A 71,173-nucleotide genomic window follows, 5' to 3' on the forward strand; every position below is an offset into this window, starting at 1 on the left:
CCTGAGCATGCTCGTTTCAATGCAGCTGAGCAATGACCTGTCAGATTTCACATTCTGGAATAAAAACTCTCTTCTTTGCTGTTTTCTCCCTACAAATCATCATTCTCCCTGTATAAACATTACTTTAGCTCAAAGGAATGACGGCAAACCAGCGTATCCAAGTTATTTTTTTTTTCTCCTCAAAATCCCCTTTGAACGATCAATCATTCGATGTTGACCAGAGAGCACCGAGGAGCCACTGAGTAGAATACGTCAGATGTTTTTTTACTTTAAGTCCCATTTTTCTACTAATCAGGTGAAATAAACACATTCATCAGAGGAATTTCAAAGCGCTGCACGTTGTTTTTGTAACTGTACGGAAATTAGTTTTGTCCCAAAACTTTACGAAGACAATCAATCACATTTAACATCAATGATTAAATTTCAATTAAAAGGCACACACACACAAAAAAAAAACAATTTGTGTGTATGTGCTGTATTGCACATGGGTGCATGTTAATGTGCTGCTCATGAATCACAAGTGAGACACAAAGCTAGTGAAAATGAATGAATCAGGACAGAGCGATCAAAGGTGGACCATCTCCCGGTCATCAGTGACAACACGGCTCTGAACTGGAGCCAGAACAGTAAGCCGGTATCAAGTTAAGACACAATTATAAAGAATACAAGAGAGAGAAACAGAAGGACGGGAAAGATGTGCCAATGGCCCGAAGGGTTGAGACAGAAGACAGCGACTGTCAGGACCAGCACCTATGTAGCTTGACTTGGCTTGGCTTCTGAGGAGAGGACGGTTTGTGTGCGTGAATGTGTGTGTGCCGGGGAAGGATTTGTGAATGTAGATGGAGGTCTGGCAAAAAGGATAGCTGTACGATAGAGAATGATTAAAACGATCCTAAAACGTAATGAGAATGTAATCAAAGCAGAAGCACGAGCACCAGATTAGTGCGGTGTAGGTGGTATAGATGCAAGAACACACGCATGGAAACGCACGTGTGCACTTCTATGTGGTTGTTTTTCCATCTGCTCCTTGTTTTCAGGTCCCTTTTGGTCACTTTTTGCTCATGTTATTGTGGTCTGGATATCTTCAAGAAGCAGGCTCCAAGTATATGATGTTGTCATCTCTCTCTCTCTCTCTCTCTCTCTCTCTCTCTCTCTCTCTCTCTCTCTCTCTCTCTCTCTCGAAGGATTTATTGTTTTGTTTGGCATTTAAGTTGCATTTGGAGGCAATCATTGAAGAATCTGAGCAGCACGTGTCCTCAGCAATCATAATCACGAAATCCCTACTGGTCTCACACGCACACACACACACACACACTTCGGGTTTCCATCACTTTTGGGGACATTACATTGACTTACATTCATTTGTTGGAGACTTACCCAAACCATAACCGCTACTTGCCTAATCTTAACCTTAACCTTAGCTCAAGTCTTCACTCTAAGATATAATGACTTACATTATGAGGACTTGTGTGTTGTCCCCATAAGGATGGAGAGTCCCCACAATGTGACTGTATAGTCAGGTTTATGTCCCCCATAACTTGAGTAATACACAACACACACCCACACGCACATATGCTCAGAGACCTAATTGCTACTCAGTCTGGTCTGTATAAGGTTATGAATGCAGATTGAATGTGTCAGTCAGGACCTCACAGGAGGATATTGGGAGAGATGGTGAAGGGAAGAAAGAAGGGAGGAAGGAAAAGGAAGTTTGCTCTTTGGTGACGAAAGGACAAGGTTAACATGTGCATGAGTAAAATGAGGCAGCTTTGACAGCTAAGACCTGTTCTGACTTGATGAATAATACCTGTACATAACAATTTTCATCTTAATGCTCTCTCTTTCTCTCTAACACACACACACGCACAGATCAGCACTGGCCAGCCTAGATGGTCAAATGCCATGATAAAGTGCTGTCTAGTGTTCTCGCACTCTCTAAGCCCCCTGAGAGTAGATCAATACTCACTCAGCATCAAGTTACCGCTAATGTCTTCATGTTTTTAACCAGGCAGTGTGTGTATGTATGTGTGTGTGTGAGTGTGTGTGTGTGCGTACATCTGCCCCTGGTGTGACCCAAGTTATAATTATCATTAAATGTCAATGAAGGCAATAGGAAGAGTTAGACTCTGCAGATAAGTCCCAAAGCCCTGACTCACAGCGCCTCCTAAGGACGCACACTGGAAACTGCAGCTTCAGCAAAGGTTGCACTGACTTTTGGAAGAGACAAGAAGATGAATTCGGGGGTGTGAAAAAGCTGAGATGTGTGTGAATTGCTGCCTTTTGTCTTGCAACGTGTAACTTTAATCAGAAGGCAGCCTTTACCTCATATACCCTCTGATCTACTATCAGCCTCCATTCAGCTCCTATTTCTCATCTGCAATCATGTTGCTGAGTCATACAGGATAGTTAACACATTACTAATACATGTCTGTCCTGCTGCATCAACAGGTGTACATTAACTTCAATAGAGACTCTTGATAGTGATCAGTGTGGTTAGTGATTTGCAGGATTTTAAGTGTGTATGCGTCACATTCATGCCAGCGCTGGCTTCCCTTTTACTACAACTTGGCTCCTCTTTTGATCATTTTTCCGTCCTTTCTATACATCATGACAGCACTGTGCTCACCAAAGTGATTTCTCAGATCCAGGAACATGGCAATGGGCGGGGGGCAAGAAACTCAAGCAGTCCGACAATCAGCCAGGTTGTAAACAAACCCATGGTTTTAGGAATGAAGGGCAGAACTTCAAAATTAAGGAAACTGTAATTCCCCTTTAAATTAGGGGAATTACAGTTTATTAAGTTATTCAGAGGAAAAGGTGCAGCAAGAGGAGGAGAAGGAGTCCAGACAAAAACAGAGAGTGAACAAGAGCTTGAAATTTATTTGGCAGGTGTAAGGACATACAATTCTGGGTGCACATCATTATAATAAAAATGGAAAAGTGTTTCAGGCTGTTCCACCCCTCCTTCCTCTCACCTCCACTTCTCTTCATCCAATCCCTCATCTCTCCGTCCCAATCAATCTCTCCCTCCCCTCTCACTAATGCACTCTTTCATGTGCTCTCCTATTTCTCCCCGTCTCTGCTGCCCTCTCTCCCTCACCCTGATGTCTCATGGCCCTTTTGTAGGCCCTCGACATTTTTGGGGGTAATGTGATCCCCCCCATTTCTCCCCAGGGTGGTCCGCTCCTCTCATTCAAACAACAAGCTCAGCCTGAATGGAGCGGGCGATGAGAGGGGAGATGGAGAGAGAACAAGAAGGAGGAAGAGGATGGAGAGAGAGGAAGATAATGGGTATGTAAAACAGCTATTAAATCTCGTCCTTGTTCATTCACATCTTAAACCAACAGGTAAGGGGTGCATGCCTAATGCGTCACATCAGGTGAGTGGATCCTGTGTGTGTGTGTGTGTGTGTGTGTGTGTGCATGTGTGTGTTAGTGTTGTACCTGTGCCATCTGTTTGGTGACATCTAGCAGCTGCTACTGTGTTCAGCCTGCAAGGCTAACTCAGTATGGTTCTTTCATTCAAAAACATGTATAATTAAAACATGTAGTTAGTGTGTTTAAAGAGGTGTTTTTGGTGCAGCATTCATTATTTTTTGGGCACTTTTTTTTAGGCTGAAAACACTACATTGACATATTGTCACATAAAGTTGTAAACGCAAAGGTGTTAGCGAACAGTTCCCTTTTCACACATCCAGCAGCCATTGGCAAACATTAATATTGATTTATGGTCTTATTTCTGGCCAGCTGACAAATGTAAGTCCAATATTCACTTTCTGTTAACTCTGTTTTTGTCTCCACTTACTCATGTGGAAAATACATGCCTCTTTACAACAAAATCATTGTATACAATAAAGTAAATTTATAGCTTTGTAAGCAGCTTCACTTCATCGTCTTTATGAACGGTTTTGATTTGCTCCTTTTAAAAAAAAAAAAGATATTTTGAAGCGTTTTAGAGGAGGTCGTGTTCTGTCCAATGAGGATTTAGACTGTGATTCAACAAAAAGTCATCATATTAATGGAAAAACGTTTTGAGATTAAATTTCAATAAGTGGTTGTAACCATCGTTCTTATCCGGAGAAAAGCCATTGTTTCTCATGCAATATGGAGTTTTAAACTAATTAAAATGTAATTTAATTTAATTTTATCTTAAATTCACTTCGATGACTCTTTTTTGTAAAGTGGAGTAGTGGGACACTCATGATGTCAATGTTTTTTTTTTGCTGAATCTGTTCTTGTTTAATTGCAGAAACATCATGTCTCTGTTCTTTCTCCCCAGCTGTTCTTCATCCCTCTCATCATCTCCTCACTCTTTCATGCTCCCAATTTCATTTCACCTCTTTCTCTGCCTCAGGCTTTCATCCTCCTTTCCTGTCATCCCTGAACCATTGTGTTTCCTTGCTAAGGGATGTATACACGCGCAGACACACAAACACACACAAGCACTCACAAACACACTCACCTATACATACCACTGCAATGCCCCAGACAGCCCTCCACAATGTGGATGCCCCAAGGGAGCTTGGGTAACTTAGTCCCCTCTATCTGCCAACTGCTGTGTCACTAAGAGGCTCACATTACACACACACACACACACACACACACACACACACACACACACACGTTCACATAATTAAACAAACAGGCCCATTCAGATGCACATATTCAATATTTAGGCATGTAAATGCTGTTGACCATATGATACACACGTATGCACACACACTTTCAGCAGATATCAGGCCAAGTCTCTTTCATTGCCAGCTCCAAATGGGAGCTTATAACGAGAGAGAGAGAGAGAGAGAGAGAGAGAGAGAGGGAGGGGGAGTGGATTAAGAGAAGGGGAAAAAGTGAAACTGAGCTAATGCCCTTACATACCGACAGGAAAGCTTTAAGGCCTCACACACATTCACTGCTACACAGTCACACAGCCCAAAACACACATTATCTTTCCAACAATCCACACTCGCAAAGTTATTTCAAGGGCACGGTAATTTTGTCACCCTGGATTAAGTGACTTTTTCATCAGATATTAAAAAAAGTGAAATGAAAATCATTTTATCCTCTCTTGTCACCTCTCACAGTGCAAATGTGTTTAACCAAATCTGTGTTTGTGTGTATGTGTGTGTGCGCTTGAGTTAGAAGTTGTTGTTATTGGCTGCAGGAGTGAGGTTCAGCTCCAGTTTGGCTACGCGCTACTAACCTCAGACCTACACACACACACACACACACACACACACACACACACACACACACACACACACACACACACACACACACACACACAGATACAGACACACACACAGTGGTTTGTTAAAGTGTATGGAGGGAATGCTGTGGTCACACCTGGGAATGCTCTTTCAGCTAACCTGCCTGACATTTTCTCTTTCTCTCTCCATTATTTCCTCTCTCTAGAGGTGGAAAGTAACAAATTACATTTACTTAACTCATATTTACTAGTCCCTTTAAGCAGCCTTTGAATAAGCACACACAGTATTGTAGGTTTTTGATAGGATTCAAAACTGTTGATTTCCAAACAGTGGCTATAAAACAAATCAAAGACTTCCTAAAAATCTTATCATAAACTAGTTTGACGTTTTGGGAAATTAATTTAAAAAAAAATTAATTAAATTAATTAATTTAATTTTGCCGGTTCGATCCCCGGGTCAGGCGGGGCCTTTCTGTGTGAAGTTTGCATGTTCTTCCCGTGCATGCGTGGGTTCTCTCCGGGTACTCCGGCTTCCTCCCACAGACCAAAAACATGCTCATTAGGTTAATTGATGACTCTAAATTGTCCGTAGGTGTGAGTGTGAATGTTTGTTTGTCCTTGCATGTGGCCTGCAATCGGCTGGCGACCGGTTCAGGGTGTACCCCGCCTCTTGCCCATTGTAGCTGGGATAGGCTCCAGCCCCCCGCAACCCCGAAAGGGATAGGCGGTATAGATAATGGATAGATGGATGGATTTCTTGCCAAGAGTTTTTAATGAGAAGATCAGTACCACTCCTAAAAATAAAATATACAGCTAAAGCCAGCAGCTGGTTAGCTTAGCATAAAGACAGGAAACGGGGAAACAGGTAACCTTGCCCTGTCCAAAAATTATGTTTTTAATCATGGCATTTTGTGATTTTACGCGCTGAGGTACACAGAGGACAGAACCAGGCTCCCTGTTTCCCTCTGTTTCCAGTCTAATGCTAAGCTAAGCTAATCAGCTCCAGCCTTATTCTGACAAAAACAATATTACAGTGGAATGAAATTGTTGAACTGCTCCTTTATTTTCCTCCCGCGTTGCTTTAGAGCTGTATGATCTTAGCTTAAGTCCTGACTTTATTGGTAACACTATCGTTTCTAGTAAGACTTCTCAATAATATCTTTCTTCCTTCAATGAACGGATTACACCATCCCAACGCAAAACCGGTACAGGAGAGACTATAATGTAAAGTTACCACACATACACACTCACACACACGCAGTAAGACAGTTTGACACACAGCACGTCACAATGTGCGGGTGCACACAGTCTGACAGTGTGAATTTTAATTCTGATTTGATTGGAATTAAAGTGGTTTTAAGCCAGAGTTAATGGGTTTAGACTGGCTCTAATCCTGGTTTAATGAAGGCCTTGGTGGGCTTCTTGCCTCTTTCATCATCCTGGACTTGGGCCCATAATCCAAGTGGTGATTTAATCAACCACTTTATGGTAAGTGTAGGATGCTCACGTGTGTGCTCAGTGTGTGAGGAATAAATATATGGTTTGCTGAGGTTGTCTATATGCATTTTTTGGAAAAATCTTGTCTTTGAGACTGGATAGGTCATTCTTGACTTTCTTGCTTGTGTCCATAGTGTGTGTGTGTGTGTGTGTGTGTGTGTGTGTGTGTGTGTGTGTGTGTGTGTGTGTGTGTGTGTGTGTGTGTGTGTGCGTGTGTGTGTGTGTGCGTGTGTGCGCGCGCGCGCGCGTTCTTCAGTGTGCACACTTGGTTGCGTGCACGCTTGCTCCCCATCCCTATGTAACTGGAGCTAGCCCTCCCCTGTCAAAAATAAAAATCATTTGTCCGCTGCACGAGTGTGTCCATTAAAAATGCATGGTGGAGGGCCGCTGGGGAAGAAAGCTGATACTCAGCTCTCCGGAAGGGCATCAGAGTACCAAGGTGGACAAATGGCATCTAGAGAGAAAGAACGGGATGGAGAGGGAGAGTGAGGGTGAGGTGAATGGGTGAGTATGTGGGTGTTGTGTTTTTCCCCGGACAGCACACTCTTAACACACCGATGAAACTCACAAGTTGTGAGGTTTGGTAAAAGTCTCTCTGTGACCCTCACAGACAGGCAACACACATAAATACACTCAAAACCTATTTATCACAGTGTGAGTTTAAGGGTGGGACACGGGAGAAGATGCTTCATGTGAACACTACTACTGTCTCACCTCAGAGTCATCTTTCTTCCACACTCTTAAGGCCTGGTCACACCAGGTTTGGTGACATCATGACGACTGCAGACTCCCAGCTGGTGAGTCAACATATACTAATATACTAGCAGGCTAGAGTCAGTCGCAGTCAACTCAGCCCTCGGCATTTGTTTTTCTCAGGATCGGATGTACCTATGTAGTAATGATAAGTTCAGTTTATTCAAAAGACATATTTGTACCATCGACACCTTTCTCATCTCTGCCTGCAGCTGTTCCTCTTTTGTGGTGCTCCATCAGAGGAGGTTAGATAAACATGGATGGCCCTCACTCAGTGAAACAACTTTATTTCGCCACCACGTTTGTGTGACTTGGCCCTTCGTCTTTTCTAGAAGCAGTACAGTGTTTTTGATGACACTGCAAATTGAATTCTTGAACGCTCCCGGCAGTAAGATTGTGGCTGATATTTGGTTGTAACCCGCTCTGCGTCCACTGTAAGAGAAGGCAAGGGAGTTGCTGGACAGCTATGAATATCAAAATGCTGCTGACAGGACATTTTTCGAGAAATGCAGATGAAATCTGCATGAAGGCACAGTGTGTGTTTTTCCTACCAAAAAAAAGTGTTTGACCTTTCAGCTGAGTTTTATTGAATCTGTTTTAACTTTTGGAATTGCGTCTGGTTGGGCAACAAAAAAAATGGACTGCAGAACTGGAAAAGCCAATGAGCTTTGTGCAATAAAAACCTTGATAATAGTGAGGAAAAACAAGGCCGTTCCTGGCGGCATTGTCAGTGTGTGAACTGATGCCATCGCTCCCTCTCTCTCGCTTTTTACTGCCTAAACTCTACTGTAACAGAACCAGTTAGATCACTTCATTTGCACGTGAAATGAGGCAGCATGAACTTTTGTTGCACTCCAGATTAAATGTTGGCAGTTATCTGTGGATGTTTTTTTTTTTTTTATTAGTGTGAAAGTAGTTGCTTTTGTTACTGCATGGTGTCATTAATTTATACATTTTTTGTTTTTGCCACCAAAGTCCTGTTAATTTTGTGCCACTTTTCCAGGTGTTCTGTTGTGTGGTCTGCGCTGCCTCCTGTTTTTAAAGAGGAAAAATAAAGATGTGAGTGAATTTAATGTCTTTCCTAGCCTCTACATCTTCCAATCTCTCAATTTCCTCCCTTCCCTCACTGTGTGTGCAGTCGTGTTACACTTTCCCCTTCACCGCGGCCTCTCCGAGCTGTCATTGGAAGAAAAGTGCTGTTGTGAGTGCCGTCACTCCACTCACCAGATAAATCTGTCAGAATACAGGTGTGCGTGTGTGTGTGTGTGTGCGTGGAGATAAGCGGTTTTTCATGGTGTCAAACTTGTGGCCTTGCATGCTAAACTCATTAAGGAAGAAGGTGACTTGAATATACTGTTACTGTCCAAAAATACTCCAGTTTAAATCTTGCATTCACATGTTTTGATCAAAAAGGTTGAACTTAAGAACAGTTTGTCTTTTTTTTTTCCTCATGTCCTCATAACACATAACTCTATATTCCACTCTGAACTTCTCTCTTCCTCTCTTATGGGACTCACTGTTTTCTTTGCTTGGTCCTGTCCATCTGCTTCCTATAACACTGGAGCAGTCGGATCTGGTTTGCAGAAACCCCCTCTGAAAAGTCAGACATTTATTCACGTACAACCAAAATAGTCCCTTTTTTTTCATCAAAATAACCCCACTAAAAAAACTGTCCCTGCCCTGTTTCAATAGGGTGGTCGAATCTGGACCCAATTAAAACGGGGACCCCGAAATTTCCTTCACACCCAGCTTGAGGAAGACCCCAGATTAGAGGAATATTTTCCTTATTGCCGACTTTACTTTTTGTGGAATTCCATAGGATAATAATTGAGCCCATGTGTGCTCGGTATTCCCGTTTTGGTGCAGTGTGGATAAAAATGGCACGTTGTTACAGCCATCAGGGCGGCCACACTTTTGACAAATCTTCCTCTGAGTCTTCACCGCAATCCTTGGAACGCTGTTTGGAATTAATAGAAGGGGATTTTTCTTTTCTTGGCCAGATTTCCATGTGGGGGAGAGGCGGAGGCTTAATTGAGATCAAATAAACAAAGTCACCTGTGAGTGATTTCAGCTCATAATGAGACACATGTTCGCTTGTTCAGATGTGCACACCCAAGGCCGCAGACACACTCACCGCCTCAATTTGATAAGCACTAAAGCAGGTGTTTGCATCACTCCCTCTGTGAAATCCTGCACATGTCATACGCTTCAACACAAACAGACTGGCACTGGCTTTTTGTCCAAATACACACACATGCACGTTCACCAAGGATTAGCCTCGGCTTCTCATAAACTCCATGACTCAACACTGAGAGCTTGTGTTCTGCTCCCCTATGCAGTGACCCATCATCATCCTGCTCCCCCTGGCTTTGTGAGTGCTCTGCTCCAACTGGGAATGAATAGCCACTTGTTAAATAAACCCAGGACGCGGCTGAGTTATCATAGTTGTCTGCGCCGTATTATTCTAAGTGGTAATAATAAGAAAAGCATCAGGACGCTGTCTGACTCTCTGCCGCTCAGCTGACGGTTCTCTACCTGCGAGTGGTCTGCGGAGGACTGCGGGAGTCTGACTTTGATTCATGTCTTCCTAATTGTAATAGACCTGAATCCTCTAAAAACAACATGTGGATAATTCTTAAGCACACACAGACACACACACGCGGACATGCTCATACAGAGGCTTGTGTGCATGCGCCCACAGAAACACACACATACTCCACACACAGGTAATTGTGCCCACCTGGGAAAACATCATTTAGTCAGGCGCCCCTTCCTTTTACTAACACTGCTCTTACAGCATGGGTACATGTGTTCGTGTGTGCGGGTGAGTAAGAGTGACCTCCTTTACCCTTTGCTTGCTCTTTGATCCCAAATTGCATTTGACTATCAACACTCCCTAAGCCCTAAACCATCCAATTACAATGCTGCATTTTATAAGCTTAGCAGTTCAAGGCTTTGAGGAAAATGACAGTGCTTCTCTCTGCAGGCCGAGCGGATCGTCTATCCTCAGTCTTCCACATATCAAATAAATACTTAATTTAGTCTGAGAAGCACTTGTGACTTTTATTGTTTCAGTACCTTGTATAATTAGTGGCCTCTAGGTGCAGTTTAGTCCAGATATATTAGTAATTTTAGTTATTGTAATGTAATCACTAAAAGCATGGGCTGACAACCACCATGTTCAGGTCAAATTCCTTCACAGTCTGCTGAATGTGAAGTACTTAAAGCTACATAAATCTGCGTGCACAAGCAAGTATGTCCAGGCTTAGGACACAAACACCTCTTTGAGCTTATGTTTGGCTTTCACAGAGAAATTTATTGTTTTTCACTTATGTGCTGTATAATGGCTCAGGAGGAGGAGAATGGCTGAAAGCACCCAAGCAGGAGTGGATATTCATCTGTTCTACGTGTCTACCCCACAGCTATGTGTGCATGTGTGTGTGTGTGTGTGTGTGTGTGTGTGTGTGTGTGTGTGTGCGCACACAAAGTCATGTTTCCTAAGCTTTGATCTGACTTTGATGAGCTGCGGCATCACTTTTATACTTTTACACATCACGAATTATGTCTCAAAAAGACAAAAGTCGCAAAACTTAAAGTGTATTTCTACAAGAATCATTTAAAAATTATATCTTGTCATTAACACGTGATGAACAAATAGCAAGATTACATAATTAAAGGAGTAGATTGACATTTTGGGAAATATCCATATTTGCTTTCTTGCTGTCGTGGCCTGTTCTTTGAATTTCCTCACGACAGCTGCTGATTCTGTTGCCGACATTTGGCTGATTTATTCTCACTTTGAAGAAAAAGAACAAATCATTTCAAAGCCCATCGTGAGGTCAAAGGCCGTACCATCGCACGCTTGTACACACGTTTCCACACATGTTTGAAGAAACGGAGGCTCGGTCCCAGGTCCCACCCCTCCTCCTATCACAGCTGATCATCATCTGATTCATCACAATAAATCCAAAAAGACTGGCTCAGAAAATTAACATGATATCAAAAGAAAAGACTTATATCACCTCTATAAATTAGCAAATTGTGAGAATATAATTTACAATCAACACAGAAAATGGCTGTAACACATGCTGAGAATTAGGTGAGATGATTGACATTGCTGTCACATCTGTCCATTCAAAATGAAGCTGGAGGCAAGTTATCTTAGCTTAGCATGAAGACCACAAAAAGGGGGAAACAGCGAGCTTGGCTCGATCCTGAGGTAAGAAAATTCACCTCCCAGCACCTCTAAAGCTCACTAAACAACAAAGTTGGATCTGATGTGAGCTATGCATCAGTCTGTTTCTTGGTTATAGTGACTTCCTACAGATACACTGGTGGTTAAATAACAACAGCTTTGGGGGAAGACAAGAAGAACATAGGACATAAAGACAGATCATTTACTGCGTCGATGGCTCCAGCAATGATGTAAAGGCCAGAAGTCTCATGGCAGACACCTGCTGTGCTCCTTTTAATAATCACAAACCAGTGCCAACTCACACGCACACACACAAGTGTGTGTAAGTGTAAGCGTGCCACTAAACATGGGTAGGTGATGTGGGCAGGCCTCAGCTATCTTTGGCATCTCCCCTGCTCTGGTGGCTGCTGTGCCAGGCTGCCATGCCATCTGATACAAACTGACACCACCAGCAGCTGTTCCCTAACCTCAGTCGTGTTAGTATATCTGGCAATGTTTCAAAAGCACCATGAGCGTGACGCACCGATGTCCAGCACTCAGTGTAACTGATGTTCAAAAGAGGAGAAACAGTCAGAGCAGTCAGCACTCTTTTACCAAAACATTTTAACAACTCAGATGCCTCGGCACTCCTCCGCTGTGATCCTCCACAAGCCTGACCCCGGCCTCAGATCCAGTGTGTCTACTTGCTGTGTGCTCCATTTAGATGCTGCTGCCTGTCATCATCTATCAGCGTTTCTAAACCCTCAAAGACCCAAGCAACGCAGCCTTCCTCCCACTCCTCCCTATTTCTTTGCTTTTACTTCTTTCCTTGATGTTCCCAACTTTACATTCAATTTCAATTCAATTCAATTTTATTTGTATAGCGCCAAATCACAACAGAAGTTGTCTCAGGACACTTTCCATATAGAGCTGGTACAGACCAAGCTCTTTTATCTACAAAGAAACCAACAATTCCCCCATGAGCAAGCACTTGGCGACAGTGGCGAGGAAAAACTTCCTTTTAACAGGCAGAAACCTCGAGCAGAACCAGACTCTGGGTGGGCGGCCATCTGCCTCGACCGGTTGGGTGAGAGAGGAAGAGCAAGAGACAGACAGACAGACAGACAGACAGACAGACAGACAGACAGACAGACAGACAGACAGACAGACAGACAGACAGACAGACAGACAGACAGACAGACAGACAGAAATGCAGTCAGAGAGAGAGAGAGAGAGAGAGAGAGACAGAGACAGAGAGACAGACATGCAGTCACAGTAACAGTGACAGTGGATGTAATAACAGCAGTAGCAGTTGCAGTGGATGTCAGGCAGGGCCAAGGCAGGAGAAGCAGCTGAAATCCACAATCCAGATTCAGCCACTGTCCATGGGAACCTGCAAGACGACAAAGCACAGAGACTCCGGGGAAGGAGCTAAGTTAGTAACACGCCGTGGTAGGACAGCGTGCAGATGGAGAGGGACAGAAGGACAGAGGAGCTCGGTGTATCTTACATGATAAGGGATCCTCTGCTGCCATCTACTGGTTTCAATAGATACTGTTAATATGTTGTTTTTTCTCTTTTTGGAACATTAGTCACTGCTGGACATCTGTGTGCCATCTGAAATTATGAATAAAGCTTTGGTTAAATAATTGCCAAAAACACTTTGCAGGACTGTAGTTGAGGAGCAGCTGATAATGTCTCTGTCACATGCCATCGATTCATTGATGTGCGTCATCAGTAATGCAAATCTGCTGTAGTTAACTTTCCCATCTAAGTCACTATTAGAAAAATTAGTATTTGAAATAATAATGTTCTTCTCCATATATATAAAACAGAGACCTATGAGGCTTGATCGCCTTCTTTCGACAAAGCAGTATGAAGCTGACATTCGTCATGTAAACAGCAGCATGTTGCCAGAGTCTCTAATTAATTAACTGCATAAATTGGCACACAGATAAAGACAAGCAAGTGCTCTGGGAAAAATGGCAAATGGTGCTGATAGAATTTACAGATTTTCAGCTACAAAATATACAAAAAGAAGAAGCAGGAAATTTAAATTGTGCATTTTCATTCATTTGCAAAATACTACAACCCCACCTCAGTACAGAGGCCAAGGCCGTCCACAGTGCAAAAGTATACATTAAACTGGTGTTATGAACCCAGTGACAGACAGAAGGCAAAGTATTTCTCTGTTTCCTGTTTGCTTAGAAGCAACATTCTGCCGTTGCGATCCAGTCATTGCAGCAGACACAATTTTTGTCAGTGATGTCACTAACTTAGACCATCAGTCAGCAACAGGTTACTTCACTTAACGCGGAGGCAGAGCAGTTTAAAAACTCAAAAAAAAAAACTTTTGAGTTTGACCTCTTCTCTCACACAGAAAACAACCCAAACAAAATGTCTGACTTTAAATGCTTCTTTCTTTTCACTTTTGCACATTATTTTGTTTCCTGTTGATGTTTTGCAGCCCTCAAAACTGGCAGCAGAATTCAGGAAGATGCTGCTACTACTTAATTATTAACAGGTGACAATAAAATAATTCAGTTAATGATATAAAAAAGACATTTTTAAGAATGTAAAAAATGTTAAAGGTGTTCATCTGATCTATCCTGATCCAGCAAAAAATGTAGAATGAAGAACCCAAACAAATCCACCTCAGCACCCACCCTCCTCAGTGCAGCACCACCTGAGATTATTCACGACCTTGTATACCTGCCGACTACTGCAAGCACATATCCTGACTTATCTTTGTGCCACTTTCTAATCAGAGAGCTTACCGCAGTGTTTATCAGACATATGCTGCAGCTTTCATGACATCAGCTGTATATTTTCCTTATAAAAAGACGGTAACCAGGCCCCATACATGTCCATTTTTCCCTGTGGAGGCATTAACAGACAGCAGAATGAGCGCAGGCTTATCTTTGCTGTTTTTGCTGTTCTGCCTGTTGGGTTCATGCACTCTTGAGGTGCAAGGAAGTGAAGGAGGGGCGACCAAAGCCTGTGATTCCCCGCCTAACAAAAAGCATCCTCTGGACGCTGATACCACAACTGATCATGATCAGACCGGCACCAGCCTTGACTTTTGGTCCGAGTTGAGGTTGCTGAGAGACATGGTGGTGGAGCAGAAAGTGGAGCTGAGGAACATGGAAGGCAGGCTGCGGGAGACAGAGACGCAGGCAGATGAGCAGAAGATGGATCTCCTCCTCACTAAAATCAGCCTGGAGGAGCTGAAGAGAGATCACACTGCCACGGAGGAGAGACTGAGAAGCAGCGAGAGGCAAGTGGAAGTACTGAAGGACATAAACATGGCGCTGAGGGATGAGCTGGAAAAGCAGGCGGCTGAACTTTTGTCCGTAGAAGCCCGAGTGGCAGTCAGTGACAGCGAGCTGCAGCTCCTCAGACACAAGGTGGACGACTTGCAGGCTCAGAGCACAGCACAAGACGTTGACCTTACTTCTGTAATGAACAGGATGAACTCAACTGAGCACCGAGTGGATCGCCTGATCAAAGAGAGTGCGAAGGTGGCATTTTATTCTGCTTTGACCAACTCAGGAGGTTTAGGCCCTCACAACACTCCCACAGTCCTGAAGTTCAGCAAAGTCTTCACCAATGTTGGCAACGCCTACAGTCCAACCACTGGCTTCTTCACTGCACCTCTGAAAGGAGTGTACTACCTCAGGTTTACAATATGTGGTCACACAAACGATGGCAGCATGGGAGTGCAATTATTCCATAACGGGAAATCCGTAGTGTTTAATTTGCAAAGCAAGCATAAAGAGTATTTTGAGTACCTGTCAAATGCTGTTATTCTAGAGCTGGATGTCGGGGACGAGCTACATTTGGTCCTCCCTGAGAACAGTGCCATCTTTGATAATATAAACAATCACAGCACATTTAGTGGCTTCTTGCTTTTCAGTGTGTGATGCTAGTCCAGTAAAATTTGGAACGATCCATCCAAAAGAAATAAATGAGAAACAAAATGAATCATTACTGTATTGTCATTTTTGTTATCCAACGCTTGTCTTATATTCTGTTTTCCACCAAATGTGTTTAAACTATATGGGAACTATTACTCATATGTCCAGTTTCACAGTATGAAAATCACTGGTCAGTGTAACACTCTTATGGGTATTATAGGGATGCCTGCAGATGATTGTCATGTACCTTATATTTTGTCCAGAAGATGGCAGTCTTAGGACACTGCACACACAGATAGATGTGTAAGGGAGGGGTCTGGGGAGAGCTTTTGGGGAGTACTGACATGAGATGAATACACAGTGATGTAACATAAAAGAAGGAGTGATGAGTTGTTTTCTGCAGAGGGTGGAGATCTTCACAATCACATCTTCAGGATTAATAACTTTAGTGAAGAAAAAAAAACAAAACAATAAACTGTCTCTATTGGCTCATATCTGTCCAATATTTATGTATTGACAGACAGACAGACATGGTGGAATGTGCAGTATAAACTGTTGATTATAGCCTTCAGACTATTGCTCTGCACTGGACATGTCACCATGACAGTCATGCCAGGGTAAAGAAAGTGATCTGAAGGAACTGTGAGGGCAGATGGGAAACATGATGGGATCAGCTGGAACACAGTGTGATCCCTTTCCTCCCCTCCGTCAGCGGACCCTTTTTCACATCACGGTTTGGGCAGCCGTCCAACAAAACAATTAGCAAGTATGGGAATCCCGACCCCTCTCTCATGCAGACCCCCTCCCTTCCCAATCTCCCTTCCTCTCTCGCTCTCTGCAGCTGGCCCCAGGAGTGAGGCGGCCAAGTTTATTCTCTCCTCGGTGGTCCCTTTGAGGTGGCGGCGAGGCCCCTGCCATGCTGCCGCTGATGTATTAGGTGAGGATCCTTGAATAGATGTTGGTGGGACTCTTTTATTACCGCAGTACTCAATCTTATTGTCCCTGTTAAAAGATAGTTGGTACTGTCCTTTTCGCACAGGCAAAGTGAAGCGAATGAGCGAACAGTGGTGGAGTGTAACTGCAGTATGTGCATTTACTCTGGTACTGTGCTGAGGTACAAAATTAAGGCACCTCTACTTTACTTGACTATTTCTATTTTCTGCTACTTCATAATTCTACTCTATAGTTCTTAGAGAAATATTGCACTTTTTTTCCACTACACTTGTTTGGTAGTCACTACCTACATTCACATAAATAATTCAAAATATAATTTAAAAAATACATTTGGATGCATAAGACTTTATTGATTGATACCCGGCAGTATTTATAGTGAAAAATAAACTCCACCTTTAGCAACTGCAGCATTAAAGTAATGTAGCCACTGACGCATCAATAATTACAATTCCACAATCTAAGATATGTCATTCTGAAATGGACCATTCTGCATAATGAGGACTTTTTGTACTCTAAGTAAAAGCTAACACTTTCATATTTTTACTTCAGTACTAGTAGTAGTAGTACTACACTGTGGCTTTGCTACTTTGGCTTAAGTAAAATATCTGAGTAGCACCATTGTGACTATGTGTGATTAAAATCAGCCACGTCCCTCCTGCTAGTCTCTGGAAAATCGTCCTGATGACAAAGCAAAATTAGCACATAAGCACTCAGTGATAAAGTAAATATCTACATGACAACTGAGAAAACTGTTCTGTTGGTGAAGACCATGAGATGCTGTAAAAAGCTGAAACAAGCTAGTAAGTAGAGCTTGAGTTTGTAAAACCACTATGTCAATAATAATAATAATAATAATAATAAATCTGTTTCAATACAGCTGAAATATTAAACACTGGTTATTGGTGAATACGGAAACATTCATCTTATTAAACTTTGTTTGTGCTCACCATTGGTTGAAGACATATTCAGAACATTTCCTTAGCAAAAGAAGCAACGTTTCTAAAAAATCTTTAAACAAAACAAAACAAAACAAAACAAAAAAACTCTGACACACAAGTGAAAGTCCAGCATACAAAATATTCTTGAGTAAAAGCAGAGAAAAGCAGAAGTCCTCAATAGGAAGCAAAATGATTAAAGGCAGTGTTAGATTATTGGATTGTCATTACTGAGGCAACATTTTAATGTCTCGATGCACACCTGCACCATAGCTCCCCACTGAGGTCATGTCTTTGGTCATTTTTCTGGGAATTTGAAGGTTTTACTTTAATGACCTAAGGGGAGTTTGCACTGTCAGATTAAAATAAGATCATTCTTATTTTTGACTAATTCCTAGTTGGATGATAGATGGAGGGTTCTTTATTACCACTTTATCTCAACATTTCCTATTATTACAAGCTTGGCTGTGGCTATGCTCTGAAATATAATGAACTATGGGCAGCAGACAAAGTGTACTTAAGAAAAAAAAAAGACATGCGTTACCGAGTAAATGTTTTGTTCCCATTCTGCACAAACTCCTTAAATATGTAATGAAATGCAGTTTTTCCTCTTTTTAAAATGTTACAGATTTGTGTTTTTGCAGGTTATATGCCTCCTTAGAATTTAACCAGTGCGCGTGAGGGCCAAGAGGGAGAGAGACGGAGAGAGAGAGAGAGAAAGCAGAGGGATCCCGTGCAAAGAAAAATGGTGATCTACCATGTGAACACTTCTGTAGCAGGATCCGCCTTTACTTTCAGGCCTAATAAACCACAATGGGAGAGAGAGAGAGAGAGAGAGAGAGAGAGAGAGAGAGAGAGAGAGAGAGAGAGAGAGAGAGAGAGGCCGTGTGTCAGAGCGCATAAATAACTGTCGGCCTGATGTAAACACAGCGGTCACAACCCGAGCGAAATCAAACAACTTGTCTGGACGGGATTAAAGCTCAGCGCGCAGGTTTGCTCCAACTTTCAAAACGGCTCAAATTCGGCCGCTCCTGATTGGATGGACTATTAAGGATTCAGCCAATGAGTGAGCGCATGACGGTTAATTAGCCTGAATGTATAAGGCTGGCTAAAAGTCCCATTCTCGCGGTGATAGCTTGCTGTTCCAGAAAATAAACTAGGTCATCATAAGATACGTTGTTATTCATATTAATTAAAGATAAATCTTAATATAATTTATGGACTGCCAATGAGCTGTTACGGCCTTTCAGAGCATCCAAACGTGACATTATCAGCTGATTCTAAATCTTTTCGTGGATTTATCAATGGAATTGGAAGAGAGGCCGACTTAATTTGACTAGTTTATACTACAAGAGCTCGAACTGCTTTTAGACTCCAAATAATCTTTGAAGGCAAACGTTTGTTTATGTAATGACAACCACGTCCACTGTTATCTTTCAGAAACAACAGAGAGAGACTTATCTGCGCTGCGCCTCGCTGGTGCTCAGGCTCTGCTTTTCTGAAGGAGTGGAGCGATAAGAGGGGTGAGTGGGTCAAAGCTCGGGCCCACACACGGGAATAAAACACCATTCAGCTGAATTAAAAAAATAAAATAAAATAAAAATCAGTAGACGAGGTGTAAAAGTGATACAAATATATTTTATATACATGTAATCTGTACAACCATTTGAGACAGAGGACACTTGAGCTTTTCATGTGCGCATCCATCCATCATAATGCAGCCGCCAAAGCAGGCCTGCATGGGTACAAAAATGCATCTGCAGAGTATAAAAAAAGCGATTTGAAGCAGTCTATCTTTGAACCAGCAAAGACAACGATAAGTGACAGAATGCATTTAAATAAAATCTGATTTCTCTTTACGGGAACGAAAGGAGAGCTCTCCGTTATTCCCACTCAAAGTCTGCGGAGATGAGCCGTGCATTTCAGTCACTATCTTTTTTTTTTTTTTCTTGGTTTGATTTGGTTTCGTTTTTTTCTTCTTGGAAAAATCATCGTTCCCTTTCACCGTGCAGAGGAGTCCGCTTGGTTTCGTCAGGACGCCGTTGTTCCACATAACCGCGTTGTGTTCAGCATCTCCTTCAAGTCGTTCTCCGGCTTGCCAGCGACCATGAAGGGCCACGTCTGCGGAGGAACACACGGTCAGTCAGGACAAAGAGAGGATTCATCACATCATTACATCCAAGTCAAACAAAATTTCGGAACAATTATGCGTCGATGAATCACCTGGAAGGATCGAGTGAATAATGAATAGCACCAGATGTTCATGCATTGAATTAATCAGGCCTAGAAACAGCTGTAATCATCTGATCTGTAACAGCTTTGTGGTTTTATTATTTAGAAATCCTGCTTCACAGTGAGTTTAATTTTAATGTTTTATCTAATGTAACACTTTTTTTTGTCATAGTCAAGAAATGCAGCGACATGAGATATTGCGCACTCACTGAAGTTATTTGAAGGCAATGACATGAGGCCTAACGCTAATCTGCGTCCTTACAAAAATCACAGGCCTTTAATTTCTGGGATGATCTTAATTCTTTAAACATGATGATGCCCCCTAGCTCTAATTTAAGCCACACTCCTTACCCTGAGTCAGATTTTGCTGAAAAACACTCAACATTAATAGGAATTGTTTTCATCTCTCATGCACCTGCTTCTCCCTGATTTGTGACTTTGGCGATCTTCCTCCTGTGAGGCCGAGCAGCAGAGGGCAACCCAGGTTCAAGTCCTCATCAGTCTATTTCATCACATTTGCAGGCTGCAGTAAAAGTTGCTCAGTTATAGAGTTGATAAATATATTTCTTCAGAATTTGTAGAGGTTTCACTTTAACTTTCCTTCACTCAGATTTGTTTTCTATTCCCCCCCTCACACTCTATCCCCCACTCTCACCAGGTTAACGGGGTGGATAAATCCGTTTTCATATTTGTCGTTGGCCAGTATCTGCCGGAGGTGCGCGATGTAACTGGACGCCAGGCGCAGCGTGTCCAGTTTGGAGAGCTTGGTGTCCGGTGGTACCCAGGGTAAGGTGGTCTTCAGCCGGGAGAAGGCTTTGGACAGGACGCGCATCCTGGCTCTCTCCCGGGCGTTGGCAGCGTTCCTCTGGACATGCTTGCCCTCCTGCTGCGCCACACCCTTGGGTGCCGTTTTCCGGGACGCCGTCTTCCGTTTCTTGCCCGGCGCGTCGTTTGCGCCTTCGCAGTTGGAGCTCTCCTCCGTGCTCTCGTTGGAATCTTTACCGGAGGAGCCAAACTTCAGGATGCCGTCCAGGAGCTCGTCGTCGACATCGCTGAGAGACCCGGTGGACATGGTAAACTGTCTCCAGCTGGAGCGGGCTCAAAACATGGGAGCGGGAAAGGCAGGACGGGAGTGAACAAGATGGACAAACACACGCCTTGGAGATGATTTCATCAACTGCTGACTATGCGTGAAGAGAGCGATGGAGCAGAGCTTTTATCTCCATGGCTGGAGAGGGCGTTACCTCATGTTGGGAGGAGACACTGGTGCAGATCTAACATGAGGGTTCCCAACGGGTTCCAGGACCCCAAGGGACCCTGGAGGGGTTCCCAGTAGAATGTAGAATATGTGGTTTATTTCCACTGCAGTTTAACTGTTCCGTTTAGAAATTAAAATTAGGTTTCCCCCATTGAACATTCTCAAGAACTCCAGAGGAGCCTAATCTTTACTGAGAACTGCAGAATATTAATGACCTTCCTGTGAACAAGTTGGGAAAAACATCTAATCTGTAATATTCACATGTATGTAGCAAGGCCCATTTTGAGGTGCCTTATACCTGAAGAAAACTTTCCTGCAACCTGGAGCACACATGAAAGGAGATCAAGTTGAACACATTTTCTTAGTAAATAAAATCAGAGGGAAAATCAATGTATCACTGGCATAAATAGAACATAGGCCACATTTGCTGAACTAGAGTATATATATATATATGTATATATATTTTTTTCTAATATATCTTAAAGACATTGTGTTGCTTCTGAAATCCAAAGTTGTGATTAGTTGTGTGTAAATTATTGTGGGAAATTTAGCTATTTTTACTATAAAATTAAACAGAAATCAGTAAATTTAATTCTTATACAGCAATACTGTAGACTTGACCTTAAAATTAAAAATTCTAAGTATTTGGTATTAGCCAGTCACAGAGCCCATGTAACTTTCAGCACATCTTGCCTGTTAACAGGATAAAGTGCGAGGGCAGGGGGGGGTCTCACATCTCAAATGGCAAACTGGCGCCTTGGTCCCCTCTGATGTAATAGATACCCAGCACCCACAATCCCCTGTTTGGCCTTCCACATCATTCCACACTGATGCTCTACGCACTGGTCCACTCAGGGCCAAGTCCAAACAATGAAGTCTCTGGAGCTCTCTGGAGGTGCTTTAAGTGGAAACCACTGGGTTGCACCAGGAGGATGTGATGATGCTCGTGTGCATCTTGCTGGCTTCTTTTTTTTATATGAATTGTTCATTCTGAGTTGCACTGAGTGACTAAAATATTGTTTGCACATGTGTGCCCATAAGGCAGCACGTTTGCATGAAGCTGCAGATCTTTCTTTTATGTGTGTGTGTGTGTGTGTGTGTGTGTGTGTGTGTGTGTGTGTGTGTGTGTGTGTGTGTGTGTGTGTGTGTGTGTGTGTGTGCGCGTGCGCCCGCACGCACAACGCCTTTGCCTGCACAGCTGAAGTGTGTGCAAGGATGAGAGGTGTGTCTCTGGAGAGCTGACCTTTAACTCCTTTGCTTCCGGTGTCACAGTGCACTGAACAGGCACCACCACTACGTTTTATCCACTAGAATGGACACAGTACAGAAACACGCTTCATGCAAACCTGCATTTCAGATCCAGTAAGAAATAAGTAACACCTTGATAAGAATGGGTATTACAAATACAGAAAGAAGTTTGCCGGACTGGCACTGCAAGGAAGCAAGAGCAGACAGAAAGAGAAAAAGGAACAGATAGGTGAGGGGACAGAGGGAGAGGAAAGAGGGAAAGGAGGGGGCTTAATCTCTTGGGTGGGCTGGAAATCAAAGCACTTTGTGGAAAAGTAATAATAGACTCTGCGAGATTGATGATCACCTCTGAGATACATGGATCCACCAGAGAGTAATAGAGAGAGTCAGGGAGAGGGAGATGAACTAAAATAGCTCATGAAACAGAGCACAGGCGTCTTCCTCTCCCCCGTGCGTCAATAAAACACAGACCCTGATGTAATACTGCTCTAACTATCATTTGTACTTGCAAAGGCTTTAGTTCTCATGCGGTCTGTGCTAGAGAAAGCTAATATCTGTCACCGAGTGTTCCTGCACCGAGCCTGTTTAGCCTTCAGACGTTTTTTCTAGTCTTCATGTGAATGGTAAAACAATGTACAAGTGTGAGTGTTTAGGAAACTCAGAGCCTCAGTCACACACAGTGACATGAAGCAACAGGTGGAGGTTGGGGGGGGGGGGGGGTGAAGTGAGGAAGATGGAGGGAGAAAAAAGAGGGGACCCGGCAGTTATGGAGGGACATGCTGCTAATTAGCCGGTTTGGGGCCAAAGGTTAGGCTGGTTGTGTGATGTCACCATGAAGGGACGGGTTCCAGATGTTGCCCGCAGGGCCACCGAGGGGGACACCTGATGCCCGGGGGTCATTATCATTTCTCTCTGTGTCACACAGACAAACACTTTGAAACAACTGCACATGTTGAGAAACAGTGCATCTACATGTGACGTTCTTATGGGAATGTCGTGTAGAACACATAATGCTGTGTGACGAAGACACCAGTGACTCGTTTAGGTGCGCTTGCTGGAACTGAAATTAGAATTCATTTTTCCCGTTGGTGTATTCATCTTTGGTGTACGTTTTGACATTGATTTCTATACCTCCATCAGTACAGTACTGATGGGATGTGAATTTGGTCCCATTGATTCCGTCATTGCTGAAATGTTTGGTTGGTGTGATGTCTGTGAGGACAAGCATTCGAAATAGTATAACAGAGGCAGTTAATCAGCTGGAGGCCCACATTATAAGCCACTAACCAGGCTCATCTGAGATTCGTGCTCAAAGTTGCCATGAGTGTCTGTGACATCACCCAAAGGTTTCTGAAGAGTCACTATGAAGTTCAGTGTCAGGGGGTCCGACATTCATCAAACTCCTTGCTAATCCAAAAAGGGCTAAAGAGGCGGAGTGTTAGTGGAGCTGTGGTGGGTCAAATGAAGCCTGGTTGCTGAAACCTAGCAGCTAGCTGTCACTCAATGCGGCCATGCCCACAATTATGCATTATGTGAAGCCTTAATATAATTTAAACAAGTGAGTAATATGAAAATTTACCCCTTTACAGTCGCCATCAATGGGGAAATTACCATTAGAGACCAAAGCAATTTTTCGTACCAGGCTGTAAACATGTATATCTCTGCTGTAAAACTGCTCTTCTTTGATTTGTTTGTTTTTAGGTTAAACAGGGCTGAGGTGGTACAGTGCATCTCCTGTGGCTGCTGTAATGGGAAATGCCCAAAGAGAGGCCTGAAGCTTAAATACTGTGTCCACAATCCAAAATCATCTTTGTCCCATTCTTGTAAAATATGCAGCTGCAGTATGATTATACTTTTTACTTCCTTACACTAAAAGTGGCATTTCAAATTTTAGTTCCACTTTAACGTGTAAAAGGATCTCTGTATTAGATAAATAAAATGGGTGGAAGGAAATTTTCCAGAAAACAGGGCAAAAAATAAAAGTGGAGACTGGAAAAGCTGTCACTGATGCTCACTGTGACATCACATTATCAACCATGTTCTCTAACTACCAATATTTAACTTTGCTAGAAAGATTAAGATTCATTCAATTTTCCACTGGACTGATCACACATTTGCACAGCCAGACTTCATATTCAGAAAAAAAAACACATTTTCTCATTTTCTTTCCTCCCCACTTTCCTCCTCCAACCATGTGAGCGTTAATAACTGAAAAAGGCAAAGGAACAAGTGAACAATACATTATGTGAGAGAAGGGAGCCTAATCTGAAGTAAAATAATGTTTTATTTATTAGCAAAACATTCCACTTGTATTTTTCTGCAACATACATATAAAAAAAAAATTAAACAAAAAGGGAAAAAAGAAAGAGAGTTGCTTGGTGGCTGTGAAGAACAGATTGAGAAACTGTAATCTTGGAGTGAGGCTCGGGGTGAGAAAAACATCATCCATCTATGTCTAAGCACTCCAGTTGCCTGTCCCTTATCACAACCATACTCCCCCTCCACACACAAACACACACACACACATATGCGCAAATTGCTTTTTGCCTCAGTTCAAGTACCTCTGGAAAAAAGAAGAAAAATCAAAGTAAAATAAGTAAAAGAGAGGTTGCAGAAAGTGCAAAGATACAGCGGGGAGTGGAGAAAGCCGGGGCGAAAGGATGTGGCGGACAAACTGGGCAATAAGAGAGAATTATGAAGCTGTTTATGGGAGTGGAAATATCATATGATATTTCAAAAAGACTACAATCCTTTGATAGTCAGTGACAGGAACATCCGGGGGGAGGCAAACAGTGATGCTCCAGAATAAGACTGATATTCTGCCACAGTGTAGGTTAATGACCTGGAAGTCTTGTCCTTACAATGTGAGGGAGTTGGAGTGTTTTGGTCTCTGGAATGTGCGCACACATGCACACTTATGTTGAAGGAAGTGTGTGCATCTGTAGTAAATGCATGCGGTTTCACAATGTGTGTGATGGATGGATGGATGTGGATGTTGTGGATCGTATGTGGAGGAATCTGGTGATATCTTGGAGAATCTGTAAAGTGCCCAGCGGCACTTAAATGTTTCTCTCCTCACCTCATCAGGCCGCAGCAACAACAGGCTGCTTGGACAAGAACAAAGCTGAGGTGTTGTCACTTTGCTCTGAGACATAATAATGCATTGACGCTTGTGTTTTCCAGATGTTTTTGTGAAGATCTCCGTCCACAGTGAAATGCCTGCTCGAAAGAGGCTAATGGTTCCTCCACTGATAGCAAAACCATCTATCCATGTATCTCATCTTTGAATGTGGATGCATACAAAAATGGTGTGAAGGATTTAAAAAAGAGTGGAGAGAGAAGTTGCAATTGCATCGAGAAGTGGTCATGCTCCCGTATTTGGGACAATACAACCGCTTTTTCAAGGCATACTGACCCCTCTAAGAGTTGATGGAAATTTGTCTTTTGTTAAACTGCTACATGGCCCCTGACTCAGTCATAATCTACTCAACCAGTATTTTGGGGGAGAGTTTTCAGATTCATCTACTCTTACAACCGCTTTATAAAAATATGCGTTTTCAGGCAAAACCATCCATGAGGATGGAAGTTCGAAAGTGAGAGAAAAGCATGCACTTTCATACTCAGTTTAATGGTCTTTCAAGAAGAGACGTGAGTAGGTGCAAAATTTGCCCTGCGCGGCGCAAATTTAGATGAAGAATTCAAAATGTTTTCAAGAGGATGCAGAGAAATATTTACACGTATCCTCAGGATTTATGAATCTGCATCATAAAGAGAAAGGAGAGCGCCAGGAGGAACATGTTTAGTGTGCCCTTCCTCCACTGAAGGAACAGTTTCCTTAAAGCTAGCTGTTATAGAGAAAATAGGGCGTGTCAAAGACGGACAGATGCAAGTCAACAACAAAGAGCGAGTAACAAGGTATGACTGCAGGGCCTGAGTTTATGGCTCTATTGTATTGATGGCTCAGCTCAGAAAACACATACACACACCGTTACTTAAGTTGTATTGGCTTGAACTTGGATTGGCTGAGTGCCCAAAGTGGCCTGTCGGAAGTAAGTGAGACGTGGTGCAGCTGCAGTTGGAGAGTGTTTGTGTGTGAGCATGTGTTCGACTACAGTGTGGCACTTTTTTTAACCTCTGCTGCAACCTCTGGTCCAGCTTGTGGGCTGGTGATGGGATGCACAGATAAAAACAGGGTGTGTGTGTGTGTGTGTGTGTGTGTGTGTGTGTGTGGCTTCCCTTAGCAGCACTGGGCATTAGGACTGTGTAGGACAGTGCTGGGTTTCAGAGTCAAAGGTCTGGTCTCTGTCACTGTGATTGAGGCTACAGTTTATAAACAGAGAGAGGGACACTGCTCAGTTTTCTGTCTCACACAGTGGTACCGATGAGTGCGTGTGTGTGTGTGTGTGTGTGTGTGTGTGTGTGTGTGTGTGTGTGTGTGTGTGTGTGTGTGTGTGTGTGTGTGTGTGTGTGTGTGTGAGTGAGTGTGTGTGGTGTGATCTTCCAGCAAACCAGACTTTCCAGCACCGTACTAAATCCTCAGTCACCCCACCTCTTCCTCCTCCTCTTCACCCAGTGCTGTCCCCCACCCCCTCCACTGTCCCCTCTGCTGACTCCACTCTCTGCTGTTGGATGTCTGGTCAATTCCGTCTAGCCCAAACAAATAGAGTCAAAACAGCTGAGCAAAAACAAGCTTTTCAGCCAAGACGCAGCCTCACACTCAGTGCTGTTAAACACTAATACCTGTATTTCAAAGCAGCATTCAGCTTTAAGTTTACACGCCTTAGATGTGCAGCTGTTTGTATCCACTGCTGTATCACTGGACTAGAGTCTTTCCTCAAACTTTGAGATGCAGCCACACTCTGGGAATAAGAGCGTTTTGTTTTTGTGTGTAGCATAAAGGGGCTGCAGCTTGCATTTGCACAAACCTAAATAAAGGAATCTTAATGAATCAAGAGTAAAACCTGCATTTAATGATGTCAAATACTTTAATTCTCTATATTAATTAATTCATTTTTCCCTTTATGTGTACAGGTTGGTCCAGTGAGAGTCTTGAGCATACAGGACAATAAAAGCGAAGTTACAATTAAAAGGACAAAAGGCCCTTTCGGTGAAGACGTTGGACAGGAAGTGGGACGAAGAGAGAAGCGGTATGACACGCAACAAAGGTTGGAATTGAACCGGCAACATTGCGGTTACGTGCACATCAGTATGAAAAAGTTTTTAGGGACATTTTCAGTCAAATTCAAGTCGAATAGAGATTACATGTCAGGGATTTAAGATTTAATGGAGGAACGCATAGACTGCTGAAGTTCAACTATTTGAGCAAAGTTTACCCGAAGTACATGTTATCCAAGACAAAATCATTTCATATCTGTCCAATCCCTGACTGATCTCAGCAAATGAAGGGAGATAATGTCAGGATTACCACTATACACACCTAATTAGCGGTGTAATGCTGCACCGTCGCTGACATTATTCGCACCTGATTAGTCAGGCTGTTGTTAACATGGAGGGCGATGATGGGGAGGGATGATAAACAGTGCCGTGCTCTTATTGGCTGGATCAGGTTCAATGCTTTGATCTTCTTCCTCCTCATTACTCAGGGGGGAATGACAGGTGTGTGTGTGTGTGTGTGTGTTTATATATGTGGAACATTTTCTAACGTGTTAAATAAGGTGCACAAATTCCCAAGTAGCTACCAATGGGAAAAATCTTTGTTTTTTGGAGTGGTCTTTATTATGTTCGACATCAACATATTTACTCCTCACATATGCTTGAAGTGCAGCTCCTTTATTTAAGTTTGAAAAATGAACTCATTTTTTTGTCTTTGCAGCTGAAATGACCTCACCACATCATATCTCCTCTGTCTCAGCGGTCCGGTTAGCTCATGGTTGCACACTCACAAACAGACCGCTGATACAGACACACACACACACACTGATTGTAACTTTCTGTGGCAGCCAGTGGTAATTACTGTAGCTCACAGAGCACAGGGAGAGTATTATCAGGCCCCAGGAAGAAGATAGGAGCGGTCCCTAAAGACATCACACAATCAGACCAGCAGTACACACACACACTCCACTGTGAGTGGTGTGTGTGTGTTTGCATTTATGAATTTCCTTGCATACGTCTCTGTAGAGGGGGGTGTTAGCCTGCTCTTGTCTGCACGAACAAACTCCAGGCTCGAGTACGGTACACCCACATAACCTGCTGATATCTCTGGATAAACCATGCAGAGCAGCTGATAGCCAGGGACGTGTTGACTGCCCCAAATGCAGGAAAATCTCTGCCTTCCTGGGCAAAGACATTACACATAACCCCCCTCCTCCCTGGCTGCTCCCCTCCAGCCTACAATCTCCCTCCAGGTCCCACAGGGAAGCCCAGGCCCAGGATCGAGGCTCCTCCTGGGCTACTCTGCTGATACTCCCCCCCCTCTAGGAGTGGGCCTGATGTACAGGGAGGGAACTTGTACAAACATTGCACATTTGACTTATGTGTGCAATGTCTTATACACACCCTCGCACACTAACATAAGGTACACCCACAGAAAGCCAGGCATAGGATATGCAACAACAAATCTCCTACACTCTTGTAATATAAACATGAAAAACCATCAGTTGTATTTATGACAGAAATGTTGGACTGGAGAGAAGAAAAAGCTAAAAGAAGGACAAAGAAAGGAATGTGAGATTATGAAATGGAGTAGACTTCCTTGGCTGTTTCAGACTACAACTGTGTGTGTGTGTGTGTGTGTGTGTGTGTGTGTGTGTGTGTGTGTGTGTGTGTGTGTGTGTGTGTGTGTGTGTGTGTGTGTGTGGAAGATTAAGGTAGCTGACCTTAGCAGCACCTTCTCACATCTCATTTCAGCCTAATCTGTGTTTGCGCGAGCGTGTCTATCAGTTCTCCCATGAGACACACACATAATGCTACCGGATGCTAACAGGAGATGACGAACAGGTGAGATGTGAGTTGTGATAAAAGTGCCCCTTAGACAGACATACACACACACACACACACACACACACACACACACACACACACACACATATGCACGCATCTAACATCATGTCTCAAGAGACCCCTAAGATCCTCTGAACCCCAAGTCCCAAGGCAGGAAGCAGACAAGTGTGAGTGTGTGTGTGTGTGTGTGTGTGTGTGTGTGTGTGTGTGTGTGTGTGTGTGTGTGTGTGTGTGTGTGTGTGTGTGTGTGTGCGTGTATTAGCTCATTAGTGTGTGCATGTATTTGTTTGTGAGCGTAACCCAAGCTCCGGTGCATCTAACAGACAGGTCCACTTAGTTGCAGAGGACAGACACAACAGCAGCTTACCTTTATGGCGTAATCACGAACAGATGTCCGCTGACCCCTCAGCTAAACCGTGCACAACAGTGCAACAGTGCACGTTCTTGCATATTTCTTGGATCACACCTCAATGCAGGCAGTCATGAGAGAAAATAACTTGTGTCCAACTAAATTGCAAGTGAGTCACCACAGGACCCGTTCAGAGGGATATCCATCTTTGCTCTATATGTGAAAGATGCAGGGGTTTCTTAGCAGAATGCACTGAAGCCATGTTGATGACATGTTGCATATTGCAGGATTTTTGTGTGTATCACTAATTCTCCGCTGCTCTACTGCTCTAAATGTCACAGATTTATGATACGCACACTAACACTGCACATCTCTCCACTCTCCTTGTTTTCTTTGTGGCTACGAAAGTCACAAAGATTTATGATCTAAGCTCTCATCACGTACATTTACGTAGTCTTGATGATCACACACATACCACACAGACAGCGAAATTTTCACCAAACTTCAATTTTACCCTCTGGTTCAGCATGTCATTATCCAAAGAAGTGCTGTTGCTTCTGAAAGACACACACACACACACACACACACACACACACACACACACACACACACACACACACACACACACACACACATTTCATACACATGTATTTGTATATGGATCTTTAATTTCTTGCTCATCCTGTCACTCACTCAGTTATGCAGAAAGATCTCCATCAATGTGGAGTATCAGCTGTTGTCCAGCTGTCTGATGTGTATTTACTTTCAGGTTTATTTATTTGACAGCCGCAATTTGCTTTTTAAGAGGTGAGAGGTGTGTGTATGTGTGTGCTTGTGTTATTCTAATATTTCAATTATCACTGTTAACTTCTTTTATTGTTAATGATTCTTCAGCACATGTTAGTCAGCTTGCTTTGTTTTAAAACCCAACTTCATCTCAACTGTTTTGCTGATCACTAAATAACTAAAAATCTTTGCTGTCAGCACCATTGCTGTCACGATGTGACACGTGATTCTTTATCAAATGTTTTTCTTCTGCCAATATTTTAAAAACCGCTCAGCTGCTTTTATTGCAAAGGTATAAAAGGTCACATCAGTATTTATCACTTCAGACCAAAGTCCACTTCAGATTTCATTTAAATGAAATCATCATTTTCAGAGGAGTCGCTTGGAGAGTCATACAGCTGGGTTTGGTTCCAAGATACCAATACCTTGACTTCAGTATTGGTTAATTCTGAATGATACTTTTTCAATGCCAATTTTATAAAATCCAGCTTAACAGAAAGAGGATCACACAATTACTCTCTTCAAAGGGGGAAGCTGTGAAAAGACCTGGGCAACGGGGCGATTTGCGGAATTTATTTAAAATCGTTACACTGATGGAGTATCTGTATAGTATTGGACTACATAAAAAAATGTTAACAATTGGCAAAAGGAACATTAACAACAAACAGTAGAGGGCAGCAATAGAAAAGCCATGGTAAAGGCTAGTCTGCCCAATCCAACGTGATGTTTGTGATACTGGGAGTAAGACCTCTTACTCTATCCTGGGTCTGAAAATTATCCATCATGTCAACTTCAGGTGTATTTCTCTCCTTTTACCTGTTGGTAGGTAACCAATGCCCTGTTTGCTGTCAGGAATGCCCTCCACCTCTTGTTCCAGGGTATCACGAGGAGAGGATGTGTCCAGGCTTCCATGTGATGAACGGACTCACCTATGAGGAGATACAGATTAGCTGCACTGGCTAGCTAGCAGGCAGCACAAAGCTGACTTTGAGCATAATGTGGCATTTTTCCTGCATGCGGCTAAGACTTTTAATGTTAGACAGCCAATCACCAGAATTATTAGATCATGCTGCATGCTTATAGGCCCACTGATGAGATTTACTCATTTGCTGTCAAAAGTTCGTACTGACCATTTTTCAATACTTCTTAGCATCAAAGTAATTCGGTTGGTGCCATGAAAGTATCAGAGTTCGGCACCCAGCCCTGAAGAGGAACCATGAGGAGCTTTTGTGCAGAGTTCAGTTTTGGTGAACTCTTACTTGACAATATGCACTGTTGACCAAACGTCCTTGACAGTGCTGACTTTAGAAGGAAACAAAGCCAACTGGAAAGCCCAAAATGGAAGAAGCTGTTGCATTAGCTGCGTTGTGCATAGCAGGGCTTTAAAAAAACAGGATGGTATGTTTGAATAATTAATGTGTGCATTCAGTAGTTGGGCACAGTTTCAGAGCTAGAACACATTACACTGGAGATACTCTGCAGCCATCCATGCAAAGGTGGAAATAAAGGTATAACAGGAGTCTGTTTCTCCTGCTTCTCCACTCTCTTCTTGGTTTGGGAAAAAAAAACACAGAGCAGATCCATCAGCGAAATGGTGGTCCTTATCTATCTCTTTCCCCCGGATGCTAATTAAAGATAATAAACCTTGCAGATCATTTCTCCGCTGCTCCAAACTCACCGTCACCTCTGCTCCTCTCGCACGACACACGCACGCGGCCAGATGGGCTGAGAGCGCGCACACTCGCCTACACACATGCTTGTTGGCCTCCCCTGAGGCAACAGGTGAGTGTAAATGCTGCAGATAGTCACACAGGCAACACTGAAATGCATGTTTAAATAAGCACCGAATGATAAAAATAGTGTCAAGGGTGTTTAAATACACACAACGCTCCATCTTTCAAACACATGCCCGAATACACATGCATAAACGCACACGCACACACAGAGACACACAGATTAATTTCTCTGTATGTCTAAGTTTAAACCCCTCGTTAATCTTCACCCCACGCCTTAAACACAGGTGTTTGGAGAGCTTGCAGATGAGAGTCCAATGCCAGATATCACGATATCATGTAACTATGTTCAAGTTCTCTCTTTCACACACAATAGTTTCCCACAGAAAATTCCCCTCTGCTTCACTTATCACAAACACGCAGACTCTCTCAAACGTTTCCTCTTTCCCACTCGCCGCCTCAGTCCATGCGCAGATATTTATTTAGCTCAGAGACAGAGAGTCTCACAAGCAGACTGGCCTTAAGATTTTTATTGAGCAAGAAGATAAAAAGGCGAGTTCTGCTCTGTGTCCATTAGGACTAAAATGGCCAGAAGAGCGTCTGATGAAATGGAATAAACTGTTGTGGTTATCTTCCCTGGCTGCTGCAGTGGAGGAGAGCCAGAACGAGAGAGACCACATACGTACGCTCACGAAACTACACATTACTACACAGACACAGGACCATTCACACACACACACACACACACACACACACACACACACACACACACACACACACACACACACACACACACACACACACACACACACACACACACACACACACACCTACCCCTACCCCTCCCTGGTATTGCCCAGGTCTGTATTTATCCCTAACCATAACAGAGCAGGCAGATAATGGCTGATGGGACTGTCGTAAAAATAACCTGGCACATGTCTGTTTGGATTAACCTCGTCTTCTTCCCTTCTCCCTCCTTCTCTATTCCTCCATCATGTTTTATTGCTCTCCTGTTTTCCAACATTAATTTACTATCTATCTATCTATCTATCTATCTATCTATCTATCTATCTATCTATCTATCTATCTATCTATCTATCTATCTATCTATCTATCTATCTATCTATCTATCTAAAGGAAAGCACACCAAACTTTCCATGAATAGCACATTCTCTTCTTGCTCGACTTACTAATATGTTGCATATTTGTTTTGGAAGAGCATGAACTGTCTTATCAACAGAAATAGCAATGGGGGCTGCTTACTTTCCCTCCTCTTTGTTTGCGTAAGATTAAAAGACTTGTCCAAATATGTTAAAAACTGAATCTGAGAGGAAAAAACAAGACAGGCGGAGGACAAAGAGACAGCGTGCGTCACTGACTTTCACGCGTCATTCAGTCAGTCAGGTACTGAGTAATAATAAGCTCACCTGTTACCCCAAAACACGAGCACTGATTCTTAAAAGGTGGAAAAATGTTCACAACAAAAGCATTAATTTGAGTTCAAATTTGTGGCCACCTGGTGAATGTGTGCAATATCCCCTCACTCTTTTTTTCCATTTTTGGTCTCTTCCAACTTCTTTAGCTTCTTGATGGTCCATTTGCTCACTAGCTCGTCAATAACCTTTGTCTGTCTGCTGGTCGGTGGTGGAGAGGAGAAAGCAGTGAACCAAAACAGAAAAGTTGCCTGAAAGTCAAAACAAAGGGCTGAAAGACACTAAATCCATCTCTGTATGTATGTATGTTTGATGTGTATCTGATCCATTGTTAATGGGAAGATATTTGTCTTTAAACATAAATTGGCTGATTTATTTAGTTAGTTTACAAACCAAAACACATAACTTTACTTCATTTTTACGAGCAGGCACATTATTTCAGCTCAGCTCACTGGTGCTCATATAGCAGCTCAAGAGGCCCAATCTTTTAGCTTTCTATCTGCCTTTAGCTTTTTATTTAGTCCTTTTAGCTCACTGTATTGGTTTTAAGCTTTGCAAATCTACTCTCTGTTTCAGTCTCACCACTCTCAGCAACCTCCATGTGCAAACGTTTCCAGCCACAAGGCTCTGATGAAGCTGTTCAAACAGCAGACAGAGGATGCTGAAGTGGCTGTTTAACCCTTACTCACAGGAGCTGGTGACCAAAACAAAGCTGAAAGAAGAGGTTTTCAGGCAGTCAGGACAACGACTCCAAATTAAATTACACAACATGATATTCACAAAACATGAGCATGATATATGTACCCATGAGCTCACTTTGATGTTCATGTGCCCCCTAGTGGCCGACATTTGATTAATGCGGCTTTAAGTTTCATAGTCATGGAAAAAAAAATACATTTTTTGTGTCCAAAAAAACACATTTCAAGACCCATTGCTGGAGTTGCTGACGAACATTCCCACATTTAAATCCTACGTGTTACCCGTGATGCCCTTTTCTTATGAGTCATGCTCAACACAACCGGAAACAATTTTGTTGAAAACCCACAACAAGACAGTTGATAACTTGAGTAAACTCTCTGAACTCCAAAGGAGTACATTGTGGGCCTGTAAAATGCTGATCCCTGTGTCTGATGAGAACGGGAGGCCAATATTTTATATCTCTGTGGAGGACGGGGATGCAATATATCTGACACAGCTTTATTGGCTTACTCTTTAATGACTTCCTGCGCAGATTGAGGCTGAAGGAGACGGAGGGAGTCTAACTCGCTGAGAACTGAAGGATTTTTTTTACTTTCTTTCTGTTTTTGGACTCTCTTTGAACTATTTATGCTCTCTAGCCGAGTCTCTGCTCCTCACACCAAAGGCTGATCCTCTCTCTATCTACTACCTTTATCGTCATTTGGAGAGACTGTAAAGTAAATGCCTCTTCAACATGATAAGTATATGACCTTGTCCATGTATTCCTCAGTGTACCTCTCTCTCTCTGGATGGCTGAGATGGGGTTACTAATAGCGAATGTTCTGATGATGAAGCCTTTTTCCAAGAATCTTTTCTCCCAAACGCCCGTGGCCTTTGGATGACTCCCCAAGGAGACCATTAATTTAGATATCAGTATGTGTGTGTGTGTGTGTGTGTGTGTGTGTGTGCATGTGCGTGGGCATGAGTTTGTGTGTGAGCTGCTTGGATAAGAGCGGGATTTTTTTGTTGTTGCTTTGTTTTATCGCACTCAGACACAAGTATGAGCAAGAACAGATCAATTAGAAAGCGCGTGCAGGTCCGCAAAGATGCGCCGATGCCACACAATGTTCAAACTCCCAAACTCTTAGCCGCTAAAACACAACACCCCCTTATCAAGTATCCCTCCTTCCTATCATCAGTCTGCACCTTCAACCCAGCTCGCTCCCCAAACGCCACCCCAAAACATCCTTCTGTGTCAACACCTCTCACCCCCCTCACTCTTTCCACCCAAATTCAAACCTGTATAAGCACAAAGTTTAGGAGCCTGTTTCCTCTCTCTAACACACACACTTACTTTTGGGAAAGTTACACAAACTTACATCTATTTTCTGAAGACTTACCGAAACCAGTGACGAAAAAAATCAGCTGTTTTGTGCACACGGCTTTCGTCCCCAAATGCACCAGCCATGCCCAGTTAACTGATCTTGAGTCTGAAATGTGTCCCTGAAAGCAGCCTATGTTATACCCACACACACACAGATACAGGAATCGAAGGCCAGCATTTGGCAGCCACCCTCTCCTTTTACTCATTAACATATGGCACTCATTAAAGCACACATTGACAATAATGCATTTCCTGATTACAGACACACTCTTTATCTCAAAGGGCAACCAGGTGTGTAATTGAAGGGAGCTGTGACGACCCCACTTCCACGTGTGGGTCTCCTCTACGGTTCTTAGAGGGACCCCTCTGTGCTCTTAGGGCAGTTTGTTTTTGGAGCACTCTGTTTTCTAGCGAGAGAGGAAGAATCCACTCCACACAGCTTAACAGCAACTCTTTCTCTTGCCAAGCACTGGCTGTCTGTGTGTCTGAGGCGCTGACAAAACGGTCAGCAGAGGCCCGCTTGTGCAGCAGAAGCGTGTTGTCTGTTCATGCCATCAAGATGTTTCACGTCATCCCAAAAGCATCGGTTTTATGTAGCTTTTCACAGTTGAGCTAATCCAATTTATTAAATAAACACATGTATTCGCTGGCAATAAATGACAAAAAATGACTTTCATTTTACAAGATTTTCTCATTATGTGTGTCATGTCTGTCCACCCTGGATGAGGCAGCCCTCAGCTGTTGCTCTTTTTGAACTCTGTGCCTTTTTTGTGGAGTCTTTGCTTTAAATTCAAGTCAAATCAAATCATTTTCATACAGCCCGGGATCACTAATTACAATTTGTTTCAAGGAGCTTTACAATCTTTATAGAATACAACACACTCTCTGTCCTCTCGAGTCAGATAAGGAAAACTTCGTCCCCTGAAAGAAACCCTTTATCAACTTTTCTTTCCTTTTGCATGTGAGCATAAAAAAAACAACCAAAAGCAAGTTACAAGCTCTTCTGCCATATAGAAATCAGTGTATCCATACGAGACTGTATTTTCATCCTGTTCCAGCTTCCTCAGCATTGTTTCCCTTCTCTTTTTCTGGAAAGAGCAGGTGCTTTCTCTGCAGACTGGAGTTGCAGCACATAATGCTCATGACAGTGTCATCATTCCCAAAACTAGTCTAAACATGGCTTATCAGGGAACTCCATAACATTTGTGCAGGTGTGTTAATGTTAGGCCAGTAAATCTGGGACAATGAGTGTTGGAAGTGATTGTCTCTTTGTCTGAGCTTGGCTATGATGACGATGATGTGAGGGTGAGAAGATTTAATTTCTTTTTCTTTTTTTGTGCGTGGTTCTGCAGTACGTGAGACTCCTCAACATTTAGGAGAGTGAATGGACAGAGACTGTGTCTCAGTTTAAAAAAAAACTCTTGATTAACTGTGATATTTGTGCCAGTGGAAGGGTTAGAAAAGTCTTTCAATTGTTAGTTATTTTAATCCTAAAGTCACATCTATTATCAAATTCACCATATTTACAGAAAGGTGCTGATTTATGTTCACATTGTATACAACTTATCCTTAGGTACGTAGCTATTTCATGCAAGTGCTTCCCATTCTGACAATGATGAATTTTGTTTAGCATAGATTAAAGAGATTATTTTAGAGTATATCAGCCTAAAAAACTGAACTAGCTAATTAATTAATAAACATTACTGTTTACCGTTTTGATGAATTAGTAATTTTCTCTTGTATCAAGAAAAACTTGTCAAACACAATGCACACCAACATCCCCTGCAGAATCTAGGATTTTAGGATGATGCATGTATAAACGAACCTGCTTACTGCATTTCTGCATACAGCACATGAGACCAGTGTGTTGGCCATGCCCCTGATGCCTGGCTGACTGGTTCCAGTAAGAATGGAGCTGATATAAACAGGCTTGGTCGTTCCCACGTCTCTGTTTACACTGGGAGACCCCAGAGCACCAGTACGAGAGCACTGGATTCCCTCCACAAGGCAAACTCGCACACTATCCATCTCTGTCTCATGCAGAAACACTTACTCATAAGCACACACATGCAGTCTGTGCAGATACAGTACGCGTGCATCTGTGCAGAAATGCAGCCATGCACATTTAAGGCAAGTGCAAATGTGACAAGCACACAGGCTACAGAGCTCTTGGTCTTCCACCTCCTCAGTGCTTTCTTATCTCCTTCCTCTTACTTCTGTTGTTTAGAGCATTCTTATTTGTTTTTGTCATTCTTCATTTTATCGCAAGATCCCACCAGACTTCTTCATTTCCCCATCCTTTTTAATCCCTGCTGAAAAAACTCACACTAGTAAAGCTATAGCAATCTGAGTTCCCACAAACCCATCAAACCAGTATTGAGCTCCATTTTACAACACTACTGCAAAAGACTCTCAAATGGGCCTGTGATGTGCGCCCAACATAAACAGAACACTGGGGTCCTGACAAGCACGTTCAGTTTACAGGCAACAGTGAGGTCACCCCAGCAGAAGATCTCTGCAAAGATGCATCTGATGACACGGACGACTCGAGTTTTAAAAGAAATGGCATCTTCTCATTCTGCGGTTTTGGTAAACTGTAGACAGAAAGTGCCGTTGTTTTGGTGAGTTCCCTGAAGTTATTCTTTCTTTCTTTGAGAGTTTGCAGAAAATTGTGTGACCTTGTCAGCTGTGTGTCATAGGAATACCAAACTGTCCAGATCATCCAGACAGTCTGAAGAAAACACACCTCTGTGGGCCTGAGAAGGTATTGATATGCAGCCTCCTTTCACCCTGTTAGACTGAGAATATAATTCCCCCCAATAGCAAACATTTTACTCTATTAATTATTTCTACATCATGTTTGATAAGTATAAAAGTAAAACTTTGAATTCAGCCACAATTCACACATATACTATATGCACACACATGAAAGCACACATACACAAAAATTCCCAGAAGCATGAAAAAATGATTTATCTTTCACTTTCCCTCACACACACACACACACACACACACACACACACACACACACACACACACACACACACACACACACACACACACACACACACACACACAGATAGAGAGAGACAGAGAGAAAGTAGTTACAGTGATGGACCGTCTATTTATTCTTAGACATATCTGCATCTATTAAGCCGTAAGTGCTCACATCTGTGTGTTTACATGCTGCATCTTATGACCTAATGAGAATGAGAGCATTGTTCCCCTGGGAAGCGACTGCCCCAGTGATGTGCAGCCCCAAACACACTGTAAACATACTCCTGCGCCCTGCGTCAGCCGTCTAACAGCACACACAAACACACGTACGCCATCAATGCTTGCGGTCTGACTGTCCTAACCTGCTCTAAATCTAAACCTTTATAGTAAACATCTCGGGACATCTGAACAAGGCTCTTGTGCAGAATGGATGTGAATTACAAGGCTATATTTCACCAGGAGCATTAGATGAGAGGGAAAAGACACACTTTGGTAACCAGGGAGGAAGAACAATAACAACAAGGCTGAATCATAAAGAAGATATTTTTCTGTTTTGTTTGGGTGCAGGCCAGGCGGGAGAAATATTTCCAATGATCTGAGCAGAATAGCTGGGGTTACAGGACACAAGCAAGCAATAAGTCATGGATATTAACATGCACAAACAAATACACATTCAAATCGGCATTCAGTTTAAGCAACTTTACCTCCTATACAGATTATATGTCATTCTTGTCAGTTTCATTTTCATGCAAAGTCACACAAAGTCGACTCAAAGGACCTCACAACAAAGTATAAGCCAACACAAAATCTCATAAAGTCACGCTCAGTGTAAAGGTCACGATCAGTGCAGGATGTGACAGTGCACAGAAACCGCAGGACAGCGTCCATTCACCAAATTCATTCATGAGCCACGGCAGCGGCTGTGAATTCTCTCATTGATAACACAAACATTCCCGGCCGCCTCCAAACTTTACTCCTTCTCCTCTTTTGTAGGCTGTCCAGAAGTCCCCAGGGAGCATTTACTGACCAGATGTGCTCATTTTCCTTGGAAATATTCTAATCCACATAGCTTAAATGTCAATATACCATAAACACTGAAAAATAAAGGTTACACATTGTAATCTGGAAATGGTGTTAACATAAGCCTGTTAAGTGTAATATTGGCAAACGCAGATGATTACAAAAACAAATTTGTGGACACGGAATTTGGCTGAAGTCAATGAGCATTTTAACCCTTAATGGACTGATAACTTTTAATAACTCAAAACTAATTCATAGCAGGTTTATGACATTAATTAATATATATTAATGTTATCTCATTCTGCTGGACAATGTGTAGAAAACATGAGCTTTTTATCTACTGCATGTCAAAATGATGTTTTTATTTTTTCAACAAGAGAACCCTCGTTGTCCACAGGGTGGCGCAAGGTACTAACTTTAGACCAACTTACCGGTTGCTGTTCAAGTCCATCTGTGTTGGCAGCCAGAAATATTAATGTTAATGTTGTGATCTTTTTAACAATCACATGATATAATTTTCCTTTTTGCGTTCAGTTTAACTCTCTAATTAAAGCACTCACACAGACTTTAATACAGTGAATTAAATGTCATTTGGACCACATTTGGACCTGCATTGATCATATTGGCTGCAGAAAGGTATGGCTTTATCCTTACTTTGATCTTTTTGCTTATTTGTCTTCTGAGTTGACTGTTTTGTATTGTTTGTCATTTTAGTTTTGCATAGATCAATGTCCATTTAACTACTTGGCCATTATTGTTTTACCTGTGATGAGCTCCTTTAATCCTTCAATGCTTAAGTCCTCGTCTCGCAGACAAATCACTCGGTAACCTCTTTGTTTTGTACGTCTTATTTTGAAAGCTAAAACCGGAAGTTGTAGTATTCACGAGGTCACTTGGTTTTATTTTGATAGCTGAAACAGGAAGATACTTACTTGCTGGTAATGGTCTGCGGAGGAAGGGGTCTGTCCACAAATGCACTGTTGACTGGATTGTTTATGTCGGGGTTACAGCACTGAGCTAGTCGAAGAGGTAGCTAAAGAATTAAACCAAACATTTCAGACATAAACATTTTCCATTAACACGCAAACGCACCTGGAAACAGTGGAAGCTCGTCCTCAGTGTGACGTTAGACAGGTAGCCTGATAGCTAGCTTAGCTAACAACTTTTCATTCATTAGCCACTGCCTGGGCACTTTTCTTTGTTGCTAGCTAACGGATAGCTTTACTCACGACATTAGCTTGGTAGCAGTGATGTACTCTTTCGTTTATCTGTTGTTTTCAGTCGTTAATTTCAGTGGAAGTTTATTCACAACAACACGTTAGTTCGTACAATCATGCTGAATTAGTTTTCGACGAGTAATGTTGACAGCCGGCTTGTTGGGCTGGCAAGATTAGCTAGCATCATCTCCCAAAACAAGCCTATCAGTTGCGTTACTATGCAATACAACACTGGGATTAGCGATGCATGAGCTGTAACTTTAGATAAAACTACGAGTTATACCGTACGCTTTCACATAATTAAGTGATAAATGCATCATATGTCGCGTTTAGCTTCCAATATATTATTTTCATTTATCTTTCTTGGTAATTTAGTAGCAACAGCGAGTAGCTAACATCAGGATGTGTCAGTAGCGGGTAGGCTGGTCAGTTAATACATGACTAAAATAGGTGCATTTAAAAAACAGAATTTTCAGAAATGTTTAAATCACTCCTGTAATCGCCTTGCAGATGCTTGCGTGATTCGTGTACATCTGAAACAGAAGGGAGTCACGTACCTGAAGATTCAGATGAACTGGTGCTGCAACTAAGGTGACAAGATCATCATTCACACATTGGGACTGTGTCTGTGTGCTGGCTAATTTTTCTGTTTGTGGGTTATTACATTACAGTGTTGAATATTATGTTAAAAAAAAAAAAAAAAAAACAACTCAAAATAATAATAAATTCTGGCCTTTTTTTCCTTTCCAGCTCACCTTGTCTGCTTGTCTGTCTGTGAAATGTGGTGATGGTGGCGTTGATGATAGATGTGTGAGGAGAAAGCCCCTGTGGTCCTCTTGCTCCACCGCACACTTCCTCATGGATTCCAGCAATGATGAGGCACTTGATATCATTGTCTCCAATGTGGTGGCAACCTTCAGGACCAGGTGCCACCTCAACCTGCGCACCATTGCCTTAGAGGGAACTAATGTCATCTATAAGCCGGAAGTAGGGGTAAGGAAGTCCAGGAGTGAGAGTCTCCATGTAAATGCACACATATCTACATGTTCAGCTTTTATGATATGGGCACCATATTAATTTTGACCGCTTTTTTGTCGTTGTTTAAATAAAGAAAGTCCTGATGAAGCTTCGTAAACCCAAGATAACAGCCTCAATATGGTCCTCAGGGAAAATCATCTGCACTGGAGCAACAAGGTAGACACGTGAAACACACACACTTTCACTACTCACTGGCTGGCTGGAAGGAAAAAAAAAAAAGTAACTGCACATAACAAATGGAGTTACTTGCCAAAGGGCCATTATTTCTCTCTGGTGAGCTGCTTCGCCTTGCCTCTTTATTGTTGGTGCAGCGAAGTTGGCTTCAGCTGAATGTTAGCACAAGATCCCCCCAAAACTGCCAATAACGCAGAGACATTACCATTAGTCTCACCGGTCACGGATACAATGTGGACATTAGAGCAAGCCATTAGCATTTTTGGCAAATCATCCTTCACAAACCAGCGCAGAGACACTTGATTGTTGGGGCCTTGAACATAGAGTTATGCTTAAGGTTGCCACTTGCTGCTTGTGTGGTCTATCGTTGTTGCATGCTAAACCATATGCAGTAAATATACAACTGTTACACTGCCCCTCACTCCTGCTCTCTTTTCCTATTCAGTGAGGATGAGGCAAAGCTGGGGGCTCGCAGGTTAGCGCGCTGTCTGCAAAAACTGGGCTTCAAGGTGAGAATAATCTCATAGCTGTTGGTTAACAGCATTATAACAGATACCAGATTTGCAGATATAGTGTTTATCGTATTATCTGTGGAGGTGCTGCATTTCAGATTGTCTAGCTAATCTATAGGCCATGCATGGAAATACAAAGTTAGCCTGGAAGTGTCATTTATTGTATTTTAGAAACAATTTTGTGGAGAAATCTGAAACAGTAATTGCATAACAGTATGAATTTAGACAACAAAATGCATTTTACTGTATTTCAAACCAGCAAAATGTTAAAACACAATCATAATAATCCATAAATACTGATTCATTAAGAGGCCCATAAGAAAGGGTGTGTCAGTAGATTTCATGTGAGTGCTTTACAATCCTGGTTTTACTGTTGTTGTTTTGACTAACATGCCTGAAGGTAAGCATAACAAGAGTCCATTTGTGCCAAGGAGGCACAGGCCTTAAAGCTGTTATTTCACAAACAAACAAAAAGCCCTTTGTGCTTCATTATGCTGTGTACATGCCTACGTGTCTTTTGATTGTCTCCACTATTCCTGCAATAGCTGCGATGAGTGCAAATGAGGCTAACATGTACTTGCCACCGCAAGGCCATAAGACCAAGGATGAAAGAAAGAAGTTCTCCTTTAATGTAATATTAAGTCACTATAAATGCATTCAGTATAAGAGTCTGTGCGTGTGTGTTGTCTGTTCAGGTGAGGTTTTCAGCCTTCAAAGTTGTGAACGTCCTGGCAGTGTGCTCCATGCCATTTGCAGTCCACCTTATAGACTTCACTAAGAACAACCGACCCATTGCCAGGTAACACAGCACTGTGCACCACAGCCTCTGCCATCACACTTATTAACATCATCACTATCATCAGCACCCAGACTTGTCTGAGGACTGGTTTTGCTTCCTCCTGTTGCAGACCTTATTCCTCAGATCAATTATGTTTTATTATGCTCATTTGGGTCCAATAGTTTTAGTTCTAAACTGTGAAGAACAGCTCAGTACCATAATTACATGTCATTGTCATTTATTGTATTATGAAGTAATTCGCTTTTTAAAATCAACCTCTTTACTTTTAGTGGTTCATATTTGCAAGGACAGGATGACCTCTAGTGGTGGCAGCACCGGTCAGCGCTTTGCTGCACTTGGCACAAATGTAAAGCAAGCAGAGAGAAGGTGTTGGTGGATTCAGCCTCTGATTCATTTGTCTCAAAGCTGTATGCGAACGTGTTCTTCGATAAATGTGCCGAAAGCCTTTGCTGTGCACTACTCAACCATGTGTTTGTGTGTTTGGCAGTTACGAACCAGAGCTCCATCCTGCTGCCACGTACAGGATCAAACATCTCAAGGCTACTATACAGGTGTTTTCTACAGGCAGCATCACAGTTACAGGTACCTCACACTTACACGTCCACACACACACTCAAACACTAACCTCTTTTACATACAGCGAGAGCACGCACAGGCTTAAGGGATTAAGGTCATATTATAATACACTTTTATAGTCTGTTAGAACCAGAAAAGCGGTTTGTAAATAACCCAATTCCTTAAAGAATTTTACTCATGCCATGCATTAGACTGATGCGATGGTATCTGCCATTCTCTATTTGTCTGGTTTTTGGGGCTTATTTTTCTTTCTTTTTTATTGTCCTCAAACTATTTCTTATGCTCTCGCCCCACTCCCACTCACCCCTGTCCCACCGTTCAGGACCAAACGTGCAGAACGTGGCCACAGCTGTTGAGCAGGTCTACCCACTACTGTTCGAGTGTCAGAAACCCCTCTGCAAAAGTTAAAGACAGAAGAAACGAAGGGAAAGAGGGGTCATGTTGAGAGTGAGGAAGCACCTTATCCTTGGATTTATTTGCTTGATTTTATCTTTACGAGGCAACGGCCACAGAACTTCTAACACGATCAATGACTGGACGTCACCTGGATTTTAAAATATTCTAAACAACCATAGTCAGAGTCTTAAAACTTAAAACTTCACTCTCACAAAATGTCGTTGTTGTGGATTGTGTGGCTCTTGTGATTTCACGGCTTAAAACTTGCAAGCATGGCTTTCAAACTTCAGTGGAAACTGCTCCTCCCAACCAGACTGCCACTGATGAGGATGGACGTCATTTCGCTTTCTGTTTGCTCTGGGTGTTTTTGCATGGACAAAGACCAGTTTTCAACAATTCAACCATCTCAGAGCTTACCAGTGGTGAACACTGAGAAGCCTCACCTTTTAATCCTATACACAAGTAACCCGTTTGACACTTTCTCCAGGAGATTCTCCGTCCATGGCTCTGTCGTACGTGTGTTAACACAAGGCATCCTCTCTATTACCAGTAGTTTTGCTCAAAGAGAAAAAGTCTGTGCTGTTACACATGTACACAAAGTAAGAGCATGTCCTTATACAGATACACATATCCACTCTTAAGATGCATTAATCTCTGATTTTAATTGTTGGTTTCTCTCATTTCCTTCCTTTAATATAAGTTTGTTCTTGTTGGTCAGCTGTGGCATTGGGTCCGAATGCACACACATGGTTTCAGTTTTTGCCATTTCTAATAATAGTTTGAGGAAAATGCAAGGAAAACTTATTTGTGTTTTTTAGGTTCAGGCAATGTACTGTACAGAACAAGATTGGTGTCCTAAATGTTTCGGAATGTAGTGAAAACTTTTGAAGGCTTCAGGTGTATTTTATTTTTCAGGTGTTGCTGAGCCATAGAGCCCTCATTCACTCTCACATAACAACTACGGTTTAGTCCCAGGCCACGAGCTTTTTAGCAGGCAGAGGAATAGAATGTTTTCTAAGCCCCAGTTGGACACAAAGCAGTAGAAGCTGAGAAAATGGACTAATAATTACAAAGGCAGCCAATCAAAGTTGTATGGCAGTTAGCTTAGCATAGTCACCCGTCAAGACATTCGGCGATACACCTCATGTAGGTGTGTGAAGACCAGAAAGTCCAAGCTTCCAGCATCAGCCAGTACCTGAATTGTCTGAAAAACAAATTCTTTGTAGAATACCATTTGCTTAAATGACAAAAAAACAGCAGTGAGAGGTTGTGTTTTAAAACCTAGTGAGAGGCAGCATACATGTACGTATATGATAAAGGCATCTGATGGAAAAATGTTAACAAACTTCGACATGTTGTCTGACTGAAACTGGAGATTTGAGACACTTTCAGAATTTTGTATTTTGTATAAAAATAAAGGTTAATGATAAAAGAGGCCACTGCAGGACTGCTGCGTTTCACTCTGGTCTTCATCATTTCCTTTCTTTCCGTGAAGTCAGTGTGACAGGCTGGGAAATACATGAGAAAATACCAGAACATGTATCAAAGCACAGATTAAACTGAACAGATCCACACAGCTCATTCAGTCATTCTTGCAGTAAAACAATCATCTTGTTAATCGACTGAGTATAATTTTGGCATCACTGACACAAGTAAAAAAAAAACAAAAAAACCTCTTTAATCATAATCACGTATCACACTACTTACACGACAACAGTATTCATTTTGTATCTACTCGATATCGCCACCTGATGAGTGTTTTTTCTCTTAGTTGCTCGTTTTTGAGGATTCAGCAGCATGAAGTGCAGCCAGGTGTGTTGATTCATCATCATGTTCTTGATTCCCCCAAAATGTAAAGGAGGAGAGGCACTTCTGTGTCACAGTGCAGAGTACAGCGTGTCCCGTATCTTAACGGGTATGACTTCTTTGAGCCACGTTAGTGTTATTGCATCATGTGCAATGAGGAGCAGCAGATAAACAATGTCATCTTTCAGGACTTGATTTGCAATCCAGCAAAGAACCAAAGAATGTTACATACAGATATTTGAAGTGAAATCTTAAATTTGAAATCTAATTTTTTTTCAGTACATCTTTGATTTCCCCATGATTCTCTAAAACAGCCAATCTTTTCTACGTATTCATCACAATATCAGGTCATGTGGACCAAAACTGAAAGACTAGTAGCACAGTTTTAGCACTCTTCATCAGTCATACTGGAGTTCAGAGAAAATGTCCCTTTCTGCGTGATTGGAGCTGTATTCTCAAACAGGGAAGAATTAAATGTTATGTATATTTTATATAATCACACATTTAATCCCCGCTGCTGACCTTTCTTTACTGCCCTTTATCAAGGAAAAGTAAACCCACTGTAATTTCCACCGTCCCTGCTTTTTTCTTCATTCACACACGATATGTAGCTAAAAGGAACTATAAAACAAACCCATATTTCTAGGGAAGCAGCTGGAACTGCAGGGATGTACCGATGTTGGTGTACAAGTTGTACCCCAAACTCTCCACAGCGCTGACGTTTTGTCCTTCGGGGTCCTTGCTCTTGACTCTCGGTCAGGTGAGGTGAACAGTTGCGGTCCGTTAAAGGAGTCAGACGTTTACTGGAATCTCTGTGGACGTGCTGCTGCTGCTGCTGCTGCTGATCAGGCTCTCCTGAGGCTGGACCTGCCGACAGAGCCTCAACTCAAAATGCTTCCTGGTAAAGCAAAGAAAAGGTTAAGATAAAGATCCATATCACAGATTAGTTTACGCGATGCATTGATTGCACTCAGGCTGCACTGATGCTGCCACTCACTTCTTAGCCAGCTCTTTTGATATCTCCTCCAGCGTGCGACCTTTGGTCTCAGGGACACAGAGGATGACAAACACCAGGAGAACAAAGCTCATGGCAGAGTAGAGGAACATCACATTGGGAACACCGATCTTTTCTAGAGAAAAGCCAGCAAAGAAACACATCTTATTTGTGCACATAACCTCAGTCAGCACACTACATTTTAAAGTACTTGACAGATGAGAATGATTGGATCTGCAGATCAGGTCATGAAACTGACCTGCAAAGACTCCAAATTTAAATAGTGGTTATTTGTTTTAGGTGGTGTTACAGTATGATGATGCCACTGATCAGTTACAGGAACAAGGTGAGATGCGCTTTTTTTCCAAGGACTAAAAAAGTGAAAGGTGCTTTGCATGAAATCTCGGGCAATAAACATTTTGTTGGCTGCTGTCACACACACTCCAAACGTTCACCTGTCTTTGCCTAAAAATAAAAAGTACACACAGTAAGGTGTGTCGTAATTAAAATGTTTGTTTGCCTGCAATTCCTGTTTGCAGAACAGTATCCATAAATTCATAGCTCTGCTGCAGTTATCTTGAACCGACAATTAATAAATTGTAACCAAGAACACACAGACGCACCTGTAACTGTGAGGAACGTCATGGAGATGAGCAGGTTAGTGGCCCAGTTTACAGCCGACACCACAGACACAGCCCTGCCCCTGACTCCCATTGGAAAGATCTCACTGAGAACCACATACACCACTGGAGAGGAAAGAAAGCGAAGACACATATACATTAAGGGCAGTGGTTAATGGGGACTAAACACAAATAGCACGATGCAACACAGTTTTGCACAACTTTGATATTTGACAGTTTTGTGTGAGGAGCTGTAGGCCAGGTTTGAAGCTTTTCAGTCAGGGTCCACTCTGCTTTATCTGGGGAACTTTCTCGTGTCAATCTATACTTTACCTAAGCCTAGTTACTGTATGATAACCAGCGCTGTACTTTGTACTTCATGGTACAACGTGTTACAAAATAACCAAGCCGAATTCTAGTGCCTGTTATGCATATGGACCGCGGCTGCTGTTCTATAGAAAGGCAGAAATGCAGTGCTTCTGTGAAAGATAAATGGGGTTGTCCTGAGGGGGGAATACACTGTTGTTCACCAGTTACCTGTTTTTAATTTGTGTGCATGTGTGTGCAAAGGGAGTGGGTGAATGAAAGTGAAGGAATGGGTGCTTACTTGGCCCAAGGCTAATAGAGAAGGCTGCCACATACACCAGCAAGCTGATCAGTGATGCAAACTTCAGCGAAGAGGACACTTCTACAAATGTCATTTCTCCTCCTGACCCCCCAATCCCATCATCCTCTCTGTTAGTCACCAGTGCCCCCTTACTGTTCCATTGACTGGGGAGGTCCGTAGAAAAAATGGCACTGTTGTCAAAGTCTATTGTGGTTCTGTTTAAGCCCCATGGCGTATGCGTGTGGTTTAGTATCATCTGACTTTTACACAGGCTGGTGAGGTGAGTGTGGCTCTGCAGCGTCAGAGTGCCGAGTGCAATGAGCGAAATTCCCATTGCGACAGCGCCCACGCACAAAAAGCTCTTGGGACCCACGCGGTCGACCAGCAACACGGCAGGGATGGTGCCGACGACTTTGACCACTCCGAACCCTGTGGAGGCCAAGGTCGCCGCGGCATCACTGTTGAAGCCCACGCTGCGGAGGAGGGGTGAAGCGTAGGAGAGGATGTTGGGCTGACCGGTCGCCTGCTGAAGGAAGACTAAGGCCACACCTGTTAGCAGCCGTGACCGCAAGTTAGCCTTGGCACTGAACAGTTCCAAAAAACTATGCTCTGATTCCTCTTTCAGTCCTCCCTGGATGTCTCTGAGCTCCGTTTCCACATGCTCCTGAACCCCACCTCTCATTCTGGCCAGCACTATCCTGGCCTGCTCCACTTTACCCGTCGCAACCAGGAAGCGAGGGCTGGGTGGGAGGAACAGGAGGACAATGATCTGGAGCAGTGCTGGGGGGATTACTAGTCCAAATGTATATGCCCAGCCATGAGGCACAGTGGTGAAGGCGTAACTACAGCTGAATCCAAGCATTACACCCACAACCAACATCAGCTCATACAGCGTCACCAACAAACCCCTCCTCTCCCTCGGGGAGATCTCCGCAATGTAGAGACACGCTCCTGTACCCGACAGTGCCGTTCCCATGCCGACTATCACCCGGCCCAGCGTTAGCGCAACAAATGAGCTGACTGCGATGAGCACGACGGTCCCCCCGACCACCATGGCGGCGCTCAGGAGCAAAGAGCAGCGGCGGCCGTAGCGATCCAGAATGGGACCTCCAGCCAGGCAGATGAGGAGAGCGCCGAGCAAGTGGGAGCTGACCAGCAGTTCCTGTTCCCGACAGGAGAGGGAGAGGAGGCCTCGCAGCTGCAGCAGGACTCCAGAGGTTAGGCCCATTTCATAGCCCAGCATCAGGCCACTGAGAGAGGCCGCCACAGCCGCTACCACCACCAGCCAGCTGCAGCCTGAAGAGGTACGCACACACAGCGAACAGGGGGTTAAAAATGCTAAATATAGGACACCAAAGTGGCTTGGAGAGAAAAGCAGGAAGTAGCTAGTGGTACATGACAAATTTACATTCTGCTTTGGAAGAAAAACTAAAATCACTGAGAGAGAACCTGGTAACAGGCCAGACAGCATCAGTAAATCACTGTAATACACAAAAAGAAAAAGACAACATATTTTAAAGAACTGTGTCCCATAGCTTTTGGCAGGCCCATGGCCTTTCACCCTGTATGCTTCCCCCAATCATGAAGTTGCCTTAACAGTGCTGACTGTGTGGAATTAGAGGTGAAGAAGTTCACAAGAAGAATGCTGAAGCAATCATGTAAGCCATTGTGTATGTGTGTGTAATCTGCCTGTGTGCATGTGAGAGCGGTTGAAGCCTACATGCGTCGTCTTGCATGTATCACTGTAAGCTAACGTTCGTTATAATTACAACCAGACAGACAGGAGAAGAACACATGGAAAACTGCTGAGTTTAGCACATAGACATCGACATTGTTTACATGTTTTTGTCTGAATCCAGGCTGTAGACTTACATGCCAACATATATTGTTGCAATTATTCGAACAGTCATGCTAGTGAGACTCCTTTTTGCTCTAATTTAATTATCATGGCGCAACATGCAAGAAAAACAGAGATGCAGCTGCAAACTGCAGGGTCCTATATGGTCTACAAAGACTGTTGCTCTGCAGCCCCTCTCTCAATCCCTTTCTATAGGTGACAGTGTCTAATAATGGGAGGAACTGTGTGGAAAAGATATCCAAAGCACATTCCTTCTTCTTCGCTGTAAGTTGGGATGTTCGTACGCTTCATTTCCAGTGGGTTGAGATTTTGCTGTTGTGAAATGCCGTTTGGCTTGTAATGACTTGTCAGGTTATTGCTACCCCAATTCGAACCAAAACCATAGGAGAAAGGTGACTGGTTAAATGAACTGACTGCTTTTTAACATTCGCCAGCATGCCGTTTTTGATGAGCGCGTGTACCACGCTGCCAAGTTCAGAGTGACCCGGGACACAAAGAGTCATAAACAACTTTTGGCTTCATCATCACTGTTAATCAGTGATTGAGGAGCCGCTCAGTGTGAAGAAGCTGAACATGCAACAGTTACATTTTGCAGGACTTTTTACATGAATGTAAGTTAAAGATTTGCCGGGAATGTTACTCTGAAAAGTTATCCTCTAGGGACAGGTTAGCAATTACCAAATATCAGTTTTCAGTATAATCAAGTTCTGTGTTAGAATCAAGTGTTTATGGGGGCTCGATGGTGGACCCCAGGGGATTTAAACTGCAGGGAAGAGTCCATTTGTACCTGAAATTAGCAAATACACCCTCATTAAGCATCTAAATTCAGTAATATGTAAACTTTAAATCAAAACGCTGACAGCTTAGAGCTGAATTCAAATAAAAAACATTTTTTCTGTTCAAAAATGTTACTGGTGTCTGTGAGTACCTGGGCCTCTGGGTGTGGCCAGTTTCTGGGCCTCGGGGGAGGCGATGCCTGGGAGGCAAGATATCATCTTCTTGGTCTCACTGTTGACTTCCATCGTCAGCCACCTTTAACAGAGACCCACAAACGTCATTCGCTCTGCAAAATAAACAAGAAAGCAGCTGACAGATCCCAGTTGTTTTGTGCACAGACACACCTGATGTGCATACATTTCCTGATGTCCTGATAAAGGACATGCATAGAGGCCTTCATAAATACCAAATCTAGAATTCATATTAGGACGATTCTCCCTCCTTAAATTCTTCTTGAAATGCTGCCATACCAGTTCTGACCTTGTGCTGATGGATTCACCTCACTGGCCACTCCTTTGGGCATAAAGCATGAGGAAGTCTAATTCTTCTCTGACAGGTCTGAGTGTTATCTGAAAGTTTTTATTGGTATTGATACCCAAAATCTACCGGACCTTGAGAAATACAAACACACGTTTGTTTGTTGTTGCAAAAACCCTTTTTTAAGTTCTCAAATGTTCATTTCTGTCTTCGCACAAGCACGTACACAAGCACTTTGCCTTAAAAAACGACTTAAAATCTGCTAAAATTTGGTTCAAATCAAGAACTATGAGATCAAAACAAGTAAACAAGAGTAAACAAATGCGACCAGACATTTGATTGAAGCTCTCAGTAGACAGCAAACGTTAATTCTTGACACCATGGACACCGTCTGATCAAAACCAAAAAAGTACTGATGCAAGATGCTCAGCTCAACCCACAGAAGGCGTTTCAGTTGATTCTTGTGCAATGCAGCTCACCTTTGATTCAGTCAATGACCCCTAATTATTCCCATTTAATGCTTTTATAACGACACACTAAACTGAAACTAACCACCGTATACAGTACAAACCATGGAGGGAAAATGGTGGCATTTTAATGTTTTTCGCACCAGCTCCCGTGTGTCTTCTCTCAGTCCTGGGTTGAACTTACACCACCCGATGCCTTCTGGTATCCCTGGACACAAACAGGTTTCCCTGTCATAAATACCAGCTGGGTGAAGCTCACAGTGGACAGCTGCAGCTGGTTTTGTGACGCACAGATCGGTGAATTTGGAAGTTCCTTCATGTTTCTTATGTTGTTGCCTGTCTTTGGCATATGGATATACATGTATATGCACTTTCCCACACTACCAAATGCATCTTATGTTGCCATATTTAATACATAAGTAATGACAGAGAATGAGACTACCTCCTCTCCCGCGTGGTGGTACTTTTTTACGTGTCCCCTGAAAGTCCATAAGTTGAGCTAAAATGTCCTTATGAGGAAGCTATGGACCACCAGGGAAGACCCAACGTCTTTACAGCAAAAGTTATCAGCTTTCTTTAGCACAATGACTTCAAATTCGGGCTATTGACGTGCAAATGAAGCACGAAAAGTTTCGTAAAACGCGACGACGGCTGTGTGCGGTGACATGTCCCTACCTGGCGCCCCGGCTCTGTCTCTGTCTAGCTCAGATTTGTGTTCGTCGGTCCATTCGCGTCCAGCTTCACACTTTGGCTCAGCTACTCTCGTGTCGGCGCACGCACCAAACATGTTTTGGAAAGTTGTTTAGCCCTGCCCACACGACCAATAGGGAACGCGGATCCTTCCCTGGAAAGCCCAACGTGAAATCCTATTGGCCCAAACGTGTCAATCAAGTAGCGCCTACGTTAAAGTTATTAAAAATTAGACTGTGTATGCCTGTGGGTTAATATTTCTCTATGGTGACGCGGTATGCAGCGTTATCAATGCTTTTATGTTTATCTGTGCTGGTTTGTGTAATTGTATAATTTATAATAGGTTATGGTGAAGCTATTCTCTGCTGTGATTGTCGCTGTAAAGGAACCAGCAATAAAATACACCTGCATCAATAACGCTCTCTCTCATACCGCATGTGAAAACAAACGGGGAGGCTACCTGCTGATTTTCCTCTTTTCCCATGTCCCTTTTTCTACGAATGCAGCAGGACTGAGCTGTCACACCTTCCCTGCTGCCTCGCAGATGACAGAATGTAGCCTCGTTAGACTGTTTGTGCTTGGCCTACTTTCAGAGATGTATTTAGACTAGCAGACGTGACCTATAGAATCCGTAGTTTGACCTGTTCTAACCACTGTCACTTGATCTTGTCTGTGTGTGTGTGTGTGTGTGTGTGTGTGTGTGTGTGTGTGTGTGTGTGTGTGTGTGTGTGTGTGTGTGTGTGTGTGTGTGTGTGTGTGTGTGTGTGTGTTATGTAATGACTCAGTAACCAAGATAACTATGGGCGCCCCAGTTGTTGGAGACTTGCCTATATGTCAGCAATTAATCACGTAATTATTATACTATTATATAATAGTAGAATGCTGGTTAACCAACTTTTGTCAAATGGAAAATGTCTCATGCTATTTTATTTCTGAATGCTGTTTTACAATTTTAATGATCAAGAACACAATCACTCGACTTGTAGTCAAATAAATTGTTTAACTTTGTGTTTGAAAGGCCTCTTTTTCTAAATGAAAGACAGCCATCTGCTTACTGATAAGCCATTCTGGCAAAACTCCCTGAAATGGCGGTATTTTATTAAAGAGAGCAAGTTTTGCTCACACAGCAGGAAAATAGTGGCAACACAATCAGCAGACACACCTACTGATAGTCTGAAGGTTAAACGTGCATAATGTTGGTGCAAATTAACCAATAGGGTTTTTTAAGTATTCATATACAGCAGAGTAAAGAGTATCTTATTTCCATCTGAAATGTATATAAGTATAAAGCAGCAGAAAATGTAAATACTCAAGTATGAGTATGTGAAATACAGTGTTTGAGTAAATATGTTCTGCTTCTTGAAGCTGGAGTTTTAATCCTCCTTCTCATCGTTTCATTATTCTCAATGACTTATGGAGTGTACATACAGTTGTGCCTGAACTGGGTATCATGTAACACACATATTATGAAATACACACATGCATCTACAGCCATATGCACATGCAGACAAACACAGATGCACACATACTACTTTGCATGCACCCACATGATTACATACACAAAGCCATTCATTATATGCCCTCTTTTATCTCTCTGTCTTTCTCACAACCTCACACACGTGATGAGTATCATGTTAAATCCACTGGAGAAATCATCATGTCATGGTGCAAGGGCTGTGTGAGGGGGCGAGGTGATAAGGCGGTGATTTTTGTCCATCATAAATACCCTAAAGTAAACTGTCGTGACCGGTTCAAGGTGAGAGGAAACTAGATGATGGGAAAGTAATAAATATGACTGCACAGTCGCACTACAAAGGCACACTGGTATAGTTGATAGGATTACAAGTTAAAACACCAGTCAACTAAATAATGAGTCTGCTGAGGATGTTAGCATAGCCACCGGCCTCACAGTCATCATGACATGAAAGGGGAGGGCTAGGATGATTCAGACATATCAGTATATCAGCGAGTCTCATCAATAATAAAATCCTGAAACCTCATAGAGAAATTACTTAATTGTGCCCTTGTGGCAGGTGGCCAACGTTGAATTAAATTGTCATACAGCAGGCTTTTTTTATGATTAAGAGAAGCGAAACGGTGCCACCATATGGAACTCCTGTTACACTACATCGAGTACGGTGTAGCACTCCAAGAAAAAACCTGATTTATTGCAAACATTTTTCGTATTTTATCCATTTTTACTGACTTATCTGGCATGTTGCTAATGGTTAACGGTGGTCACACTTGATTCATCATATGTTTCATTGAAATTTATTTTTCTAAATGTTTCTGAGGTTTTGAAAAATGCTGTACGAATAAAGCTTCATGTACTTCCCCAGACAAAAGCAGCAATGGTGACATGTTAAGATATGAATTGTAAAGCTCCTGCAGGGGCAAGTACTGCAGTTTCTTTGGATTTTGAACACTGTAACAAAAAATAAGAGAACCCTACATTTCCTTGGGCCTGAGTATTTTTTTTTTCTTCGGTTTTTCTTCTTTTATCACTGAGGATGGACACTGTGATTGCGTTTCTAAGAGCAACAAAGGACTGAAGCAGGAGCAGAAATATCATGAATTTGCTGCCAGCTCTAAAGCCTAATAGTCCTTGTAGAAAATGTCAGAGTACTTAAGTGTGAAACATCCAGCCGGGAGCTAGCCAGGCGTAAACCGGAAGTCAGTGAGAACAAAACAGGAAACGGACCTTTACCGTCCCTTCAAAATAAAAAAAACAAATTACAGAAAGGACAGAAAAATTATCAGCAACTGTTTTATGAATTGATTAATTCAAACAAAATGTTAAACATTTGAGGCTTCCAGATTCTCAAATGTACGAATTTGCTCATCTTACATTAATTATTTTTGGGTGATTGTAAAATGAAAATAATACAACGAATAATGTCCTCCACCAACAACATAAGATTCATGTCACAGTAATAAATAACATCACTGCTTCACTCCTCACATGCAGTGCAAAGATGAACGAACTGAAGCTGTAAAATCTCTTATTAAAAGTGTTTATCTGTTTCTGTGCTCTGCTCCTCTGTGTGGAAATATGGAATATAAAGAAACATTTAAACATGACAGGCTGACAGAAGACATCTGTGAGATCAAGAAAATACATTTGAAGAGCCAATCAGCTGCTGGAAAACAGTGAATATTCATAAGTTGTCTGAAGAGTCTGAAAACATCTTCAGTTGAATTTTGTCAAAATATCAGACTTTCAGTCATAAACGTAAATCCTGATGAAATCCAACATTAAAAACAAATGTCAGCCTTGCACCTCGAGCTGGACTGGACTTAGTCTGTCAAGGTCACCAACTGAGAAGTTTGTTGTTTGTTTGTTTTTATTGAAGCATGAATATTCAGTGATGCACTGAGCAGAACTTTCCACAGTTGAAAAATGGACTTTTCAGAGAAAACTCTTGTAAACACTGTTTCTAACTGACCTCAGACATGTCTGAGACCTCTGAATACTGTTCAACATGTCAGCTGACACCAACATATCTCTGAAAAACTGTAAAGATTAATAAATTCAAATTCACCTTTATTCTTCTTAATGAGCTAAACTGTTCTTTGCATTTTAAACAGCAGCCTCACATCATGTTTCAGGACAGTAGAAATAAAGTTCCCTTTCAGTCAATTCACTCGGTACAACACATATTGTATGGGATATCACGTCCCCGCATGGCCTGACTTAAGACACCTCTATTCACACCTTTACGACAGATGACCTGTGGTGACGTATGTGAGGCCCCGCCTGCACATATATGCGCGCACTACCACAGTCATCCTTCAGTTCTTACGCTCTTCACCTCGCTGAGAACACCTCAACCAGTCAGGCTAACCAGGTGCTGCTAGTTAGCTTGGTCTTGTTGTGGCTTCCGCCGTATCGAAATTAGCTTAACTGCCCCTGTTGGTGTTAGCTGCTGCTACCCGTGGAGCACTGATTTCGCTGTTTTCTTGCTCTGGCTCATTGTGTCTCTTCATGAGCACGCAGCCTAAGCAAGTGAAGGGGAAGTCTTCCGTTCGCCCCTGTCCTCAGGGGTGCGGCTTCTCCCTGCATGAGAAGGACTTCCATGACGCATGTCCCGTCTGCCTGGGGATTATCCACGCCAGGAGAGTGTTGCCCGAGTCTTGTGAGTCCTGTCACCAGCTCCGGAGCTCAACCCTGAAAAGGCGGGTCAAGTTTGTGGAGAGAGTCCTGGGAAAGACAGCCATTGCACGTCTTGACCCCTTCCTCTCCAAGTCCAAGGACCCGGCTTCGTTCGAGTCCGGCGATGAGGAGCTCTTGGTCGGAGACTCCATTAAAAGCTGGGCGGACCACATGGAGTGTGCTGACGGATTAGCGGGGTCTGAGCCGGGCCCCTCTGAGGGCACTAGCCAGCCTCTACCCGAGCTAACCTGCTACCATGACGAGGAGGACGTGCTGGACGTCGGCTTGGATGTGCATGGTTTGTCGGAGGACGAACAGGAGCTGTTGTCGTCGGGTCAGTACGCTGCCGCTGCTGCGACAGTTGACCAGGTCGACACGTCCTTCCACTCACTGTACCGTCGTGCAGCTGAGAAATTGGAAGTGACTTGGCCCTCTCCTCCACCGGCTCAGAAACCGTCGTGGTTCTCACGGGTTTTTCTTCCTCCCGAACAGACGACCGTGAAGAACAGCCTGCCCATGTTCCCTGATTTTGTCGCATCTGTCAGAGCACAGGGCGGCCGCGTTTCATCGCTGCCTCGCTCAGTTTCAGTTGGGACGCAAGCTGTGTTTCCAGACGATTTTGCAGCTGACAGGCATGATGGCATCTATGATCGCTGTAGTGCTACTCGGGCTGTTAAAGATGCAAGCGTTTCAACGGTGGACTCTGTCTCACCAGCTGCGCGCCACGTCACCTCCAGAGCAGGCTGATGATAACACTGTCTCGCATGTCGGCTCTTCTCCAATGGAGAGAACCCGGTTTACTACAACGAGGTTCTCCTATAGGGAGGGTGTTTTTCCGCAAGGTGGTGTCCACAGACACTTTCCTGAGGGGGTGGGGGGGCAATGTGCGAGGGCGCAGCAGTGAGAGGGGTTTGGATGCCAGCACAATGCAGGCTCCACATCAACCACCTGGAGCTATTAGCGACCCTTTTAGCTCTGAAGCATTTTCATCCCATTCTGACAGGCCATCATGTCCTGATCAGGACAGACAACACAACGGTGGTTTCCTACATAAACAAGCAGGGAGGGACACGATCCCTTCCCCTGTTAAAACAGGCTCACTCTCTGTTGCTCTGGCGCAGTACTCATTTTCTGTCTCTCAGAGCCACATATGTTCCAGGGCACTTGAACCTGGGGCCAGACCTTCTCTCCAGGGGAGGTCCCCTGGTGAGGGAGTGGAGATTGCACCCACTGGTGGTGTCTCAGATATGGGGTCGTTTCGGCATGGCAGAAGTGGATCTTTTTGCCTCCAGAGCAAATACCCACTGTCCCCTGTTCTTCTCCATAACAGACCGCAGTGCTCCCCTGGGAACAGATGCGCTAGCACACACATGGCCCAATATGCTGCTGTATGCATTTCCCCCAGTGGAAATGATTGTGTCTGTTCTGGAGAGGGTGCGCCAGCAGGGGCTCTACCTGATCCTGGTGGCCCCTCGCTGGCCGGCGAAGTCGTGGTACGCGGAGATAATCAGTCTGCTAGCTGCAAGGCCCTTGCAGCTCCCTCTTCACAGGGACCTCCTTTCCCAGGCGGGAGGAGAGGTGATTCACCCGCGCCCAGATCTGTGGCGACTACATGCTTACCTGTTGAGAGGACAAAATTTAATAGCTCAGGGTCTGCCCCCAAATGTGGTGGCAACAATCCAGAGTGCGAGGGCCTCATCTACTAGGGGCCTTTCTGCCTACAAATGGCAGGGGTTTGAGCAGTGGTGTCAGGACCGAAATGTACTCCCATTTTAGTGCTCTATTGTGGATGTTTTAACATTCCTTCAGGAGCTGCTGGATAAGGGTCTCTCTTTCTCAACGATTAAAGTTTATTTGGCAGCTATATCTGCATGCCACATTGGTTTGGATGGAGTGACGCCAGGCGCATCCTCTTACTATACACTTCCTGAAGGGAGTCCGCAGGCCTGTGTTTAAACCCAGCGCTCCCTCATGGGATTTAGCGTTGGTGCTGGAGGCTCTTTGTGGACCCCCATTTGAGCCTATTGAGTCTGCAGATATGAAATTTCTTTCATACATGACTGCATTGCTCCTTGCTTTGACTTCTGCAAAGCGAGTGGGTGACCTTCATGCCTTGTCTGTGCATCCCTCTTGTACCCAGTTCACTCAGGATGGATCTAAGGTTACATTTAGCCAGAATGCGGCATATTTGCCTAAGATTATGCCCGCAGCCTATAGCTCTATGGCATTTGAGCTCTTGAGCTTCTGCCCCCCTCCTTTTGCATCTGAGGTGTAGAGGAGGTTACATTCCTTGTGGCGTGCGTGTGTTTGTGCCCTGTGATCGACTGGCGACCGGTCCAGGGTGTACCCCGCCTCTCACCCAGACGGCTTGACGGCTGGGATAGGCTCCAGCACCCCCCGCAACCCTGAAAGGGATAAGCGGCATAGAAAATGGATGGATGGATGGATGGATGGATGGATGGATGGATGGATGGATGGATGGATGGATGGATGGATGGATGGATGGATGGATGGATGGGAATGAAAAGAAACCAAACAATACATTTTGATAGTCCAAAATCTGCAGGTGGGGACGTGACCAAAAGAGGTGGTGAAGATCTTCTGGAGTCAGAAGGGGCAGAATTCGCCAATGTGTTTTTTTTATTATCTTTGCATAAACAGATTGGAGGGATAGATTCGGTGGATGAGTTTGAGGGATACTGCTTTGGTTTTATTTGTGATGAAATATTTGCAAGGGAGGGACCAAATGTTTTTCCAAATCAAATTTGTGAATGTACTGTTCCAGTATGACAGGGCATTGGGGGTACTGATGATTTCTTTTTGGTATAGTGCACGTAGAGTACAATTATTGTTCTTTTTCATGGAGAAGCAGATTCGACTGATTTCTGTCTGCACAGGCTCCAGAGGTAATGGGTCAATTTCAGGTAATGTGACATTTTTAAACAACATAATTACACCAGAAGGTATTGCATCAAATGCTATTGCGTATTCTTTCGGAGGGATAGGAAATGTATATTTATTTAAGACTTCTGAGTATGATAACAGTGTGCCGTTTGGTCTGAGAAGCTGACTGACTAAAGTTATGCCATGGGTGAACCAGTTCTCTATAAACAGTGATCTGTGTTTGCATTGTATGTCCCTGTTATTGTATGATGAAGTATGATTTTGAACGTGTTATTCAAGGTGGGAAAATCAAGAAAGTTAAATCCTCCATTTTCACGGAAATTCATTAAAGCTGATTTTTTGAAATAATGGATATTGTTTTTCCACACAAAGTTATTGAGAATTTTGTCAACAGCTGGTTGACAATGGTCTGTTTATTTACATCCAAAGATACTGCTGTATAGGTAAGCTGAGATAAGCCCTCTGCTTTAGCCAAAAGAATTCTGCGCTGGAAGGACAGATCTCCCTGGAGCCAAGAGTTGAATTTTTTCTGTGTTTTTTTCTGTGATGTGGTTAAAGTTTGTAGGACACCTGACGGCACACGCACACCAGCGCAGCCTGTCTCACATTGCGTATACCGGCACATTTCATTTCACTTCATCACTTCCAGACAAAAAATGACGACCAAAGTCCGGCAGACCACAGTTCACAAGAGTTCAGCTCCAGAACGTCCTCACATACAGACCCGGAAACCTACTAACATGGAAATCCAGTATTTCCTCAAACTGTTTCCACCATGTTTATAACCACAACTTAACATAAGTAAGATCAACTTCTGCTGTTCTTCTTCTCCACTCTGCCTCTCATTAACATGGCCCAGTCAGAGCCTCTCCACACACAAGCTGCTGCTGCTGCTTCAACCTCTTTGGATCATCAGGACACAGCTGATCGGCTCTCGGCCAATCACCTTTCTGATCACTTCCATCTGATGAGAGAAGAAGACAGACAACAGAAGTCATCAGTCAGAGTTCACAGAGACTCCTTCATCAGTTGGCAGTCAGGAATGCTGCATATCCAGTACAAAGAGCCGCAGGGACTTCAGTCCTGTTCAGACCACAAGTGGCGTAGCCAGCTTCCTTTCAGCTCTTATGTTAACGTGTTGGAGTGAACACGCTGAGCTCGAAGCTCACACACCTGCAGAGACTTTGGCCATCAAGTGTGTTTACTCTGCAGATTTCATGCAAGTACACAGTGGAAATAAAGTGCAGAGAGTCCCTGAATGCATCATTACTGCACAAACACAGATATTCACTGTACACTGGAATGATGGATTTACTGCTGTTAAAGTTTTATTGAATTTGAAATATTACAGGACAAATATGTAAATATGGAGTTGGTTCTACAAAATATTCGGACAAAATAAATGACAACACTGGATCTGTGCTTTGATAGACTGTGTTTAGTACAACAGATTATTCCAACCCTCTACTGACCTCAGAGTCTTCAGTCTACAGTCTGGACTCTCCACCAGATCGCACAGAGGCTTCACTGCTGAATCCTGCAGCCTGTTTTCTCTCAGGTCCAGCTCTGTCAGATGGGAGGGGTTGGACTTCAAAGCTGAGGCCAGAGAAGCACAGCTGATCTCTGACAAACTGCAGCGACTCAACCTGGATAAAGAATAAATGATGAAGATTAAAATCCATTTCTAATCCAATCAGATGTGTTCAGGTTGGAAATGTGGAGCTCAACATTACTCTGTCCTCATCAATGAGCTTCTCCCTAAGATGAGCAGAGTGACTTTGTCATTGTGTTATTGTGGATCATCATAATGTCAGCCTTCTACAGACATCATCCAAATGTCAGCACAACATTCATACACCTATTGATGTCAACACACATCAATAACATGCTGCTAATCTCAGTCAAGTCTGGAATTACAGCACAACAAATATGTTGATCCTTTATACAGCTGCATCTGAAAATATGCTTTCATCTGTGTGTGTGTGTGTGTGTGTAGGATCAATATCAGTCATCAGTCATTATTTGTGAAAAAACACTGAAATCAACACAAACCAAAGAAATATTTCTGCTTCATCAAGTAAACTTGATCAATTTCAAAGAAATATTACTTCAGAGGATCTTCTGTATCCAGATGTGACCATTTACCAAAAATAACAAACATTCATTGACTTCAACAACTAACAGTGGACATTCTCTTCTGGTGGCACGGTGGTACAGGCGGTAACACTGTCGCCTCACAACTAGAAGGTCCCGGTTCGAATCCCGCTGTGGGCGCTGGTGGTGTGTCCTCCACCATGCCTTCAGTGCCTGCTGCTCGAGGAAAAAGGGGGCCTTTCTGTGTGGAGTTTGCATGTTCTCCCCGTGCTCACCTGGGGTGTCCTCCATAAAATGTACCCCCACTAAAAACATGCAAGAAGATCACCAGCTGACCAGTGGTGTCAACAGGAACTGGTCCCCGGGTGCCAGTCGGCTGGCAGCCCACTGTTCCTGGTCCGCCGCGGAGGAAGGATGGTCCAAAGGTGAGTTAAAGGCAGAGAATAAATTTCGTATATGCAAGCCGTGTGCAGCTTCCCCTACTAACCTCGCATGTTGTGTGTAAAATGTGACCAATAAATGGATTTCTTCTTCTTTTTCTTTCTACACTTTCTTTAACGCGCACAAATCTTTGTGACTGCAGACTAAATTTACTTCAACAAACATGAAAACATGAACAAAAGCTAATTTACAACTTTACTGATGTTATGGAAAAACAGAAATTAGCTTCACTTGTTAAAAAGACATGTGAGATTTACAACAGTAACAGAGAGTCAGTGAACTGACCTCAGAGTCTTCAGTCTACAGTCTGGACTCTCCAGTCCAGCGGACAGCAGCTTCACTCCTGAATCCTGCAGCTTGTAGTTGTCGCTCAGGTCCAGCTCTGTCAGATGAGAAGGGTTGGACTTCAGAGCTGAGGCCAGAGAAGCACAGTTGACCTCTGACAAACTGCAGAACCTCAACCTGAATAAAGAATAAATGATATAACTTCAGAAGAAAATGTTCCTGCATGAAATCATTCAATGGTTAATAATCTGTTCAGAGCTGAAGAAGCTTTAGAAAGTTCAAGTTTAGAAAATGGAAACTCCAAACACCTGAACCCAACAGGATGCAGCTTCAAAACGGTCAAATCTCATTAATATTAATGACAACGTGCTGCTACTTCAATAAAGACGGAGTGACTCCACCTCTTAAACTCTGCCAGCTCCACCAGTGGCTCCATCTATACAAACTCATGTTGTGCAGCAAAACACAAATAAAAACCCACAGAAACTGATTGAAGACTCCACTCAACATCCCAAAGTGTCCACAGAGGACAAATACATCAGGATGAAGTTTGAGGAACTGTGAACAAAACACATGGACAATATTTCTGTTTGGAACAGTGGAGTCATAAAATTAAAGCATCTTCACTTTCAACTATTCAGTCAGTATAAGCATCATATAGCTTCATAAAACTGTTGGGGGAAAAAAGACTGAATATATTTGCTACTGTCTGCCTGTGGAAACACAGATTATTATTTTATGCATTGGATTTAAGTATTTTTATTATCATTTATTAAAAATAACACAATGTAGAATATCAGATGAAATCAAGAATTATCCAGTGTCCATTTCTCTTGTTCTATTCAGGTTTTAAATGTGGAGCTCAACATTGCTCTGCAACAGTCAGTGGACTAAACCACCAAAGAAGAAAACAGACTTCAGCATGAAGATACTCAGTGTGGATCAGTATAATATCAGCCTCATGTCTGCAGTTTAGTCAACACAACTTTCACATCATATTAATCTCAGCACAGCAGTAAAAAATGGTGTCTGACCTCAGAGTCTTCAGTCTACAGTCTGGACTCTCCATCAGATCACACAGCAGCTTCACTGCTGAATCCTGCAGCCTGTTTCCACTCAGGTCCAGCTCTGTCAGATGAGAGGGGTTGGACTTCAGAGCTGAGACCAGAGAAGCACAGCTGATCTCTGACAACCAGCAGCGACTCAACCTGAATAAAGAATAAATGATGAAGATTAAAATCCATTTCTAATCCAATCAGATGTGTTCAGGTTGGAAATGTGGAGCTCAACATTACTCTGTCCTCATCAATGAGCTTCTCCCTAAAATGAGCAGAGTGACTTTGTCATTGTCTGCAACAAAGTGAGAATTAAACCACTGGAGGTCAGAAAAAAAGATCTTCAGCAGGTGATAAGTTGACATGAACTGTTCAGTTGTTTAGTGCTGAAATGAGAGAACAAACACTCTGAGATCAGATTTGATGGTTGGACAGTTTGATGAAGGAGGACCTCTGTCTCTATACATCTTGGAATGCTGTCAGCTGGAATCCAGCTTTATTTGCTGTAGACATGAACACAACAACAACAGTCGTCTTCACATCAACTCAAACACACAATCACAACAAGCTTCTGGCTCATCTGATTGGCAGACTGTTATCTCACTCTCTCTCTGTCTTTCTGTCCAATCCTGAAGCCCGTCACCATTGTCCTCCCACAGCTTCACCGAGGAAAGCAGTTGCTGAGAAGGTTGGAGGTTTACAAGAAATACTAGATCTGTGCTTTGATACGAACTGTGTTTAGTACAACAGTGCTGAGACCAGCATGGCACTCCAACCCTCTACTGACCTCAGAGTCCTCAGTCTACAGTCTGGACTCTCCATCAGATTGCACAGAAGCTTCACTGCTGAATCCTGCAGCCTGTAGTTTTTACTCAGGTCCAGCTCTGTCAGATGGGAGGGGTTGGACTTCAAAGCTGAGGCCAGAGAAACACAGCTGACCTCTGACAAACTGCAGCAACTCAACCTGAATAAAGAATAGATGAAGATTAAAATCCATTTCTAATCCAATCAGATGTGTTCAGGTTGGAAATGTGGAGCTCAACATTACTTTGTCCTCATCAATGAGCTTCTCCCTAAAATGAGCAGAGTGACTTTGTCATTGTGTTATTGTGGATCATCATAATGTCAGCCTTCTACAGACATCATCCAAATGTCAGCACAACATTCATACACCTATTGATGTACATGCTGCTTATCTCAGTCAAGTCTGGATGAACCATCAAATCAGACGTGTTGTTTCTTTTGTTACTTTCATTTTCTTCTGTTTCTTCTCATTCAGAATAATCATGAGTCATTTTATGAAACACGCTCAGACAGGTGTGTTGCCTTTCAGACACAATGTTGGATGGACTTTTATTTTGATGGACTTTGACTTTGATCAGTGTTTGTCTGCTTCAGGAGTTCTGGGCTCACAAAGATCACTTCCTGTTAGTCATTGGAGGAAGTCAGCTTAATCTTAACCTTTAATCTTAATCTTCACACTCTCTGTGCTCCTGTGTGTAGGTGAGCTTAAATAGGTAAAATGTAATCTTTTCTGCAGTGTCATTAGTGTATTTCCTGGAGTGGCTGTGGGCTCTGCAGCAATGTGTGTGTGTGTGTGTGTGTGTGTGTGTGTGTGTGTGTGTGTGTGTGTGTGTGTGTGTGTGTGTGTGTGTGTGTGTGTGTGTGTGTGTGTGTGTGCGTGTGTGCGTGTAAGTCTGAGGCAGGGTGAGCGTGAATCCAACATTTTCATGAGTTTACTGTTAAAATGTGAGTCAGATTTCTGCCTGTGGACCATAGGGGACAGACATGTTAGAATGAAGTCAACAGTTTGACTGTTAGACTCAGCTCTGGACACAAAGTCATGGTTGGCTGAAGAATAAACATTAAACCAAGTGAAAGCCAAGAAAACAAACATCTGACCAGGTGAACTTATGACTGCGTTTACTATACTGTAAACTCTCTCTCTCTCTGTCTCTCTCTCTCTCTGTGTGTGTGTGTGTGTGTGTGTCTGTGTGTGTGTGTCTGTCTGTCTGTCTGTCTGTCTGTCTGTCTGTCAGAGAGAGGTTCTTTGTGTGTAAATATACTGCATAAGTTACTGTAAAACACTGTGCTCTGAAGGTTCTAGATAAAAGACATTATACCTGAAAATGTGTTGAACTTCTTATGAGTATTTGTGTCTCACAGGTTACAAAAATTATAAATGTTGATTTCATTTTAGAGAACGTTGAAGCTTAAATCCTACAGTTTCCTTAATTAAACCAATTCAAATGAAGTACAGACTAAACTCTGAGCCAAACTGTTCAGACTGTTAAACTGTGAAAAACAGCTGTTGTGATTTGTGCTCAGACAAACGCAGAAAACAAGAGAACTGAAGGAAACTTCAAACATCTGTGATGGGTTTAAATTTAGTGGATATCCAGTGGACAAGAGTGAAAAACATGAACTGACCTCAGAGTCTCCAGTCTACAGTTTGGACTCTCCAGTTCAGCAGACAGCAGCTTCACTCCTGAATCCTGCAGCCTGTTGTCACTCAGGTCCAGCTCTGTGAGATGGGAGGGGTTGGACTTCAGAGCTGAGGCCACGACTTCACAGTGAGTCTCTGAGAGTCCACAGCCTGAAAGTCTGTGATGACAGAGAATATAAAAGTTAGAGAATAATAAAATCTGACAGTTTATTAATGTCACAAACAACATTAACATGAGCTGAACATCCTGCCGGTCAGTCAGCCTGAGCTGCTCAGCCATTGGTCAGCAAAATCAATGAAGCTGATGAGGAAATACACTCAGTATATTGACTTTGAACTGTTCTCAGGTCAGTTTATGTCAGAGAGGATCAGATCAGGTGATCACTTCCTGTTTGATGTTTTCCACAGCGTACCAACATGTCTGCTGTAGTAAATACTAAAGATTTTATTATTACAGTTTTATTTGTAGTAGTTTTATCAGGTGGAGTTCAGCTGGCTGAAGTTTGTTTTGGAACAAAGACTAAACTGAGCTTGTTGATGATGGAGATCCCTCCACTCTGCTGAGCTCTCCTTCACTGGCACAATCAACCTGGAGGTTGTCCCAGGAGCTGACTGTGTCATGAGCTGCTGTATAAGTAAAATCAGGTGCTCAGTACACAAAGACTGTGGCTGCAGATTCAATGAAAATCACAGTGGAAATGTGTGCTGCTGTTTGCTCTGCACATCTCGCCTCTAGTGTTACTGTGGTGACAAACAAAGTTCATCAGTTTGAACATTAAATATTTTTGAAATTAATTCAACTGAATAAAAGTTGAAAAGGACTTACAAATCACTGCATTCTGCTTGATTGACATTTCATAAAGCGTTCTGACTTGTTTGGAATCAGGGTAAAACTTTGATAGTGTGGAAATTAACTGTGTAAAGTGTGTTTATTTAACACTGATGGCTTCAGCTTCACATTGCTCAACAGTGTTGATAATCACATCTGGACTTACAGAGCCTTTCTGCAGTTCCTCACAGCTGGAATCAGTCTCCGTCGTCCCTCCTCTGATGTGTTGTACTTATTCAGGTCCAATTCATCCAGAACCTCCTCTGACATCTGCAGCATGTAGGCCAGAGCTGAGCAGTGGATCTCAGAGAGGTTCTTCTCTGATCTGTTGTCTGACTTCAGCAACTCTTGGATTGCCTGATGTACTGAGTGGTCGTTCATCTCCGTCAGACAGTGGAAGATGTTGATGCTTCTGTCAGGAGAGATGTTGTTACTGTTCATCTTCTTCAGGTTGTTGATGACTCTCTGGTTGATCTCTGGACTGTTTTTTCTTTTACCCAGCAGACCTCCTAAGAGTCTCTGGTTGGACTCCAGAGAGAGGCCATGAAGGAAGCGAACAAACAGGTCCAGGTGGCCATTTTTACTTTTTTGAGATTTCTCCATGTTCCTCCTCAGAAACACATCCAGGGATGGGTAGTGGCTTTCATCATCATCATCATCATCATCATCATCATCATCATCATCATCATCATCATCATCATGTTCTTCTTCAATTTTTTTTTCCTTCAAAAAATTCTTCTTCAAAAAAATCTTTTTCTTCAAAAATTCTTTTTCTTCAAAAAAATCTTCTTCAAAAAATTCTTTTTCTTCAAAAAAATCTTCTTCAAAAAAATCTTCTTCAAAAAATTCTTTTTCTTCAAAACATTCTTCTTCAAAAAAAGACCTTTGTTTTGATTCAGTGTATTCGCTGTCTTTTTGGAAAGCCTCCAGGACCTCTGTGTTCCTGTTGGTGTAACAGTGGAACATGTAGACGGCAGCCAGAAACTCCTGAATGCTCAGATGAACAAAGCAGTAGACTGTTTTCTGGAAGATCACACACTCTTTTTTGAAGATCTCTGTACAAACTCCTGAGTACACCAAGGCCTCAGTCACATCAAGACCACACTGCTCCAGGTCTTCTTGGTAGAACATGATGTTTCCTTTCTCCAGATGTTCAAATGCCAGCCTCCCCAACTTCACAAGAACTTTACCATCAGCCTCCGTTAACTTCTGTGGACTCGTCTCATGTCCCTCATCATACTTCTGCTTCTTCCTCTTTGTCTGAACCAGCAGGAAGTGTGAGTACATGTCAGTCAGGGTCTTGGGCAGCTCTCCTCTCTGGTCTGGAGTCAACATGTGCTCCAGAACTGTAGCAGTGATCCAGCAGAAGACTGGGATTTGACACATGATGTGGAGGCTCCTGGAGGTCTTGATGTGTGAGATGATTCTGCTGGACAGATCTTCATCACTGAACCTCCTCTTGAAGTACTCCTCCTTCTGGGTGTCAGTGAAGCCTCGTACTTCTGTTACCCTGTCAACACATCTAGGAGGGATCTGATTGGCTGCTGCAGGTCTGGAAGTTATCCAGACGAGAGCCGAGGGAAGCAGATTCCCCTCCATGAGGTTTGTCAACAGCACATTGACTGATGACTTCTGTGTGACATCAGAAACAAGCAGATTGTTGGTGAAATCCAGTGAAAGTCTGCTTTCATCCAGGCCGTCAAAGATGAACAGAAGCTTCCAGACAGCCAGCTGCTCTGCTGTTACCTTCTGTAATGTTGGATGGAAAACATGGACCAGCCCAAGAAGACTGTACTGCTCATCTTTGATCAGGTTCAGCTCCCTGAACGAAAGCAGAACCACCACACTGACATCTTGGTTTTCCGAGCCCTCTGCCCAGTCCAGAGTGAACTTCTGCACTAAGAAGGTTTTTCCAACGCCAGCGACGCCGTTTGTCAGGACCACTCTGATGTGTTTCTGTTGGTCAGGTAAGGCTTTAAAGATGTCCTGGCACTTGATTGGGGTCTCATGAAGGGTCTTCATCTTGGAAGTTGTCTCAAGCTGCCTCACCTCATGTTGGGCATTAACCTCTTCACTCTGTCCCTCTGTGATGAAGAGCTCTGTGTAGATCCTGTTGAGGAGGGTTCCACTTCCTGTTTCATCACTTCCTTCAGTCACACGTTCACAACTGCTCCTCAGACTGATCTTATGTTCATCTAAAACCTCCTGAAGACCACTATCCACTAAAAAAAGAGAGAAAATGAGACAAAACAAAGACAATTTGACAATCTGCTGATTATTTTCATGATCAATAAAGAACAATAAAGAAGATATAAAAGAAGTGAAGGTTTATCAGTCCACTTTGGGTGAACATCACAAATTCCCCTTTGTCTCTCTCCTCTGACTGTCGATGTGTGTTTGATTGACAGCAGAGGCGACAGGCTGAGCCTCAACAGCTCTTGATCTGAACAGATCACTGTGGCTGTTCCTTCCTCCCAGCAAAACTTCAAACTGATCGACTGATCAAATAAAGAAACACACTGTGTTTCATACAGCTGCTTCACAATGAAAGCTTTTTATGGTGGGTGAACACAGAAAGACAAAAAGAGCTCCATGTGTTGATTCAATCAGTTTAGCTGCAGACGTCTCTCTGATCAGCAGTGATGGACACAGGACACCCAGGTGGACGCTAATTTTCGCTGCTTTTCCAGTGCGATGATGACGCACATTGACGTTCCAGACATCAGCATGTAAATATTGTCTAACGTCAGACACAACTGTCAACTTGCTGCATTTCTGTATCATCATCATCATCACATGAAAGACTTTAAAACCACCATGTTTCCCTGTTTTGACACTGAACGCAGGTTAAACTTTAATCAAAAACTCTGCATGTACGTGATCATTTTGGTGTGAAAGTGGTTTCATGTTCAAGACTTCAGCCTGAAAACCCCAAAACTAAACGTGGCTCTTCAGCGTGTATATGATGAAGTTCATGTTCTCACATGTTTCTTGATTTTTGGTTGATGTGTTGAGTGAACTGATTGTGAGTCTCCAAATAAATGTCATGAATTGTAGAAGGTCACAGTTTTATGATGTGTGGATGGACAGTCTTACTTTGGACAGTGCAGGTCTGACTGACTGTCTGCAGTCCACATCGTGTTATGGATCTTTCTCCACACTGGGGACACCAGGAGTCTTCTGATGAAGCAGACTGGTCCCAGTATGAGGTGATGCACTGTCTGCAGAACCAGTGTCCACAGCTGGTAGAGAATGGATCCCTCAGGACGTCCTGACACAAACCACAGCAGGGCCGCGTCTCCTCCACACAAACAAGACTCCTCTTCTTCTCTCTGTAAAGACATTTCTTTGTAACTTCAACCATTTGTTGCTTGCTGTTGAAAAATATCCAGATCTGTCCGACAGTCGAGCAGCTCAGATGCTCACAGAGAACAGTGAAAGTGTCCTTACTTTTCTGTTTGAATTCAGTCTTCAGACTGTCATGAAAATGATTGTTCCTTTGATTTCAACTCTCCTGCTATCAAAAACATTCACAAACTGCTCTGTCTGTCTGTCTGTCTGTCTGTCTGTCTGTCTGTCTGTCTGTCTGTCTGTCTGTCTGATTAAACACTGATCTGACTGCAGTTTGTCATTAATACAAACTCAACGCTTCCTGCAGCGACTTCACAGTAAAATCCTTCCATCAAAGAGAGCTGATCATGTCCTTTACTGTTTCACACTCACTTTGGCAGCTTAACTTGGGTCAGTTTACTTTAAACTGAGATTAGAAGTCTTCCTTTCTCATGCACTGATCACTTTAACACAAGGACTGTCCATGGCTGTTTGCACTGCACCTTTACCAACAATATATGATGGAGAGAAGCTGAACTCAAAGGTTCACTTACTGATGACTCAAAGTGTTCATCAAGGTGAGCAAAGCTCTTCTACAAATCAATCACAATCACAACAGCTGATCTGACAAAGAGTCAAAGCAACAAAATATTCTGAGAACAATTATGAGGAAACTCATTTCACATATGAAGCGCATTCTTTCACATTCTGAATAGTTGCAAATGTTTACAGCAACTTCAACGTGAGGCCAAAAATGTCTGAACATCTTCTCAAAGTGTAAACGTTGAAATTGAGGTTCAAGAGCTTTGCTGAAGAAATAAAATAAGGTTGATCTTAGTTTGAAACACTCTCTGGAGTAAGAGTTCTGCATCATCAACATGAATCTTGTAGCAGAGTATTTTGTCTTCATCCTCAATGCATCATCTTCCATCAGGTCAGTTTACAGTAAAACAGGGTCTTACTTTGAGTCTGAGGGTAAAGGTTCATTACTGAAATCTGGAGGATCATCTTTGGACCAGTCGCTCTTCACAGACAGACAGTTGGACGTTGGAGAATCTGTTCTCTGTCTGCTGTCCTCAGCTCTGCAAACACCAACATGTTTTTCTTTGTGTCAC

At 42.9% G+C, this 71,173-nt stretch overlaps 4 protein-coding genes and 1 pseudogene across 5 annotated transcripts; 2 read left to right on the forward strand and 3 right to left on the reverse strand.

Moving 5' to 3' along the window:
• Positions 1 to 19,466: 19,466 nt before the first annotated feature.
• tcf21 (transcription factor 21) lies at positions 19,467 to 20,739 on the reverse strand. Its single transcript, XM_070987865.1, has 2 exons — positions 20,323 to 20,739; positions 19,467 to 19,556 (listed from the first exon to the last, which is right to left on the reverse strand). Exons 1-2 carry the CDS (start codon positions 20,737 to 20,739, stop codon positions 19,467 to 19,469), a joined length of 507 nt encoding a protein of 168 aa, XP_070843966.1.
• Positions 20,740 to 40,419: 19,680 nt separating this feature from the next.
• Positions 40,420 to 45,873, forward strand: tbpl1 (TBP-like 1). Of its 2 annotated transcripts, none has more exons than XM_070987236.1 (8): positions 40,420 to 40,647; positions 41,241 to 41,321; positions 41,481 to 41,723; positions 41,842 to 41,924; positions 42,388 to 42,451; positions 43,150 to 43,253; positions 43,741 to 43,835; positions 44,152 to 45,873. In XM_070987236.1, the coding sequence occupies exons 3-8, from the start codon at positions 41,589 to 41,591 to the stop codon at positions 44,235 to 44,237; spliced, it is 567 nt and encodes a 188-aa protein (XP_070843337.1). In that variant the 5' UTR covers positions 40,420 to 40,647; positions 41,241 to 41,321; positions 41,481 to 41,588; the 3' UTR covers positions 44,238 to 45,873. The 2 variants fall into 2 exon arrangements, with proteins under 2 accessions (XP_070843337.1, XP_070843336.1); XM_070987235.1 differs by having other exon boundaries at positions 40,440 to 40,542.
• A 777-nt stretch (positions 45,874 to 46,650) lies between these two features.
• Positions 46,651 to 52,575, reverse strand: slc2a12 (solute carrier family 2 member 12). The gene is made up of 6 exons (XM_070987248.1): positions 52,507 to 52,575; positions 51,039 to 51,142; positions 48,253 to 49,548; positions 47,649 to 47,771; positions 47,029 to 47,161; positions 46,651 to 46,929 (listed from the first exon to the last, which is right to left on the reverse strand). Exons 2-6 carry the CDS (start codon positions 51,130 to 51,132, stop codon positions 46,824 to 46,826), a joined length of 1,752 nt encoding a protein of 583 aa, XP_070843349.1. The 5' UTR covers positions 51,133 to 51,142; positions 52,507 to 52,575; the 3' UTR covers positions 46,651 to 46,823.
• A 3,931-nt stretch (positions 52,576 to 56,506) lies between these two features.
• On the forward strand, positions 56,507 to 58,450 carry LOC139348120 (uncharacterized; annotated as a pseudogene).
• A 1,505-nt stretch (positions 58,451 to 59,955) lies between these two features.
• LOC139347550 (protein NLRC3-like) lies at positions 59,956 to 70,526 on the reverse strand. Its single transcript, XM_070987243.1, has 8 exons — positions 69,825 to 70,526; positions 66,895 to 68,950; positions 65,884 to 66,057; positions 64,241 to 64,417; positions 63,433 to 63,606; positions 62,399 to 62,575; positions 61,051 to 61,224; positions 59,956 to 60,542 (listed from the first exon to the last, which is right to left on the reverse strand). The coding sequence occupies exons 1-8, from the start codon at positions 70,090 to 70,092 to the stop codon at positions 60,533 to 60,535; spliced, it is 3,210 nt and encodes a 1,069-aa protein (XP_070843344.1). The 5' UTR covers positions 70,093 to 70,526; the 3' UTR covers positions 59,956 to 60,532.
• Between the last annotated feature and the right edge of the window lie 647 nt (positions 70,527 to 71,173).

Source organism: Chaetodon trifascialis, chromosome 19 (genome assembly GCF_039877785.1).
Source record: "Chaetodon trifascialis isolate fChaTrf1 chromosome 19, fChaTrf1.hap1, whole genome shotgun sequence".
In the NCBI taxonomy this organism is placed as follows: domain Eukaryota; kingdom Metazoa; phylum Chordata; class Actinopteri; order Chaetodontiformes; family Chaetodontidae; genus Chaetodon; species Chaetodon trifascialis.

What these genes read in the sequence shown, in the direction of transcription:
- tcf21 (XM_070987865.1), bottom strand. Translation starts at nt 20,739, where the DNA reads ATGTCCACCGGGTCTCTCAGCGATGTCGACGACGAGCTCCTGGACGGC. An exon ending in TTATCCACCCCGTTAACCTG is followed by an intron (nt 19,557 to 20,322) that starts GTGAGAGTGGGG and finishes GTTCCTCCGCAG; the next exon opens with ACGTGGCCCTTCATGGTCGC.
- tbpl1 (XM_070987236.1), top strand. Translation starts at nt 41,589, where the DNA reads ATGGATTCCAGCAATGATGAGGCACTTGATATCATTGTCTCCAATGTG. An exon ending in TCTATAAGCCGGAAGTAGGG is followed by an intron (nt 41,724 to 41,841) that starts GTAAGGAAGTCC and finishes GTTTAAATAAAG; the next exon opens with AAAGTCCTGATGAAGCTTCG. An exon ending in ATCTGCACTGGAGCAACAAG is followed by an intron (nt 41,925 to 42,387) that starts GTAGACACGTGA and finishes TTTCCTATTCAG; the next exon opens with TGAGGATGAGGCAAAGCTGG.
- slc2a12 (XM_070987248.1), bottom strand. Translation starts at nt 51,132, where the DNA reads ATGGAAGTCAACAGTGAGACCAAGAAGATGATATCTTGCCTCCCAGGC. An exon ending in GACGTTCCTCACAGTTACAG is followed by an intron (nt 47,162 to 47,648) that starts GTGCGTCTGTGT and finishes GCTTTTCTCTAG; the next exon opens with AAAAGATCGGTGTTCCCAAT. An exon ending in TCAAAAGAGCTGGCTAAGAA is followed by an intron (nt 46,930 to 47,028) that starts GTGAGTGGCAGC and finishes TTGCTTTACCAG; the next exon opens with GAAGCATTTTGAGTTGAGGC.
- LOC139347550 (XM_070987243.1), bottom strand. Translation starts at nt 70,092, where the DNA reads ATGGTTGAAGTTACAAAGAAATGTCTTTACAGAGAGAAGAAGAGGAGT. An exon ending in AGGAACTGCAGAAAGGCTCT is followed by an intron (nt 66,058 to 66,894) that starts GTAAGTCCAGAT and finishes CTGTCATCACAG; the next exon opens with ACTTTCAGGCTGTGGACTCT. An exon ending in TGTAGACTGAAGACTCTGAG is followed by an intron (nt 62,576 to 63,432) that starts GTCAGACACCAT and finishes TTCTTTATTCAG; the next exon opens with GTTGAGGTTCTGCAGTTTGT.